The 72,089-nt window shown below is 43.2% G+C and overlaps 1 pseudogene; it reads left to right on the forward strand.

Annotated features, from left to right (window-relative positions):
* The first annotated feature begins 24,762 nt into the window (after positions 1-24,762).
* LOC126990665 (fat-like cadherin-related tumor suppressor homolog) lies at positions 24,763-42,360 on the forward strand (annotated as a pseudogene).
* The last annotated feature ends 29,729 nt before the right edge of the window (positions 42,361-72,089 follow it).

Consider the following 72,089-nt stretch of genomic DNA (forward strand, 5'->3'; position numbering starts at 1 on the left):
CTGGCGAGGACTTCTAAACACTTAATAGTAAAATTAATAGTGAATCCCAGACCCAGACCCATATCAACATGGCCACCGGACTTCCTCGCCCAGCCCGCCTCCGCAATTTAGAGTTTGATAGGGCGCTTTGGAACTGTATAACGATGGTGAACTTGTCAAGACATACATATTAGACCGTGCAGGAATGGAGTATGTGACTGATTTGGTGAGAAGAGAACTACAAGATCCAGTTCAAAGGGAGCATTCCCTCACCCCGGGGTTGAAAGTGATTTTGACTTAAAGATACTTGGCTACAGGAAAAATGCTGCAGTGTTCAAGTGATGAGTTTGGGGTAAGCCAGAGTAGTGTAAGCAGGGTGATTGTGGAAACTCTGGCCGCCCTCAGTGACCCGTAGGTAGTCGGTAGGTTTATCCAGTCTCCCCTTGATAGGGTGGAGATCCGTGTAAAGCAAGCAGAATTCTACCAACTTGCCGGTGTTGTGGGAGTGATAGACTGTACCCATGTGAAAATAATGGCACCAAAGGAAAACGATGTAGTTTATGTCAACAGAAAAAAATAAAATAAACATAGCTTGAACATACAATTAGTGTTTGATGCCTTTGTTATTGATTAAAATGTGAAATATTCGAGTTAAGGAAAACAAAACATGGGAAAAAAACTTTTATTTGTAGCAGAAAGGTACACACATGCAAATGAAAAAAATGACATTGAAATTGCATTAAAATGTCATTTAGAATATGATTCATAATTACTGTTGCTCTAAAATCAAGTTAGAAAACAAATTACTCCTGCCGATTATTCATATTGAGATAATGGTGGTAAGAAAGCTTGTTAGAGACGTCTGCCAGTGTGAGGGAGGAGGAACGAAAGGTCGAGGTGACCACATCGCGAACATCATGACTTATGAGTAAAGTAAAACGAGGATACTTGGTTTCTGTTTACAAAGTTCCAAGTGGAAAAACAACTTTTTTGTGAATTCAGTGTATACTTTTCTGGAGTATTGTGTTTACTGAGTGAATTGGTGACTAATCTGTTGCTATTTGTGTCTTGCTTGAAGATATTCATCATTGGATTCAAAGCTATGTTATTAATGTGCAATAGTCATCATAACAAAATACGTAGTAATTAATTTTATATGTCAACCTATTTATTTTCATGAGATTATGGTATGACCACTGAAAAACATAGCTTTTTTTATCTTGGTCCATTACAAATTCAGTATATAATTACTCTATTAGTGGAATCTAGTTTTCAGCATCTTTTATTGTTATGCCAATATTCTAAGCACTCAGCTTGCAAACATGCTTAGGTTTATGTTGTCAGCTTGGGTCGGACTTATGTGAACACTTTACCAAGTGACCTAAGATTACTCAGTGCTCGCAAAGGTATGGTATTACCGTGCAATGGTCATCATACCAAAATACGTAGCAATTAATTATATATGTCAACCTAATTATTTTCATGAGATCATGGTATGACCACTGAAAACATAGCATTTTTTTATCTTAGCTCCATTACAAATTCAGTATATAATTATTCATATATTCAATAAAGTAGTGGAATCCAGTTTTCAGCATCTTTTATTAGTATGCCAATATTCTAAACACTCAGCTTGCAAACACGCTTAGGTTTATGTTGTCAGCTTGGGTCGGACTTAGGTGAACACTTTACCAAGTGACCTAAAATTACTCAATGCTACGATATAGGTATACTACATCTTTGATTGTGAGTTCATCAGAGAGCACTGGAGAGCAGCATGAGTCTAATTAGGTGCTAATGAATATCCTGCCTGCATCACAGACTACATAAAATGCAAATATGATCGGTGCCTAAAGGTGTTATAAGCTAATGATGGTAAATATATATATATATATATATATATATATATATATATATATATATATATATATATATATATATATATATATATATATATATATATATATATATATATATATATATATATATATATATATATATATATATATATATATATATATATATATATATATATATATATATATATATATATATATATATATATATATAAACTGTCTGCCCTAATGTCCCTCCCACTTTTGAAGGCCAAATGACGCCCCTGATTGTAACAGCGCATCTTGTAACACCCATGACTGGGTGCCGGTGCAAATCTCCTCATTTAACACCGAGAAATTAATCTAGGCTCTTGGGAACTCGGAAAAATCCAAGTTAGAGAGTGCTGGCTGTGGAGATTGAACCAGTGACCTTCGACATACAAAGCCATGTCTGTCAGTCGAGCCAACAAAGGTAAAGGTAAAGTTGGGGCATACGCTGTAGCAGCGCGTGGCCTCGGTGCTCATCTCCGTAACATTGGGCCTTGAGCCTGTGGTGGGAGGGAGCCCATTACCCCGGGACACAGGGCCAGTGTGACATCCGGGTTACCACAGTTTCCCCAGGTAATCATTTATCGACCAGCCCGAGAGGGAGGATGATCAGTTGGGTGAGCTGCACGCCGACTGCCCAGGCCGGGATTCGAACCCGGGCCCGCGTAGAAGCCAGGCATGCTGACCACTAGACCACGGAGGCGTATTGGAGCCCAATCTCAAGTGAACCCACTCACAATGGCACACCATTTTTTTCCCCGTAAATTTTGTGCTTTGAATGAATTTGCTAACCATTTCTGTCGAAAAACAGCAGAAATTACTTTTCACCCCTTCCACCCTAACCTCCTCAGTAATAAAAAAAAAAAAAAGTGAAAATCATAGCCTTGAGGCAGTAATATTCAGCCCCAGCATCAAAAAATTATACTGCTGCCCTATGAAAGGCATCTCTTAACTCCGATGAAGTAGGTGGTGACTGTGGTGGAGCAGCTTCATTGTCATCCCTTGCAGTAGCAGGTGTCACTGGGCCAGCAGATGATGAAGCAGTGGCTGGTGTCATAGGGCCAGCAGATGATGAAGCAGTGACTGGTGTCATAGGGCCAGCAGATGATGAAACAGTGGCTGGTGTCATAGGGCCAGCAGATGATGAAGCAGTGGCAGGTGTCATTGGGCCAGCAGATGATGAAGCAGTGGCTGGTGTCATAGGGCCAGCAGATATTGAAGCAGTGGCTGTTGCCGGAGCAGCTAATGGTATCTTTTCCACAAGTAATGAACAATGTGCTGGGATGGTCTCTAGCAATACTGATAAAGTGTGTATCTACAAAGAATATGAATTTAAGGGTGATTAATAAATTGTTTTAATAAGAATATAAAAGTTTTTGCCAAAAACATACAGGCCAGTCAATATTTCACTGCTGCTTGACTGTTGCTGCTGTCCTATCCCTAGCACATCATGTCAATGCTGAATGGCTCTGGTACCCCTTCAAATACATGAGACGAGCAGCCTATGATGTCATACACCAGTTTATCTACCACAGTTAATGTCATAGTTATATAGGCAGGCGCCTGCGTATCTGTGGTGCCACACGTGTGGGGCACTCAGGTGCTGGGGGAAATGTCATTGTTATGAAGGGGCAAGGGTAAACCAGTGTATGCTGTGAGGCCTTGGTGTGGAAGTTCCCTGTCTGAACTGTGCAGCTAATCCCCCATACAGTGAGGGCCTTTTTTACTCCCTCAGGGGCTGTGCAGCTGAGAGAGTGGTGTACATGAGTGTGAGTGTGTGAGTAAGTGTGTGCCTGTCTTGGCTAAAACCCTTCATTGGGGGAAGACAACCAAGGTATTTAGATAGACTGATAGCCATTGACAGATGAACATTAAAAAAATTTCTATGTCAAATATGCAGTTCACTGCTATGAAATAAAGGCATTGTGGCCAGTATAGCTGCATTCTGTGAGCACATAAAAAACTAACTAATATAAGTTTTACATTTAAAGACATAACAACTAAAAAAAATTACCAGTCTGCCGCTGTTCATTCTTGCACTTGGCAATGCAAGGCTTTGATTTTTGTTGTACGTTGTACCAACGCCTCTCACAGTCATCCTGCGTACGGGGTCCACTCCCAGGGAAGGCACTGTCAGGGTATAAATGTGAAGCAAGTTTCTTAATCGTTTCACTATGCCATGCTTTTTATTTCCCATACCTTCTCCAATAACATTTAATACATGCTGTGATGGAAAGCTAAATCAGTACCAATATTTTATTTACATGCATCATAAGACATTAACTTTTTAGTTGTTATGAACATGGCCATAAATACTACTTTTCATTACCTACTTTTCTGAAATGCTTTTCTCTAAGTAGGAGGATATTACACAATACAGCTATACAAAAAAATTCAAAGCATTAATCTTAATTCCATTCTTTTGAGTACTTCTAACCTAACATTATATCACCAGAAACTGTTTGACCAATGCTATCAAAATAACATTTTAATCTTACTTTACCATTCTCATAAAATCTACCTATTCCGATATAGTCTTAACATAAAATATTTGTAAAAGTGTTGAGAGCCTGGCATGCCCAACCCACCCACCCCCCAAAAAAAATATAAATAAGGAATAAATAAAATAACAGGTAAATATGACTTAACCCTCTTATACTAACCCCTTTTCCACCCTAACAAACTTGGGGACCTACCATGTTAGGTTAGGACGTGTTTGGTAGGACATGTTTAGCAGGAGTTGGTTTAGTTATGTTAGATTGTTGAGGGAGTGGGGGTTGCAGCAGAAATGGTCATGATGATGCTATTCACATGGAGCAGTAGGAAAAAGTATGTCCTGTTTGGAAACTCTGTGGTTGTGTTTCTATACAAAAATACCCATTTGACGAGGTTAGGTTAGTTTGCAAGTTACTTGAATCATGGATATGTGAATACGTAACAAAAATAAATAAAAGCGTTAACCTTAATTTCATTATCTTGAGTACATTCCAATCTAACATTATATCACCATAATATGTTTGGCCAATGCTATAAATATACTATTTTAATCTTACTTTACCGTTCTCACGAAACCTACCTATTCCCATATAGTCTTGACATAAAGTACTTGTAAAAGTGTTCATAGTCTGGCATGCCTAGCATCCCCCCCCCCCAATAAAAATAAATAATAAACAAATAAAAATAAATAAAGAATAAAAAAAGGGCAAATATGCCTTAACTATCTATACCAACCCCCTCTTCCCCCCCAACAAACTTGGCATGTTAAGTTAGGATGTGTTCGGTAGGACGGGGCAGGTTTGGCACTTGGGGACCTACCATGTTAGGTTAGGATGTGTCAGGTAGGACAGGTTTAGCAGGAGTTGGTTTAGTTATGTTAGATTGTTGAGGGAGTGGGGGTTGCAGCAGAAATGGTCATGATGATGCTATTCACGTGAAGCAGTAGGAAAAAGTATCTTCTGTTTGGAAACTCTGTGGTTGTGTTTGTATACAAAAATACCCATCTGACGAGGTTAGGTTAGTTTGCAAGTTACTTGAATCATGAATATGTGAATATGTAACAAAAAAATAAAAGCATTAACCTTAATATCATTATCTTGAGTACATTCCAATCTAACATTATATCACCATAATCTGTTTGACCAATGCTATAAATATACTATTTTAATTTTACTTTACCATTCTCACAAAACCTACCCATTCCCATATAGTCTTGACATAAAGTACTTGTAAAAGTGTCCATAGTCTGGCATGCCTAGCATCCCCCCCCCCCCCCCCCCAATAAAAAAAATAATAAACAAATAAAAATAAATAAAGAATGAAAACGGCAAATATGCCTTAACTATCTATACCAACCCCCTCTTCCCCCCCAACAAACTTGGCATGTTAAGTTAGGATGTGTTCGGTAGGACGGGGCAGGTTTGGCACTTGGGGACCTACCATGTTAGGTTAGGATGTGTCAGGTAGGACAGGTTTAGCAGGAGTTGGTTTAGTTATGTTAGATTGTTGAGGGAGTGGGGGTTGCAGCAGAAATGGTCATGATGATGCTATTCACGTGAAGCAGTAGGAAAAAGTATCTTCTGTTTGGAAACTCTGTGGTTGTGTTTGTATACAAAAATACCCATCTGACGAGGTTAGGTTAGTTTGCAAGTTACTTGAATCATGAATATGTGAATATGTAACAAAAAAATAAAAGCATTAACCTTAATATCATTATCTTGAGTACATTCCAATCTAACATTATATCACCATAATCTGTTTGACCAATGCTATAAATATACTATTTTAATTTTACTTTACCATTCTCACAAAACCTACCCATTCCCATATAGTCTTGACATAAAGTACTTGTAAAAGTGTCCATAGTCTGGCATGCCTAGCCTACCTCCCCCCCCCCCAATAAAAAAATAATAAACAAATAAAAATAAATAAAGAATGAAAACGGCAAATATGCCTTAACTATCTATACCAACCCCCTCTTCCCCACCAACAAACTTGGCATGTTAAGTTAGGATGTGTTCGGTAGGACGGGGCAGGTTTGGCACTTGGGGACCTACCATGTTAGGTTAGGACGTGTTAGGTTGGACAGGTTTAGCAGGAGTTGGTTTAGTTATGTTAGATTGTTGAGGGAGTGGGGGTTGCAGCAGAAATGGTCATGATGATGCTATTCACGTGAAGCAGTAGGAAAAAGTATGTTCTGTTTGGAAACTCTGTGGTTGTGTTTGTATACAAAAATACCCATTTGACGAGGTTAGGTTAGTTTGCAAGTTACTTGAATCATGAATATGTGAATATGTAACAAAAAATAAAAGCATTAACCTTAATTTTATTATCTTGAGTACATTCCAATCTAACATTATATCACCATAATCTGTTTGACCAATGCTATAAATATACTATTTTAATCTTACTTTACCATTCTCACAAAACCTACCTATTCCCATATAGTCTTGACATAAAGTACTTGTAAAAGTGTCCATAGTCTGGCATGCCTAGCACCCCCCCCCCCCCCCCAATAAAAAAATAATTATAAACAAATAAAAATAAATAAAGAATAAAAACAGGGCAAATATGCCTTAACTATCTATACCAACCCCCTCTTCCCCCCCAACAAACTTGGCATGTTAAATTAGGATGTGCTCGGTAGGACGGGGCAGGTTTGGCATGGTTAGGTTTAGTTATGTTAGGTTGTTGAGGGAGAGGGGGTTGTGGCAGAAATGGTCATAATGAAACTATTCAGATACAGAATAAAAAGGTATGTTCTGTTTGGAAGGTCAGTGGTTGTGTTATTATGCAAAAAATACCCAATTGACTAGGTTAGGTTAGTTTGTGAGCTAATTGAACCATGAATATGTGATTACTAACCTTGTTACAGCTTCTGCCACTTCAGTCCACGCTCTCTTCTTATCCTCAGGGGTGATACTCTTCCCATAACACCCTCTGATTTTACGTATTTTTTCTTGAATTTGATGTAAGAAGACCGTTTCATCTGGCGACCAATTAAACTTACTCCTTTTCTGCGCTGGGTCTCCGGCCCGTAGATGTGCTCATTGGGACAGATGACGTGGTTATGGTGCGGTAATTTCAGCAGAGCAAGTCGTGACGCAGGCGGGGAGATACGGGTATTGACGAGTGACGGAGTAAAAGCAGCCTTTGAGGCTGCTTCTATCTGCCACAAAACTCAGTATTTTCTTGTGTTTGCCATTTATTATGTTTCTGTTGTACATTTATACATCTTTTCTTTATTATTCTTTTGAAATATATACTTAATTCATGTCGGATGTTTACGTTTTGCACGGAGGCGTCCTTAGCAACGAGCCCGCCATAAAGAAGAAGAAGAAGAAGATAATAGTAGCCAGGATTTGCTAATACCTACACTCAAAGTTGACGAGGATAGCTTTTACTCTTAATAATTTGAAATTATTAACTTTGATAGTAACTTTAAGAGTAAAAGTTAATAGCTCTCGAGGATACGGGCCCAGGTGTACGAGGGCGGGAATGGCGATAAATTGAGGGATATAATCATTACCAGGCAAATAGTTCAGGATGAGATAGATAAGCTTAAGAAGAACAAGTCGCCAGGTCCTGACGGGATATTTCCGAGGGTATTAAAGGAATTAGGTGTTGTACTAGTGATTTCACTAACCGACATCTTTAAGATGTCGGTAAATACTGGCTATGTGCCGAGCCTATGGAAAGTAGCTAATGTGACGCCGATTTTTAAAAAGGGGGACAGGTCAGTTGCTTCAAACTATCGCCCAATTAGCTTAACATCGGTTATAGGCAAGATGCTGGAGTCCATAATAGCCAGGAACATTCGGGAGCATTTAGAGAAACATAGCTTAATTCACGACTCGCAGCATGGGTTCACGAAAGGTAGGTCATGCCTCACCAATCTCTTGTCCTTCTACAATAAAGTATTTGAGGCGGTTGACAGAGATGAAAATTATGATGTAATCTATCTTGATTTTAGTAAAGCGTTTGACAAAGTTCCTCACCAACGACTGTTGCTTAAATTACAGGCTCACGGAGTAGAGGGTAAAGTTTTGAACTGGGTCAAGGCGTGGCTTAGCAATAGGAAGCAAAGTGTGCAAATCAATGGTAAAAGATCTGACTGGGGATGTGTTACGAGTGGGGTCCCACAAGGTTCGGTATTAGGTCCACTTTTGTTTATTATTTATATCAATGACTTAGATACAGGAATTAGTAGTGATGTTAGTAATTTTGCAGATGATACCAAGATCGGTAGAGTAATTGAGTCGGATCAGGACGCAAGTATTCTCCAAGGTGAACTCAACAGATTGTATGACTGGGCAGATAAATGGCAGATGGAGTTCAATGTAGGGAAGTGCAGTATTCTGAGTGTAGGTAGGAACAACCCCTCACATAACTATTGCTTAAATGACACTCTCATAAGCAGGTCTGGGTGCGAGAGGGATTTAGGGGTCTTAGTGAGCTCTGATCTCCGTCCAAGGGCACAATGCATTCAAGCTAGAAATCGAGGTAATAGGGTACTGGGATTTATTTCAAGGAGTGTAAGCAACAGAACCCCCGAAGTCTTCCTCAAACTATATTTAGCATTAGTTAAACCTCATCTTGACTATGCGGTTCAGTTCTGGTCACCTTACTCTAGAATGGATATCAAAATGTTAGAATCGGTGCAGAGGAGGATGACTAAGATGATTCAGGGGTTGAGAAACTTGCTATACGAGGAAAGACTCAACCAGTTAAACTTGCATTCTTTAGAAAGGTGAAGGGTGCGTGGAGACATGATCGAGGTTTATAAATGGATGAAGGGCTTTAATAAGGGAGACATTCATAAGGTTTTGTTGGTAAGAGAACCGGGTAGGACACGAAGTAATGGGTTTAAACTGGATAAACTCAGATTCAACAGGGACATAGGCAAAAATTTGTTTACTAACAGGGTGGTGGATGAGTGGAATAGGCTTAACAGTCATGTGGTGAGTGCCAATACAATTGTCACATTCAAAAATAGACTACATAAATTCATGGACAGCGATATTAGGTGGGGTTAGATACACGGGAGCTTAGGGTCAAAGGAGCTGCCTTGTACAGGCCTACCGGCCTCTTGTAGGCTCCTGCGTTCTTATGTTCTTATGTTCCTGCCGCGTGTCGGCCGAGGCCCAGCCCGGCCATGTGGTCACCTGGGTGACCACATGGCGGTCAGGTCACGCTGGTCAGGTCACGCCGCTGTTATGCCATTCACTCGGGAGACCGAGACACCATCTTCAAAATGGATCATCTGACTGGTAAGGCTCATGTACAGTACACGTATAGATGACTAGATTTAAACCTTCAACGACAGCCATCGTTTATTTAATCAAACCCGGCTTGGTCCGCACAAACGGCCATCATTCATTTAATCAGCCACTAATTTGAATGTTTAGATCAAATTTGGCGGGTTCTGTGACTTGCCAAGCTGTCTGCCAGCATATCTAACCCTCGTTGATTTAAAATAAGATCATTAGTCCTCACTGAGCAGCCCTGGAGCCATAAGATAACACAGGAAACACAGTGATCGATGCATCAGGAGGAAAGGACAGGCTAGAGAGTGAAGATCATTCTGAGTACAAGGATAACAGTGATGAAAACATTGTGAGTAGTGACATCCCATCGGCAGGCCGTTGCCCGCCCATCGACATACTTGTTCTTAATTGCACTATGTAGGCCTAAGATGCAAAAAAAAAAAAAAAAGGAGTGAAAGCAGTAGTGAGTGACCGAGAGAGTAGAGAGTGATGATGTTATTTCACTATCTGTGCTGCACTCTAGCCCAGCGAGTGCTCAAGCGTGACTATTACACAACGTTTCGCAATTTGGATTGCACCGCTGTCTTCAGTGAGTTAAGACGCTTCATACAATATGTGAATAAACGACAACAAAATAGCAGCTGTTTTTACCCGTATCCAGGGACCATTTGGTGAAAACAATACCCGTTGTTTAAGGGTTAAGGAAGCTTGAATTTTGGAGGAAAAATGGAGCTGTTGTTTTGATGACGGCACGTTTGTTTACTCCTGCAGTGACCAGTGATGCAGGAAGAGAAAATGGAACGTGTTGGCTTGAGAATGGTGAATTTTAACGATTGAAAGGTGGATCATTTTCCCCAGGTGTGTTGACGGTGACGGCCCCACACAAGCTCAAGGACGTGGCCTCCCTCACCCTGAACCTGTCTGTGAGTGACGGGGTGCACGCGGCCTTCACCGGCCTGCACGTCTCGGTGCTGGCCTCCAACCACCACGCGCCGAGGTGAGCCTTTATTATGGTCTTTGGGTATAAATGCTGTGATGGCCGTGTTTAAGGCTGTGATGGCAGTTTTTGAGGCTGTGATGGCAATTTATGAAGCCGCTACCATTATCGTCATCTTTTTACAATATATGAGACAGTCAAAAAGGTCAACCGAAAGATGTCGGTAAATACTGGCTATGTGCCGAGCCTATGGAAAGTAGCTAATGTGACGCCGATTTTTAAAAAGGGGGACAGGTCAGTTGCTTCAAACTATCGCCCAATTAGCTTAACATTGGTTATAGGCAAGATGCTGGAGTCCATAATAGCCAGGAACATTCGGGAGCATTTAGAGAAACATAGCTTAATTCACGACTCGCAGCATGGGTTCACGAAAGGTAGGTCATGCCAGTCAGTCAGTTGGCATGAAAGCAGTGATAAAGGACAGCAAGGGAAATATTACTGTGGCAGAGTCCAAAGAGGTTGAAAACACTCAATTATCTTAACCATACAGCATACCAATACCACATGGGAACACTTCACTATCCACCACAGAGGCAGAGAAAGACCTGGGAGTATATGTTACCAGGCTACCAGTGAAGGACAAATCCGTGACAATCTCAGCGGACGGGTCAAGGTTATCACATCAATCAGTCAGCATGAATATAATTATAAAAGACAGCGAGAGAACTATCAATATGGCCTCCTTTAAAGAGTTAAGGCAGTCAGTTACCTTTAAGTTTTCACAAGAACAGTCAACATGAAAACAGTAATAAAAGATAGCAAGGGATATAGCTTCTTCTCAGTGTGGCAGATTTTAAGGAGGCCCAAGACAGCTATCATCGTTTTTCATATTGTTCTCTCCCACCATCTCCCCTTGTAAGGCACTGATAGGTAGACAACATGTAGTATAATAAGCAACGCCAGCAAAGTCCTCAAGTAGCCCAGTCAGCCACAAACACCCAGACCTTACCTAGGCATTATAGCAGGAAATGAGCACTATCTTTGGGACAAACTACAACATCGCAATGTCTATCATATATCCTACCAAACAGTGTCATACAACCTCACTGTATTTTTATCCTCCTCAGGTGTAATTGCACTCTCTACAAAGCTTACATGGCGGAAAACTCTTCTCAACCTTCTCATCAACCATTGGAACACACTACATTGTACTACCTACCACACATCCTACCAAGCAGTGCCATACAACCTCACTGTCTGTTTATACTCCTCAGATTTAATCGCACTCTACGAAGCTTACCTGGAAGAAAACTCTTCTCCTCAACCTTTTTATTGACCATTGGAACACACTACATTGCACTACCTACCACACATCCTACCAAGCAGTGCCGTACAACCTCAGTGACCGTATATCCTCCTCAGAATTAATCGCACTCTCTATGAAGACTACATGGAGGAAAACTCTTCTCCTCAACCTTATCATCAACCATTGGAACACACTACATTGCACTAGCTATCATACATCATACAACCTCAGTGTCCGTATATCCTCCTCGGGTTTAATCACACTCTCTATGAAGACTACGTGGAGGAAAACTCTTCTCCTCAACCTTTTTATCGACCATTGGAACACACTACATGCACTACCTACCACACATCCTACCAAGCAGTGCCGTACAACCTCAATGTCCGTATATCCTCCTCGGATTTGATCACACTCTCTATGCAGACTACGTGGAGGAAAACTCTTCTCCTCAACCTTCTCATCAACCATTGGAACACACTACATTGCACTAGCTATCGTACATCATACAACCTCAGTGTCTGTTTATATTCCTCAGGTTTAATCGCACTCTATATGAAGCTTACATGGAGGAAAATTCATCTCCTGGCCAGCTAGTCATCAACCTGGTGGCCACGGACCTTGATGCCTGGGACCTGGGCAAGTTGCAGTACACCATCCTGCACCAGTCTTCAGAGGGAGCCTTCACCGTGGACAAAGAAGGTAGAGAGAGACATTGGTTGGTATTCTTAGACACTTTCGCTTCTCACATCAACTTTTCTAAAGGTCAAAGATGGGATCAATCAGGTTCTAATGAGTGTTTCCATAGGTTCATGGTACAGAAGAAGGGTCAAACTAACACCGGTATCATAAAACTATCCCTGGACATGTGCAAAACTCATACGAAAGCCTTGTCAAATAATTATGTGAACTTGGGAGACAAAATGTTTAGTAATATGGCCCATTGAATTTGCTTGTATACTACTATTGAATTTTAGGTTCCTGCAGTAAGACATTTCATTTGAAGGTTTGATGTATGAATGTTGTTGTTCATAGTATTAGTAGTAGTAGGAGGAGAAGGAGAAGTAGTAGTAGTCATAGCAGTAACAGTAATGGTAGCAATAAAAGGTTAAGGAGATAAAAAAAAAAAAAAAAAATGGAAAATATGCTGCTCTTCAAGTCATATTTTATTGAAGTTTTCCCTGAGACAGCATTACAGTAGCTTGTTTATTTACCTACATTTTTAACCTCAAGGAACCACATCACTAGAGCATACTGTTGTGAGGCTTTGATCAAGATACCCTAAACTTACCCTAACCTAACCCCGATAATTACCAAACAATCACCATATGTCTTGACTTGGAAAAATCATATTTGCGTCCTTACTAATGAGACTTTCTATATAACCCAAAATTGGCATCTCTTTTGGCCACTCTTTACTTTTACCTTCTTTTTTTTTTTAGGAGCAGCGTTTAGCGGGCTTTTTTTGCACACTTTTATGTCTTTGAGCTGCTTCCTTTCCCTTAAAAAAAAAAGTTACCTCATTCTTTGTTAATTAATACCATACAAACTTTACCCCTTCCCAGGTAACCTATACACCGAGACACCACTGGATCGCGAGTCCCTGCCCGTGCACAGCCTCAAGGTGTCTGTGATGGACGAGGGGGGCCGGGCCAGCTTCACGGCGGTGCGTGTGACGGTCCGTGACAAGAACGACAACCCACCAGTCTTCACGTTGCCGGAGTACCAGGCGAACATCAACACTGACGTGGCTCCCAGGACAACCATTCTCAAGGTGGGGAACACTGGGCAGGGAGGAGTTAAGCCCCGTTCACACTGTGCCGACTTTGGCCCATGACAACTGAGTGACTTTTAGGATGGGCCATGACAACCCAGCGACTTTTAGGCCCCCTTCACACTGTGCCGACCTGTGGCGATCGTTTCTAAACCTCTTTCCGACCATGTGCGACCCTTCCACATCAACATTTCACACCCAAGACCTCGTGTGCTGGGTTGTCATGGCCCAGAGTCAGCACAGTGTGAATGGGGCAAATGATAATGGCGCCACTATAAATAACTGCCTGTGCCATGACGGGCTCGGGCCGACCATCAGGCTTCAATGTAATAGCCTACCGGTGTCATAGGCCACATGTAAAAAAAAAAATATCAACTTATCTCCTTTATGGCCTTGGGAAATATTTGATGAGAGAACCAAAATAGTCTAAGAATTCAGGTCTTGCTTTTAGTACCCTTACCTAGCTACAAATTTTGCCCTTTGGAAGCCTGGTAACATATACGCCCAGATCTTTATCTGCCTCTGTGGTGGATAGTGGAGTGTTTCCCATGTGGTATTGGTCATCATCATTTCATCGACGCCTGCTCCTAGGAGCTCCCACCAGGGGATGGCCACGGCAGAAGAGCTTCCATCTTTATCTATCCAGACACTCCCTCCTTGCCTGCTCAAAGTTTCTCAAAGATCTTTCCTCCCTCTCCCTAACGTACTCCTGCACCCTATCCCTCCATTTCACTGGAGGTCGTCCTCTAGCATTCCCTCCCTCTATCTCACTCACATACACCCTTCTGGTCATCTTACTCTCCTCCATTCGCTCCATGTGGCCAAACCACTTTAAAGTCTATCGCTTCATTTCTTCCACCACTCCACACTTTTTCCCTTCACCCCTGTGACACATTCCAAAACGCTCGTACACACTTTCATTACTCATTCCATCCATTCTACTCACTCCACAAGCACTCTTCAAATAACTCATTTCCACTGCCTGCACTCTAGACCTCTGACTTTCATTCCAGGCCCATGTTTCACTTGCATATGTGAGGGTTGGTACTATTATTGTATTTCTCAAATTCCTCTTTACCTCTATGCTCACACTTCTGCCATTCACGATTCGTCCCAAAGACCCTACCACCCTTCTTCCTTGCAATGCCCTTTCTCTTATCTCTCCCTCCATACCACCATGCTTACACATAACTGATCCAAGGTACTTAAACTCATTGAGCTCCTCCATTTCTTCACCATTCAAAATTATTTTGCATTATTTTTCACATTTAATTCCCACTCTATATGGGCATACAAAATCTACAGCCTCACTTCTACTTCGCTCACAAACCATCACTTTACTTTTGTTGACATTTACTTTCAGCTTCCTCCTGTTACAGACAATATCAAAAACACTGACCAAATTTTGTAGGTCGCTTTCATTTTCTGAAATGAGCACCGTGTCATCAGCAAACTGTATCGAATTCAGTACCCACTTCCTTCCCTCATCGAACAGTCTTACTCCAACTTTGCCCTTAATTTCTCTTATAACATCATCCATATAAATATTGATTAACCATGGTGACATGACGCACCCTTGTCGTAAGCCCACTTTTATCTCAAAATGTTCACTTGTTTCTCCAGTAATTTTGACACATGCAGATGCATTCTCATAGAAAGACTTTATTGCACTAAGCACTTTTCCTCCCACACCATAAATCTTTAAAACATCCCACAATGCAATCCAATCGACTCTGTCATAAGCTTTTTCCAAATCCATGAAGGCAGCGTATAGTTTCTTTCCTTTTGCTAATATTTTTTCTACTACCATCCTGAAGGCAAATATATGATCCACACATCCCCTTACCTTCCCGAAGCCTCCATGTTCTTCACTGATTTTCTCTTCTGTAAGTCTTTGCACCCTCTCTATTACGACTTTTCCATCTACCTTTCCGGGTATACTCAGGAGACTTATACCTCTATAGCTCCCACATTCCCCCCTCCTGCCCTTCCCCTTGTAAACTGGGACAATGATGGCTTTCGTACAGTCTGCTGGCACCCCCCCCCCCCCCCCTTCCCATGCTACTTCACATATCTTGACCATCCATTTAATAACTACATCTCCTCCACACTTCAACATTTCTGCTGTGATTCCATCAATTCCTGCTGCCTTTCCATTTTTTAAAATCTTTTTATTGCCTAATTTACTTCTTCTTATGTTATACTTCTTTGTTTATATACTCCTCCTCTACCTCTACTTAAAACTGTTGCTGTTACAGCTGCTGGACTCCATCCTAAAAATTCATTAAGTTTTTGAAATATTCTCTCCATCTCTCTTTCACAGCTTCCCCGTCTTTCAACATCTATCCATTCTCATCCATAACTTCATTTATTTTACTTGGGGAGATATTTTCTGCATTTCTTTTGTTTTTTTACTTCTTTCCAATATATTTCCCGTTCCCTTTATAATTTTCACTTAGTCTTTTTCCAAAGTCTTCATCAACTCTCTTCTTACTTTCTTTTATTGCTTGTTTTAATTTCATTTTGCATTCTCTATATTTCTTTTTTCTTTCCTTTTTTACTTGTTCAGACACATTTCTTTCTTGAGTTTTCTTAAAAAGTTCCCTTTTCTCTTTTACTATCCTCCTTATCTCTTCTGTCCACCATGAATTTCCTTTTCTTTTTCCATTTCTCACCACTTTCATCCCTAACACTTTTTTTGTTGTAGTTACCATTATTTCTTTAAATGTTCCAAAACCATTTTCAATATTTGTATTATCTTTTACAATTTCCCATTTTTCACTTAAGGACTCTGCCATTTCACGGTTATACTCATCTTTTATTTCTTTTTCCTGTAACTTTTCTCTCTTCAGTATTTCCCTTTTTACTTCACCTCTCTTTTCAAACACCCACTTTTCTCTCAGCTTTAACTTTGCCAGCACTGCAAGATGGTCAGAGCCATCGAACATTCCTCTTACTACCTTCGCGTCACAAATTTCTTTTCTAATCCTTTCATTTACTGCCACATAATCAATCAATCCTTTTTGCTCATTATCTTCTCCCCTCCTCCGTGTGTATCGGTGGATATTCTTGTGCTGAAAGAAGGTGTTCCCTAGGAACATTCCCCTCTCAGCACAGACATCCACCAGGCACTCTCCATTTTCATTCTTCCCAGGTATCCCCCATTTTCCCACTACATCCATCACACATTCATCACCCACTTTAGCATCCACATCTCCCATCATAATAAGTTTCCTTTCTTTCTCAAAACTCTTCAAACATGCATTCACTTCCTCCCCAAAAGCTTCCCTTTCTATCAGTCCTTTTTCACTTTTCACATTTACTGGTGCATAAATACACACCCATGCATACTTTACTAAACCTACTTTTCCTTTCACCCACACAATTCTTGATCCCTTCCAACCATAATCAGTCACACCATTCCACACTCTTTCAGACATCACAATAACACATCCTTCCTTACTCCTGCCTCTATACTTCTCATTTATCCCCGTCCATACAACCTCCCCAGGCACACCCTCCCACGTACCCTCTCTACAATCACTCACACCAGTTCCTCGAATATGTTTTTCACTCACTCCCAACACATCCACTCTACCATTTACAAAATTTTCAATCATCACACTCCTCTTTTCCTCACCACCTAAACCATTCACATTTATAGATACCAGTCTCATACATTCCTTTTTCTTCTGCCGCCCTCTGGCCATCGCTCCTGCCTCTAAAAACTCGATAAAAGTATTAGAGGCCACCAATGGGTGGCCAGTCCAATGTAGTGTTATGGAGACTTGCTCCTTGTCAAGGCTAAAAGGATTAAAACAAAGCAGCTGATGGTCCCTGCCCCCCTCCCCATTGGTTCTACCCCGCAGAGTATAGTAATGGTGCGCACTACGTGAAGGTGAGGATGGGGTAGGCTACCTTCCAGTCAGAGGGTAGCCGTATTGGTATGCTGGATATTCCCTCCCAAGGTGTATGACATCACATTTTTCTTCACTGAATTGTAGCAGCCACTTTTTGTTCCATTCCTGTAGCTTGGTGAGGTCTTCTGGTAGGAAATCTGCAGTCAAGGGGTTAATTTGCTGCGCTATTTTTCTGTATGTATGTATCACAAGGGACTGCAAGCCATCATTTAGGACTGTATCATCAAACATTTTGACACCCAAGCTCACATATTTGACAAGGCTTTCATATGGGTTGTGGTGATATCCAGGAGTAGTTTAATGACCCCGGTGGTAGTCTGACCCTTCCTCTGTACCATGAATCTAAAGAAACACCCTTGAGAACCTGACTGGTCTCCTTTTTGGCCTTTGAAAATAGATGTAAGAGAAGGAAGCATCTGAGAATACCAACCTTAGTGTCGGGAAAACTGATCGATGAAACTGTATGGCTGCATTAGGTCCATATTCTCTAGCATTTCTGGGCTTACACACCCATAGGTATTTGGTAAGGCTTTTGTAGAGGTTGTGTAAGTATTTCCATGGGTAGGCCAATGAGTCTAGTTATAGTTTCACAAGGCTTTCGCACCATGACTGTGAAAAACAATCATGTGAACTCAGCCAATCACCTTTGTGTCTAGTGGCGTACCGAGGGGGGAGGGGGGGGGGGTGGCATGGGGCCATGGCCCCCCCTTTTGCAAAGAAAAATAATAATGAATAAATAAATGTTACAGGAAAATAATAGGAATATGAATATTAGTATTACGATTACGAATATGTGTGTGTGTGTGTGGAGTTGAGAGCTCAGTGGCACTGAGTGACCGAGTTATTTCCCCTTTGGTTTTGTTTTGAGTTAATTAAGATGTTAAATGATGGGTTCATAAAATTGTGTGTAGAGTGCGATGTCAAGCTGTCGACTGTAAGCGGCGGAGATTTGTTTGTAGCGGGAGCGGGGAGACAGGAGGGAGAGGAATACGAGATTGGGATGGCTCTGGCAGAGAGAGAGAGCACGAAAGTCGTAAGTGTGCCTTCTCTCCTTCTTGCCTCTCATATTTACTTGATTTTAGGTGTAAGGTGCAGTCAAAGTGATTGGAGGTCTATATAATTATACTGTAGAGGCACCAAGTGAATTTGTCTGGTGACAGTGGTGAGTATGTAATAATTGATTCTGTATTATGACGGGGAGAGTGGCAGGCGACGCGAGACGCGTATGGGACCTGTAAAGTCGACCTTTGCCGCTATATTACCACCTTTAATGACCGTTTTGAGCTTGATAGTGACAGTGTAGAGTGGCTGAGTAACTATTGTATGTTCAGCACCTGAACAATGGAGCTGCTGAGTTGAATAAGAGCAGGTGATCTATTTTGAGAAACATTCATTGACGACGTAGGTTCACGTGACCGTAGCCTATTCATGTTATCCGTATAATATTTTTCTGACCACAAATTCCAAATTTCTGAAAATTATGCCTGATAGACTTCAATTTATGTTTATGTAGTACTCTTTTACTATAGCGTGTGTCATTTCTTGAATTCACGCAGGCTTGGGATTTGTGCCTTTCCATTCTTTACATATTTCCTCCTTGGTCACAAAACGGCAGAAAACGCTTCTCGTACGTACCCCATCTGGTGTAAGAAAGTCACCACTGACTCGGCTGATGCCCCGGATAATTCAGTTAATCAGGTAGGTAAATAATGAAATAATGATTAAGAATAATTACTGCAAAACACGTTAGGTGAAGAATCAGCAGCCAAGCCTAATTTAAAGCAATAAGTGACCCAGGTTTTCTCATGAGTTTGGAAGTGCTCACCTCAGTTCTAAGTGTCACTAAACCCTTGCCAGAAAAGCTGCAGGGGTCACAACAAGAACTGATGGGTGCTCTTGGAAGTGTACAGAGTTGCATAGATGCATTTCAGTCATATCGTGATGGAAATAAGTTCAACAAACTTTTTGCCCAAGCTGAGGAAAGGTACGGAGATATCATCCAGAAGCCTTGAACAATCAGTGGTCATCAGAAACATAATTAAGGCTAACCCTCCAACAGCAACTCCATAGGAGTACTATCGAAGAGCTATTTTCTTCCTATTTTCGGACACTGCTATAGCACAACTCAGGGAAAGGTTTGCATCTAAACACATTAGGAGTTTTTTGTTGGGAAATCTTGTTCCCTCTCTTTCAGTTGATACTGATTTTAGTGAACTGAAGGAGGCAGTTGAATTTTATGGAAAATTTCTTAATGGAGATGCAGATCTCGTTGAAAATGAATATCTACGGGGGCGGATGTTATTGGAAGCGTCGTGAATCTCATGAGAGGTCAAGGCAAGTTGTTGAGACATTGGCATGTGCCAAAAAATTGGGCACATATTCAAAATTTTCCACCTTATTGCAATTTTTTTCAACCCTACCTGTTAGCACTTCCACCAATGAGCGAGCCTTTAGTGCCCTTAAATTGCTTAAAACATACCAGGAACGCAATGAGTGAAAGTCGTTTAAATGGACTGGCCTTACTTTGTCTATTGTGACACAAATCTTGATCATGAAGTCCTTGATGAATTTGCACGTAAGAACAGACGCATAAATTTCAGGTAAACCAGTTTCAATGTATTGTTGTTAACAGTAACTAATCTAATTCATCTAGTTAATTTTTATTTTATATTCATAAAATACCTGACCCAGTTTCCATGTATTTTGTAAAAATATTACAGCACCAGCCTGTATAAACAAAGATTATACATGTTATATGAATATAACATTTTTTTCCTTACCAGTATATTACTTTTTTATCAGAACATGTAGCTTTAAAGTAAGCAGTGTTGTTTCGAGGGTAACTTTTTGCAGTCCAAATTACAGAAGATTTTAAAAGTAATGTTCGCTCAAGTAACATAAAATTAGTATTTTTAAGATTATTTAAATATCCCAGATTTATGTTGTACTTATATGCTACCAACAAACTTCAAAAATGTACAATGTATGTAAATGTATGTTCAATGCAGGTATGTATAAAAAATGATAAATTTACCCTAGCGATCTAACCCGAATCCTCAAGCTGTATGGGATCCCTGCGCTTGCAATAATACTGGCCGCAGAAAAAAAAAAAATATATATATATATATATATATATTTATATATATATATATTTATCTATATATATTTATATATAGATATATATATATATTTCTGGGTACGCCACTGTTTGTGGCCGTGGGAAATATCTGTTGTGAGAGCCAAAAAGAGGAGAAAGGAAAGAGAAAACAGGGAAGAGAGGGAGACAGGGAGAAGTAAAGGAAATGTCAAGTAAAGCAAGGCTACAAGGAGGAGAATATAGGAAAGAGGAAGGAGAGATGGAAGGGGAAAGAGAAGGAAGTGAAAAATAGTTTGAGAATACGTGCAGTGGTTCCAGATTACCCTTACCTACTTATAGATCTTGTTTGTTATACTTCCTCCCTGCTCGCCATCACAGATCGAGGCCATTGACGCAGATGAAGGGGTAAACAGTGAAGTGAGGTACCGCATGTATGAAGCCAACAGTTCTGAGGCGCTGGAGCTCTTCTCAGTCAACCCCACCACCGGCGAGGTCACCGTGGCGCAGACCATCCACAGCCGAGGTAATTCATCCACTTACTCACGGCCATGGGTGAAGAGTCGGAGTTGAGTCACCAGAGTCAAACCTGAGTCTAAATATTTCCCTAACATGTTCATTTTCCATCTCTATTTTCTCAGTCTTCATTTTTCTTTGTAACAACAGTGTGTATGTCAGTCTTCCGAGTCTTATTATTTCTCTAACTTGTTCATTTTCTATCTCCATTTCCTCTGTGTTATCAATTTCCCTTGTAACATTTAGTATTTCCTGCTGCCTCAAAACATTTCCTCCAACAACCTAAGGACCATATTTTTATACATTTCAGTGCCCAAGCTCACATACTTGACTAGGCTTTCGTAGGATTCCTAGGTATTTCCATGGATACTAGTGGTAGATTGACGAAGCTTTTATAATGTGGACCTACAAAGCTACTCATTAAAACCTGATTAACCCGTCCGCTGCAATTGGCACGGATTTGGCTTTCACTGGTAGCATGGTAACATATCTCCTTGTGGATAGTGGAGTGTTTCCCGTGTGGTATTGGTATGCTGAATATCCCCTCCCAAGGTGCATGACTACATTTTTCTTCATTGAATTCTACCAGCCACTTTTTGTTCCATTCCTGTAGCTTGGTGATGTCTTCTGGTAGGAAATCTGCAGTCAAAGGGTTAACCTGGTAACAGCGACGGGCCAAATTTGTGGTTTCACCGTGTAGCAGCGACGGGCCAAATTTGTGGTTTCACCGTGTAGCAGCGACGGGCCAAATTTGTGCCATGATATAAACCCCCCCCAAAATAGATGATACATAAACTGATCACAAATGCGTTGATATATATCATGAAATGGTTTGTGTGAGAGATGATTTTTTTCTCAATTTTCTCACTTAGAGGGACCAATAAGAAACATGATCCCCGCTGCTTCTCTGGTTAATCTTTCTCAGCCTTTGAAAATACCTGATGTGAGAGTCAGAAGCGTTTAACAATACTGATCTAAGGCGCCTTCCACTTACTGCTGTCTGCTAATGCTCTACCAGGCTATGTCATCTTCACGCACAAGTACTAAATCTACCTCTCCAAAATCACACATGCTCTCTTTATATTTTTTACTGATGCCGGTCCGGAGCGTGTCTGGGTTAGGATAAGTATGCCAGCGAGCATTTTCATATCTTCCATTTTTATATCTTGAGCTGTCTTCTTTACTGTAAAGAAAAAAGTGAGCTTGGATGTACAAGTAAGTAGCGGGTTTTTTTTTTTTTAACTGCTTTCTCTACTGTTAAAAAAAAAAAAAAAAAAAAGTTCCACAAGTAGCAGTAAACTTTCAATTTTGTGTATCTCTTTTTGCCATATTATTGTACCCCCCCCTTTTTTTGAGCTGTTTCCTTTACTCTAAAAAGTGTGAGTTTGGATGCATAAGTGATTATCGTATATAGAGAGACTGTTCCATTAGTTCCATAAGTATCAGTGAACTTTCAAATGTTACAGAAAATGAGGTGCACCAGTTTTTCATCCCTGGCGAGGACAGCGGCTCCCCGCAGCACCACTCCGACGTGCCCGTCACCATCTTCCTGCTGCCCCTCATGAGAACCCCCCGCACTGCGCCAGGAAATATGCACAGTTCTTCATCAGGGAGGATGCCCCCATCGGTGAGCACCCACAGCTATCAGTAATATGACACACACACACACACACACACACACACACACAGAGCAGGAGGAAGTAAGGAAGACCCGTTGAACTAAAGGCCAGTGTCATTAACAAGTGTAGTAGCAAAGATGTGTGAGAAAATTATAAAAAACAGATGGATGAGGTATTTAGAAGAAAACAGTATATTAACAAATAGCCAATTCGGATTCAGAGGAGGACGGCCTTGTGTAACTAATCTGATCAGCTTCTATTCAAGAGGCGGTGGCCGAAGTGATAGCGTACTGGACCCACATTCGCCGCGTGATGGACGACGCGGGCTCGAATCCTCACGCTACCACTCGGATTTTTCAGTCACCGCCGAGTGGCTTAAAACTACCCACATGCTGTCCTGAAGACCACCCATCAACCCGGACTCTAGAGGAAGCCGTCCAAGCGAATCAAGAACGAGTTCCGGGGGGCAGCATGAGCCAATGCAAGATGGCGCCACTATAAACACTCGCCTGCGCCAGAACGGGCTGGGCCGACCATCAGGCCCCACCTGGAAGAAGCCTTGGGCCGACCATCAGGCCCCACCTGGAAGAAGCCTTGGGCCGACCATCAGGCCCCACCTGGAAGAAGCCTTGGGCCGACCATCAGGCCCCACCGGGAAGATGCCTACCGGCGCAATAGGCAATAACGTAAAAAAAAAAAAAAAAAAAAAAAAAAAGATATAATACAGGACGGTTGGGCAGATTGTGTGTATCTGGACTTAAGAAGGCGTTTGATAGAGTACCACACAAACGATTAATATGGAAACTTAATCATGTTGGAGGTCTGGGTGGTTCAATACGTATTAAATTGGATTATGGACTTCTTGTCGAAGAGAGAAATGAGAACAGTAATTACGAATAATAAATCAAGCTGGATGGAAGTGACGAGTCCCCTAGGGATCGGTGTTGGCTCCGATTATGTTTGTAATTTATATTAATGACATGACAGAAGTAGTACTAGGCTATATGAATATGTTTGCTGATGATGCTAAAATAATGAAGAGGGTGGCTAATGAAGAAGAATGTGTAGCCCTGAGCCAAGATCCCGACAGAATAAGCGAATGGTCACGCAAATGGGAAATGACATTCAATACAGAGAAGTGTAGCGTGATGGAGTTTGGTAAGAGCACTAGACGAATATCAGGGAACTACTCTCTGAGTAATGAAAGAATCATGAAAAAAATTGAAGAAAAAGATCTGGGAGTGATCATAACAGACAAGTTATCCTTTGGAAAACATATAGACCGGATAACTGGGGAAACATACAATCTTAGAAACATAAAAGTAACATTTACATATTTAGATGAAGAAATGGTGAAGCAACTAATAACATCGATGATAACAGCTCACAGCTCCTTTTGTCCTTGCTGTTCCCATTGCCCTGTGACCCAATTACAGTTGATAGTCACCTTTAACCTCCCTCCTCATACCTTCTTAGGCTAAATACCTTTTCTGTCTCTTCTTTTTTGTTACTTTCCGAGGCTTGATGTTATACCCTTATAGCTCTTTTTTTTCTTTCTGTTCTCATTGCCCTGCGACCCAAATATAGTTGATAGTGGCCTTTAAGCTCCCTCCTCATACCTTCCCAGGCTAAATACTTCTTCCATCTCTTCTTTTTGTGACCTTCCAAGACTGTTGATGTTATACCCTTACCAACTCACAGCTCCTTTTGTCCTTTCTGTTCTCATTGCCCTGCAACCCAAATATAGAACTGTTGATAGTGGCCTTTAAGCTCCCTCCTCATACTTCCTAGGCCAAATACTTTTTCCAGCTCTTCTTTTTGTGACCCTCCAAGACTGTTGATGTTATGCCCTTAGCAGCTTAATGGCAACTCCTTTTTGCCTTTCGTTTTTACTGGCCTTGGGTTACATATATTCCCAGTAAGAAAATAATTGTGATATCAAATCCTATGTATTGTTGGAAATTTAAATCAAGCATGTCGAGACAGTTCCTAAATTATCATACAAAGCTGATTTAATTGGATTTTGAACCTTTTTTTTTCTTCTTCTTCTTCTTCTTCTTCTTCTTCTTTTTCTTCTTCTTCTTCTTTCCCTTCATGTCATTATTATTTTTCTTTCTTCTTGCTTCATCATTCTTCTTCTTTCTTTCTTCTTTGTCTTTTATTTCCCTTCTTCTCCCCTTATTCTTTTTCCCTTTTTATTTTCCTTTTCTTCTTTCCTTTTCTCTTTCCTTCTCCCTTCTCTCTTCTTTTCATTTCTTCATCTTATTCCTCCTCCTCCTCCTCCTTTTCTTTTTCGTCACCTCCTCAGGTCGCAAAGTACCAGTTGACGCTGGGTGCCAGGGACTTGGGCACACCCAGCAACATTGCCATAGCTCAGGTCGTGATCCAGGTGGGCGACGTCAACGACAATGCACCCAAGTTCACGCAAGACAACTATACCGTGGTCGTGCAGGTGAGGCGAGAGGGTAGTGGCGGCTACGTAGCACATCAAGTTCGTTGTACAAGATCTGCCTTCTCCAAAGCCATACTGTTTGTCCGTCAATCTGTTGTCTCTCCAGATAATTCATCCATTTATCTTTGATCAACCTTTCACAGATCTTCACTACCACACTTGTCAAAGAGACCGGCCCGTAGTTCCCAGAGTCTTCCCGGCATCCTCCTCTGTGAATTGGAATAATGTCTCCTCACTTCCAGTCTGCTGGGCCCTTACCTTCTGCTAGAGAGCTGACTATGACACATTGGATCTTATCTGCTAATTCCTTACTGCACTCCTTTAAGACCCAGCCTGACACACCATCCGGTCCTAGTGCCTTCCTCACGTCCAGACCTTCCATTAATCCTTCCACCTCTTGTACTGAAACTTGTCTTCCTTCCAGGTACTCCATACTTTCTTCTCTTCCATCTTGTCCATTAAAGTCACTCTCCCTTGTAAACACTACCTGAAAAAAAAAATTCACCCAGACTCTAGATTCTAGGATCAAAGGTGAGCTCAGGGGGGCAGCATGAGCCAATGCGAGATGGCACCACTATAAACACTTGCCTGCGCCACAATGGGCTGGGGCCGACCATCAGGCCCCACCAAGAAAGCCTACCGGCGCCATAGGTGAAAACGCAAAAAAAGATAAATAAATAAGATAAAAACTTAAAAATCACAACTTCCACCATTGCTGCAGCATCCTCGTACTTTTCACTGTCCACCTTAAGTTTATTTATTTCTTCTTTGTTATTCAGCTTGCTATTGACATATCTATAAAATAATTTCAGCTGTGCTTTAAATTTTTCTAGTAGCCTACATTTCTCAAGTAGTTTCTCTGTTCCTCTCTTCATTCATTTCACTTTTTTTTTTTTTACATCAAAGGATACGGCTCAAGGGCAACAAAAAGAGTACAAAAAAAAAAGCCTGCTACTCGCCGCTCCCACAAAACAGAAAAAGTAAAGAGTAGCCAAAAGAGAGGTCAATTTCGGGTGGAGAGGTGTCTTGATACACTCTTCTTGAAAGAGGTCAACTCATAGGCAGGAGGAAATACAGACGAAGGAAGGCTGTTCCAGAGTTTACCAGTGAAGGGGATGAAAGAATGGAGATGCTGGTTAACTCTTGCATAAGGGGTTTGGATAGTATAGGGATGAGCATGAGTAGAAAGTCGTGTGCAGCAGGGCCGCCGGAGGGGGGAGGCATGCAGTTAGCAAGTTCAGTAGAGCAGTCAGTATGAAAACAGCGATAGAAGATAGTAAGAGACGCAACACGGCGGCGGAATTTAAGAGGTAAAAGGCTGTCAGTAAGAGGAGGAGAGCTGATGAGACGAAGAGCCTTAGACTCCACTCTGTCCAGGAGAGCTGTGTGAGTGGAGTACCACCACACCTGAGATGCATACCCCATACTTGTTTGTACTTCAGCCAAAGGTTCTGTCTTTCCCTTTTCTCCACATGTTCCACGCTACATCTCTTTCTCACTTTGCTTCACTTTCACTTTCACATCTTCTGCTGAACCAGATTTTATTTATAACTTCCCTCTTCCCCATTTTTGACAAGTATTGCCTTACTCCCTCATTGTAAGTCTCGAGTTAGGTCAGCCGCTTCATATCCACTGTTTCCGCTCCATAGAACTTACTCCAGTCCGCTTCTTCAAGTGCTTTCTCAACTGTGCACCTTGCTGTAATTGTATCTCCCAGTTTTGTGGTCTTCTCCTCTCCTCACTTCTCTTCTTTCATTCATCATAAACTCAAGTACCATGTGATCACTTCGTCCAAGAGGTGTTTTGTACGACACTTTATCTACTATTTCAGACTCCTTTGTAAATCCTTGAGGGTTCATCACTTCCCTGAAACCTTGTGTTCTCCTTGATCCATTGTGTAATAGTGTTGTTTATTGCCATCCTCAGCAGCGTATATCCCCATGACCCTCACCGCCCTCTGACGTCCACTCCTCCCAGCACACCTCTTTGCAGTTGAAGTCCCCCATCAAGGTTAGGTTGTCACTTCCACTCATCATTTCCTCCATACCCTCACTTGTGTCTTTCATCATTCTCTCATATCTTTCATTACCCCAAGATTTCGTTTTTAGTGGAACACACACCACACCAAAGTCTCTGTTTCTGCTTCCTTCCCGATGTACTCCAACTTTCATCATTTCAGCATATCCCTTGCCATAGTTTACGCTGTCAACTCCCAGGTCCTTCTTAACCAACATCATCACTCCCCCTCCCTGCATTTCCCGTCTGTCTTTTCTCCACACATTGTACTTTCCTCCATCAATGTCTAGGGACACGACAGCATCGTCCAACTTTGTTTCAACTATTCCCATTATGTCCGGTTCGTTCTCCCCCCGGTAGTCATTTACTTCTGCCAGTGCCATTGTTAACCCATTCATGTTTGTGGATGCCACCTTTGGTTCACTTCCTCCCTCTCTGCTGGCCGTCTGTACCACGTCCTCAATCTTAACCCCTTGGATGCGGATTTCCTACCAGAAGACATCACCAAGCCTCAGGAGTGGAACAAAAAGTGGCTACTCCAATTTAGTGAAGAAAAATGTGAGGTCATGCATCTTGGGAGGGGAAATCCAGCATACCAATACCACATGGGAAACGCTCCACTACCCACCACTGAGGCACAGAAAGACCTGGGAGCATATGTTACCAAGTTACCAGTGAAGGCGAAATCTGTGCCAATTGCAGCGGACGGGTTAAATCTGTGACCCTCCACCAAAACCTCTTTTTCTCCGCCTCTGTCCTGCTCTAATTTTTTTGCTTGGCTTCGTCCCACAGTTCATTGACTTTTGCCCTTTCTTCCTTGTTTAGGTAATTCCTGATCCATACATCTTTGTAATCCTCTCTTTTAGAGTTCCCAAGTTCTTGCAAGCACTTTCTCTGCAGCCACCTGCAATCTGAACCTTACCTTAAAAGGTCGATGTCCTCCTTTTACATATTTGCCAATCCTCAAGAGTACTTCCTCTACCTTGTCTTTCAAACTGTGCCTTCACGTTGCACCTCCCTCACCAGCTCAACAGCTGCCTGCTTTTCATTCCTCTCTCTCTCATGTCGTATTAGCAGGACCTTCTTCTTCAGCCCAAAGACAACTACACTCTTCTTTTCAACAACGTCTCTCACCAGCCCATCTTTCTGCCATCTGTGTGTGTGTGTGTGTGTTTACACTAGTGGAGTCCCATTTCTGAGTCTCAGTAGGTCAGCTTTAGCTCTAAATTTGATTAAAAGTTTAGACTGAACAACCTCTTCGTCCAGGCTGATCCACTGTTCACTGCATCTATCGAGAGAATTGTATTTCTAGGGATCTTCCAATCATCTTTCATTTTCAACTGTATGCAACTACATATATACATGCACATCCGTATCCATCTCCAGTGAACATTGAAGTGGTGCGTCTCAAGTGGTTCTTCTTTATTAGGAGAACCGACCTGTGGGCTACTCAGTGATCCGCCTCATGGCCACCGATGCCGACGCTGACCCCAGCGGCGCTCCCTTCACCTGGGAGGTGATCAACCAGCCTGTTGAGCGTCGTGCCTTCACCCTGGACCAGGATGGCTCACTGAGGCTGGCCACCAATAAACTGAACCACAAGGTAACACTCAATATTTTGAACACATTTAATCCAGTAAAACCATCAGGTGGTCTGAGTGCTCAAGGAAGTATGCATTTTTAATTAAGCTCCACAGATAGTGAGAGTAATACATGAGTGCCATTCTTCAGTCCCTGTTTCCTCTTCTTCACCAGGTCCAGGATCAGTACGTGGTGCAGGTGCGAGTGTGGGACAGCGGCTCACCACCACTCCACGCTAACACCCAAGTTACCGTCAGCGTGGTGGAGGAGTCCCGCTTCCCGCCAACACTCTTCCCGCTTAAAACCGTGGTCATCAGTTTCCGGAGTGCCTTTCCCGGAGGCATCATCGGGCGGGTCACTGCACTGGGCCAGGACCCTTACGACACCCTGCAGTACTCTGTGGCGCCCTACCCAGAGGAAGTCAGCTCCATCAAGTACTTTGACATTGATAGAGAGGACGGCACTCTGGTGGCACTTACGCCTCTTGATGCCGGTAACTACAGCGTCAACGTCAGTGTGTCGGACGGGAGGTATCACCGCACCGTGCAGGCTTCGATCGAGGTATCCGTGGTCACAGGAAATGGTTGAAAATGCCGTCATCATTCACCTGGGTCCTCTGTCCTCCGATGAATTTCTCTCCAGGTATCGGAAATATTTCCTCAAAGCTATTGCCATAGAGCTGTCAGTTCAGGAGCATTCTGTGGTCATGGTCAGCCTGCAGCCAGCCCTCGTACACTCACACTCTTTAGATAAAATAGATTACATTCCACAGCGATCCAAAAGAGACATACAGAGGAGTCTTGATGTTCTGATAGTTGTGAGACTCTTTGAAATCTACATGACAAGAGAACATCTGCTGCTGAAGCTAAAAGAAAAACAAGTTCACATAAAAGAGAAGCTTGGCTTGTCCTTCGTGGACATCATGGAGTCCCTGTGTGTGTCTGGCTCAGAGTGTGGCGGCCACGGGGACTGTGTGGATGTGGTGGAAATCAACGATGATGTGGCCATGCCCTTCAACACACAGCTGTCTAGTCTGGTTGCTCCAAGATTTACTCAGAAAGTTGGTTGTGTGTGTGACCAAGGGTATGGAGGCCACAACTGCACTAATTTAGTCAATGCCTGTGGGCACCGACCCTGTGCTGAGTATGAGGAGTGTGCACCCACCAACACCAGCAGCCGAGGCTACACGTGCCAGTGCCCTGCTGGCAGAGCAGGACCTTTATGCCGAGTGGACCTGACAAAATGCCACAGCCCTGCGTGCCACTACCCACTGAGGCCTCTCTCCTTCAGAGGAAAGAGCTATGCCCAGTACAGCATAGTAGCAGCTCACTGATGCTGAGTGCCTTCATGCGCACCAGACACCCGGTGGGAACGCTGGTCTTTGCTGCCGGGGACGTGGACTACAGCGTGCTGGAGGTGGCCGACGGACACGTGCAGTACCGCTGGGACTGTGGCAGCGGGGAGGGGCTGGTCAGGGTGTCCACGGTGAGGGTCGACAATGACAAGTGGCACTTCATCAACCTGACCAGAGACGGCACCATATCAACACTGAGTGTGGACGGCGAGGTGAGTTCAGGAGCGGCACCGGGGGCTAATGACATTCTGAACATGGATTCAAACTTCGTGTATATCGGTGCTACCCTCAGCAGTGAACCAGAGTCAGGCATGTCTTCCTATTCCCAAAGCAACCTGGGATTTGTGGGTTGCCTCGATCAGATCAGTATTGACGGCACCGAGTTTCCCGTGGCAATAACAGGGACGGCCTCCGGGGGAACGGTGCTCACGCGCCTGGCCAACGTAGAGCTCCAGTGTCCAGGCGTGCTGCCCCTGGCCGGCGTGTGTGGCTCCTACCCTTGCCAGAACGCTGGTTCATGCATAGAAAATGGAGGTTCTTATAAGTGCAATTGCCCTCCACGCTTTACCGGAGCACAGTGCCAGGTGGACACGGCTCCCTGCTCCTCCTCACCCTGTCTTAATGGAGGCAAATGTATTGTTGTTGGCCAAACCTACAAGTGTCAATGTCCTTCAAAACTGAGTGGAAAACGTTGTGAATATGGCATTTTCTGCAACCCAAACCCATGTCAGAATGGCGGTCGCCGTGAGGAGGGTGCTGATACAAGTGCCAACACTTTACCGGTGCAATGTGCCAGCTGGACATTGATGAGTGTACCCGCAACCCTTGCCAGAACGGGGGAACCTGCCTCAACTTCTTTGGTGGGTTCAAGTGCATATGTTCCTCCAATGTTACCGGTGAATACTGCACAGAGGCTGTTAGGAAGCCTGAAGAGCCGCCCTCTTCCCTGAGCATCACCCTGGAGGAGCTGCTGTGCATCCTGGCCGTGTTCCTGGGGTGTGTGATGGCCGTGCTGCTGCTGGGGGCCTGGCAGCGGCGGTGGTGGAGGCACAAGCATCACCAGCAGAACAACCGCATCAAGTTCACGGAGCACCACGTGAAGAACGACCTCAAGGCGAATGACGCACCCAAAAGAAACTCCAAAATTTGCAACGTGGAAGCAGACCAAGTAAGACAGACACTCCCACATGTTAGTTTTACCAGACTCACTTCTTTAGCATCAAGTTACAGGCTGCAATTTGAATGTTTTCTGTCCATATTTCATTTTGTGGATGTTGTTGAGCTTCTGTGTGTTAGGGCGTCAGCGTCTTAGATGTTTTGTTTCTTACAGACTTTTGAGTTGTTTTCTTTTTGTTGCCTTGGTGCCACACAGCAGGGGCCGCCGCTGCCCCCCCCGCCCATCCTGTAACGGGGTTGCCGGGGGGCGTTTAATAATAATAATAATAATACATTGATATCCTACTATAACAAGCCTCCTACACCCCCAGCAGCAACGACTCCGCCATTCTCAACACCCTCAAGCACCTGGCGGACCTGTCTGCCGCGGGCCACGAGAGTCTTGAGCTGGAGACACTCTCACGCTGCTCCCACGAGTTCCTCCACAGCCTTAACAAGCCCGTGGTCATGCCGCCCAACCTCTCACCGCCGCCGCCCTCCAACAGTGACTCCGTCTCTCTCCACAAGCCCTGGGACCACCACAACAACCTCAACGACTCCTACTTCATGCCCAACAAGGGTGAGTCAAATAGCTCTGTATTTTTTTTTTTTTTTTACAACAAAGGAGGCAGCTCAAAAACAATAATAAAAAAAAGCCCGCTAATCGCTGCTCCCATAAAAGAATCATAAGAGGTGGCCAAAAGCAACGTCAAATTCGGGTGGAGAATAGAGCAATATATGGAGCAGGGGGTCCTCCCTTCAGTCATCTCCCCTCGCTGCTCAGGCTTCCACTATTACATTTTAGCGCCCACACTTTAAAAACTAGTTAATAAACTTGTATGTGGTATATTAGGCAGAAGTAAATAGCTGGAATAAAAAAGAACATTATAGAACACACCTCCCTTCATACATCTCCCCTCGCTGCTCAGGCTTCCACAATTACATTTTAGCGTCCACACTTTGAAAACTTGTTAATAAACTTGTATGTGGTATATTAGGCCGAGGTAAATAGCGGGAATAAAAAAGGACAGAGAATAACATATTGAGCCTCTAGTGAATTGAAGCCTAATGCAATGGATAGGATTTTACTGAGATTTTTTTCTTGGTTACCCTCTGTCTCCCAGTTGCCGAAAAATTCATAAATAAATAAATAAGAAAATAGAAAATAAATATATATTACCCAACAGAAAAGATCAAATTAACACACTTGGGACGATTTACACCAAGTTGAGAACCCCTGATGAGTTTATACATACAAACATGCATAACCTAACATAACTTCAATACTATTAATTCAATACTGAAACTTTAATGTCAAGTCATGTGGTAAGATTTCAGTACTGGATTAATAGTACTGACTCACTGAAGTTATTAAGACGTACAGTAAAAGTCTGCTCAGCCTTTTTGGAGGTGAGCAGCCCGGTGGTGGATGATCGATGTGCCAGACTGTTGCGTGGTACTTACATGTTTGAGCAGTTAAAGGCTGCCACATAGAGAATTAACCGCTTGACTGTGGATTTCCTACAAGAGGACCTCACCAAGCTAAGGAATGGAACAAAAAGTGGCTACTACAATTCAATGAAGAAAAATGTAATGTCATGCACCTTCGGAGGGGAAGCATACCAGAGGCAGAGAAAGACCTGGGACTATATGTTACCAGTCTACCAATGAAGGGATATCCAGCACACCAATACCACATGGGAAACACTCCACTATCCACCACAGAGGCAGAGAAAGACTTGGGACTATATGTTACCAGGCTACCAATGAAGGGATATCCAGCATACCAATACCACATGGGAAACACTCCACTATCCACCACAGAGGCAGAGAAAGACCTGGGACTATATGTTACCAGTCTACCAATGAAGGGATATCCAGCACACCAATACCACATGGGAAACACTCCACTATCCACCACAGAGGCAGAGAAAGACCTGGGACTATATGGGACTAGGCTACCAATGAAGGGATATATATGTTACCAGGCAACCAGTAAGGGCAAAATCTGTGCCAATCGCAGCGGACAGGTTAAGACACCTCTCCACTTCAAATTAACCTCTTCTTTGGCTTCTCGTTCTGCTTTCATTTGTTGAAGCAGCGTATAGCAAGCTTCTTTGTTGCTCTTTTTGTTTTTTTGCCCTTGAGCTGCCTCCCTTGTGAAAAATAACCCTCTTGTCATCTGCTCCCTCTCTTCTGATGGGGTGCTCTACCATGCTATGAGTTCTGAGGTACTGTACGGTTTTGTATGGCAGGGTGGGAATGAATGAATGCTGTGATGGAAGAGGAGGGGAAGGAGGGTATAAGAGAGGTGGCAGGAGAGGGAGGAACATGAGTGATGGGAAGCAGCTGCCTGAATGAAGTGATTTTTGACCTTAGGAAAGTCAGGCAAGGTTACTATATTGCCCTTATTTACCCCTACAACCCATCTGAAAACTTCTAATAAAGCACGTCACAGTCTACTGCTTTCCGGGATATGTAAGTTAAGGGTTTTTTAGTCACCCTGTACAAGTGAAGTAATTTTAGGCTTTCAATAAATCAGGGAAGGTTACTAAATTGCCCTTATTAATCCCTGTAACCCGTCTGAAAACTTTTAATAAATCACCTCGCAGTCTACGGCTTTCCAGTCTTGCCCTATATGAGTTAAGTGAATTAGGCTTTTGTTAAGTCAGGGAAGGTTACTAAATTGCCCTTATTAATCCCTATAACCCATCTAAAAACTTCTAATAAATCACTTCACAGTCTACGGCTTTCCGGAGAATATGTTAAGTTTTTTAGTCACCCCGTACAGCTCGTTTCTATGTCCTTGGATCACTTTAGTCTCTCCTCTGTACTAATTTAAGAGAACTGTATCCTCTCTGTAATAGGGGCACCAAAATTGAGCAGTCTTATCCTGGAAGGGTCTAACCAGTGGCAAATATACAACTACTATACATTTCAGCGGCGGACAAACGCTGTTTTTCGCAAATATCTCCTAAACGAATCGTTGGATCAGTATGATATTTCAGCACACTACAGTTAACACCCGGACCTAATTTATGGCTGATATACCATATTGCAATGTGTGTTATGTGAGGAGTTTACTGACTGATATTAAGCCTAATCCAGTCATCATATCTAAGGTGTTATACAGAATCGGACGAGTGTGGGGTACTCGTCTAACCCCTCCACCAACGCTCCGAACAACCCCCAGACCACTCCTTCCCTACCCCAATGTCGCAGTATCCCCCTCCTCCTTTCCCTCTTCACCCCCCTACTCACACCATCCCCCTTCCCCAGCCCGAGGCTATGACTTAAGCAGAGGCAGGGTTTAACTCATTGACTGCCGAGGCGCATCCAGGTGTTGTACAGTAATTATCAACGTGAAATACGTCTTGCCTCCATGGAATTGTACCATGCTCTTAGTTAATAATCATATCTATACATATACACCTACATAACATTCTAATATATAATACAGTGATGGGAGAAATAGGGAGGGACATAAGAGTGATGAGGGAGGCGAGGAGCTACTATGCATTTCAGCGGCAGACAAACGGTGTTTTTTGCAGATATCTCCTAAACTAATCGTTGGATGAGTATGATATTTCAGCACACTACCTTGAACATCCGTTCGTAATTTTTGGTTAACATACCATATTGCTATATGTGTTATGTGAGGAGTTTACTGAGTGATATTACGCCTAATCCAGTCATCATATCAAAGGTGTTACACAGAATCGGACGAGTGTGGGGTACTCGTCTAACCCCTCCACCACCACCACCACCACCCTGAAGAACCCCCAGACCACTCCTTCTCTACCCCAGTATCACATGACCCTCTTCCCCCTACTCACACCATCAGCCTTCCACCTGTGATTTTTTTTCCCTATTGTAATTACATACGTATAGGTATAATAGTTACATACGTCAGTATGTACATACATATCATACATTAATAATATTATCTAATACAATTGCTGGTATATGTGGACATGAAAACCAGACTGGGTCAAACGACCGTTAAAGCAATAGCTAATTCCGCTGTTAATGGCCGTATAGCTTGATAATAAGCAACGTATCTAACCCGTATCTCCTCCCTCTATCCGAGGTCTGAGGTGCAACCCTCGACAAACCGAGGCTATGACAGGGCCACAGGCTATATATCATTCAGTACCGAGGCGCACCCATTGCTGGAAGTATGCCTTCACACAGCCTGTACCTAAGAAGGGTGACCGCTCCAATCCCTCAAACTACCGTCCTATTGCTTTACTTTCTTGTCTATCTAAAGCTTTTTAATCAATCCTTAACCGTAAGATTCAAAAGCACCTTTCCACTTCTGACCTTCTATCTGATCGCCAGTATGGGTTCCGCAAGGGGCGTTCTACTGGTGATCTCCTAGCCTTCTTAACTGACTCTTGGTCATCCTCTCTTAGCCGTTTCGGTGAAACTTTTGCTATTGCGCTGGACATATCAAAAGCTTTTGATAGGGTCTGGCACAAATCTTTGCTTTCTAAACTACCCTCCTACGGTTTCTATCCTTCTCTCTGTACCTTTATCTCCAGTTTCCTTTCTGACTGTTCTATTTCTGCCGTGGTAGACGGTCACTGTTCTTCCCTAAATCTATTAACAGTGGTGTCCCACAGGGTTCTGTCCTATCTCCCTCTTTTCTGTTGTTCATTGATGATCTTCTTTCCAAAACGAACTGTCCTATCCATTCCTACGCCGATGATTCCACTCTGCATTATTCAACTTCTTTTAATAGAAGACCCACCCTTCAGGAACTTAACGACTCAAGGCTGGAGGCTGCAGAACGCTTAGCCTCAGACCTTACTATTATTTCCGATTGGGGCAAGAAGAACCTGGTGTAATTCAACGCCTCAAAAACACAGTTTCTCCACCTATCCACTCGACACAATCTTCCAAACAACTATCCCCTATTCTTTGACAACACCCAGCTGTCACCTTCCTCAACACTAAACATCCTCGGTCTATCCTTAACTCAAAATCTCAACTGGAAACTTCATATCTCATCTCTTACTAAATCAGCTTCCTCGAGGCTGGGCGTTCTGTACCGTCTCCGCCAGTTCTTCTCCCCTGCACAGTTGCTGTCCATATACAGGGGCCTTGTCCGCCCTCGTATGGAGTATGCATCTCATGTGTGGGGGGGCTCCACTCACACAGCTCTTCTGGACAGAGTGGAGGCAAAGGCTCTTCGTCTCATCAGCTCTCCTCCTCATACTGATAGTCTTCTACCTCTTAAATTCCGCCGCAATGTTGCCTCTCTTTCTATCTTCTATCGATATTTCCACGCTGACTGCTCTTCTGAACTTGCTAACTGAATGCCTCCCCCCCTCCCGCGGCCCCGCTGCACTCGACTTTCTACTCATGCTCATCCCTATACTGTCCAAACCCCTTATGCAAGAGTTAACCAGCATCTTCACTCTTTCATCCCTCACGCTGGTAAACTCTGGAACAATCTTCCTTCATCTGTATTTCCTCCTGCCTACGACTTGAACTCTTTCAAGAGGAGGGTATCAGGACACCTCTCCTCCCGAAACTGACTTATCTTTCGGCCACCTCTTTGGATTCTTTTTAGGAGCAGCGAGTAGCGGGCTTTTTTTTTTATTAATGTTTACTTTTTTGTGCCCTTGAGCTGTCTCCTTTGCTGTAAAAAAAAAAAAAAAAAAAAATGTTATCACGTTGCCCCCGTGGATGCAGGACAGCGTATGTTCTTCGTCTTGCCACGTTGTACAAAAGGGAAAGGACCCTTGGTAGAACTTATATAAGTTTGAATAGGTGGGTAGATGATTTTGGCTATGTTTGTTACTTACATTATTGTATTTATATACATGTTTTATATAATAGTAGGACAGACTGTATTATGTAAGAATATCGTATTATAGAATCGGGTGAGAAGAAATGCATACCATAACAACATGGATCTTTATGCTTACAGGCCTTACGAGCGAGTTGCTTACACTGTGGGCATGAGTGTGTCAAGAGTGAGGGGCATTGTCAACGACACCACCACATCCTCTCCCACACCGCCACTACCATCTACACCGGCTGTTTTTGACAACTTTACTGTCGGTTCAATACTCCGCCATATCCACAAGAAGTTTTCTGAAAAACAACATTTTACACTCCGCGTCATATCGGCGGATCTGAAAACAGCTGGTATCATCCCGGAGGATACCTCTGAGACAACTGTTTGGCGGATCATCCACACCATGGGATTCCAGTACAGGCTGTCACAGCGAAAAATGTATGTGAGGAGGGAATCGCTGGACGTGGTGTGTCGTCGGATTGGCGCTCTCCGCTCTCTACAGCGCCACCGAGAGGAGGGGAGGAAGGTGGTGTATGTGGATGAGACGTGGTTTACCACCAGAATGGGTCACACTAGGGAGTGGGTAGATACCACAGGCTCCAAGCAACACTGCCTACAGTCGTCAGGTACCACCCGGTGAAGGAGAGATTTGTGGTGGTCGCAGCTGGCACTGACGAAGGCTTTGTTGAAGGCTCGTACCTGTGCTACCCAGCCAAGAGCAACCAGGGCGATTATCATGGATAAATGAACGGCGAACTGTTCCTGCGATGGTTAACAACGCAGCTCCTTCCATCTCTGCCAGAGCCATCGGTACTGGTGCTTGACAATGCACCATATCACAGCCAGCTGACGGAGGAGAGTCGATGCCCTACCACAGCCACCAGGAAGGCAGACCTCACCAAGTGGCTGGAGCACCGCAACATTTCCATTCCACCTGCTGCCACTCGCCCTGAGCTGTTGCTCCTCTGCCAGAAAAACCGTCCACAGACTCAGTATAAGGTCGACAACACCATCCGTATGTGGGGCCACGAGGTCATACGGTTACCACCTGGCCACTCCGAGCTCAACGCCATAGAGCAAGTATGGGGAGTCATGAAGCGTTATGTGCGCTCCAAACTCCAGCGGTTTACCAGGACGGATCTACTGGCTAGACTGGAAGAAGCCAGACAGTTGGTGAACAAGGACATGTGGGCGGGAGCTGTGCAGCACTCTAGAAAATTTGAAACATCATACTGGAAGACTGATAACATACACGAAGGAGTCGAACCCATTATTATTCACATCGGCAGTGATGATGAGGATGATGAGGTTTTTTTGCATAGTGATTGTGAATAAATCATGTTCTGTCATAGTTGTGCATATTTTTATTCCTCTCTCTCTCTCTCTCTCTCTCTCTCTCTCTCTCTCTCTCTCTCTCTCTCTCTCTCTCTCTGACTTTTACGCATTATACACATATGTATAGATTAAGAAAAATATATGCAGTTTATAATTTTTTGATAACATGAATATACAACAAACAAGTCAACAAAATAATATTATATATAAACTGGACCACTTTTTATGATCAATAGGCAGACAGTACGCAATAAGAGTATCAACTTTTCCTAACAGTAGAAGGTCCAAGTCACAGGTAATTCCAGCACATCATGTTCACGTGGTTGACCATAACGACTGCAAACATGGCTCTCCTATATACTACACGTAAACGTGCTGTTGTACAGTAATTATCAACGTGAACCACTTCTTGCCTTCATGAAATTGTACCATACTCTTAGGAAATAATCATATCTATACATACACACTTACATAACATTATAATGTATAAATACAGTAGTGGGAGAAGTAGGGAGGGGCACAGGAGTGAGGGAGGCGAGAAGCAAGGAAGAGGAGAGGAGGGATAAAGAGGCGGGGGGGGGGACTTCCGAGACGGGGGAGACGTAGTAGTGGTTAGGAATGGTTTGGGTGGGTGTGTGGGGGGGGGCACACTTTCATTCGAATGCGTGAACATGACTCGTCGGCTTTGTGTTCTTTTTCACGAGTAAACTCCTCACATAACATATATAGCAATGTGGTATGTTAACCAAAAATTACGAACGGATGTTCAAGGTAGTGTGTTGAAATATCATACTCATCCAACGATTCGTTTAGGAGATATCTGCAAAAAACACCGTTTTTCCACCGCTGAAATGCATAGTAGGGGGAGAAGAGGAAGGACAATGAGAGCGAGAAGGGGGAGAAGTAGTTGTGGTTAGGAATAGTTTGGGAGGGTGTTGGGGGGGGGGGGGGGCACACTTTCCTTCGAATGCGTCAACATGACTCGTCGGGTTTGTGTTATTTTCCACGAGTAAACTCCTCACACAACACATATAGTAACGTGGTATGTTAGCCATAAATTAGGTCCGGATGTTAACTGTAGTGTGCTGAAATGTCATACTGATCCAACGATTCGTTTAGGAGATATTTGCGAAAAACAGCGTTTGTCCGCCGCTGACATGTATAGTAGGATTACTTCTGCACTGCCAGTTGCTGATGCCCATAGAAATACAGCCCAATACTATTTTGCATTGAGCTCTTTCAAGTGGAGAGTATCAAGACCCCTATCCACCCAAAATTGACCTCACTTCTGGCCTCTCGTTCTCTTTCCTTTTGTCGAAGCAGTGTATAGCAGGCCTTTTTGTTGCTGTTTTTGTTTTTTGACCTTGAGCTGCCTCCCCTGCTGTGATTTGGGGGTTGAATGTCAGGGCTCACACATACCTAGAGTGACCAAGACTTGTTTTATTTATTTGTTTTCATTATAATTATGTTTTCATTGTTTGTTTTAACTACTTGGAAGATCATTTTTTCCAACACTTAACCTGGTAGCAGTGGGGATCATGTTTCTTAATGGTCCCTCCAAGCGAGAAAAATGAGAAAAAATCACCCCTCACACAAACCATATCATAATATATATCAAAGCATTTGTGATCAGATTATGTATCTATTTTGGGAGGTTTATATCATGGCACAAATTTGTCCCGTCGCTGCTACACAGTAAAGCCACAAATTTGGCCCATCGACTACCGGGTTAAAATTATCAGCATCTCCATGTTGAACTGCATCATCCATTTATGGGAACACTCGTACAGTGCATTTAGGTCGCCCTGCAATACCAGTGTCACTGATTAGTCGTCCTGTTTATGTGTCATCCGCAAACTTCCTGATGTCATTGGTTGCACTGCAATCAAGATCATTGATGTAAATAGTAAATAGCAATGGATCTAAAGCTAAACCTTGTGGGCTGCCATCAGTACATACACCCGGTCTGATCTATATGTGTTTACTTGAACTATCTGCGTCTTGTCTCTTAGTCACCTCCTGATCCACCCCAAACCTTAACCCTCTGACCCATGTGCTTTGACTTTATTTAAGTCTTGAATGCTCAACTTAAAGTGAGATACATAAACAACATCATAAATTTCATCCTTTCCTGCCCCTTCATGCACCTTTTTGAGAAGTATCATAAGGTTAATGAGATGAAATTTACCCTTCGTGAACCCATGCTGGAAGTCAGTAATCTGATTGTATTTGTCTGGGTGGTCATGAATATTTCTAGCTGTAACACAAATAATTTCCCTACAACTGACTTTAAACCAGTTGGTGGTAATTAGACACAGCTGATGTATCCCCCTTTGTAAATATTGGTACAACATTGGCCTTTTTCCTAGTGCCATTACTACCCCAGTGCTGGACGACTTCATAACCATAGTGGCCAGTGGTTTGGAAATGTCCAGGCCTCCACAGCAGCTCCCTTCCCATTGGAAATAAGCTTTGGCAGGGTCAGTCATTTCCCTCAGGGCACACGACTTGTTGGCCTCCCTGTGCTCTGTCTCACCAAGAGTTGTCTCTTACAGATACATCCCAGTGAGCAGGGGTGACTTGTGGGGAGTGAGTCATAGGCCCATAGAGCAAAAGTTTGCATGCACAGGGAATGAAGGTAAAAAAAAGGCATTGATTAATTTTCCTGTTTACTGAAGCAATAGCTAGTAGTTTGGCACACAGCCACTTTAGTGATGCCCAGCAGTCCTGCAAAGGTCTGCGTTACAAGAGGCATCAGCTCACCACCTCACCATTTACTGTTACCTCACAGCCCTAGACAAGCAGCTTGATGCTTTAAGTATTTTCCCTTCTTCACTGCATGTGTATACACATCTGCTGTGGCAACCCTTCAAAGGGAATGCTGAGCAGTAGCTGCCAAAACATATATGGAAATATCATCATACTAATTTATATTTTCTATGTACTGCCATGTACACTGCAACACCATCATGCTTTCAATGGCAGCTGTGATTCCTGCCCTGAGATCATCAGTGTTTGTCTCCACAGATTTCTACACACAACTTTTGACGAATCACCTAAGAAATTAAATGTCAAGTGTGATGTTGGGGGACCTCACTGCCTTAAGAATGGGATGGCCAGGTCACCAATTTAGGAGTAATTTATTCAAAGGCTCGGGAAGAATTGGAGCTTTTTCCTTTTTTTCCCCTGTTGAGTGTCACCTCTCATTACTGGCCTGTGTTTATTTGTACTTGAGGCGTTGGGTGTGCACCAAATCGTGAGGACCAGAACTATATTATAACTTGCAATTTTTCTAACTCCCTATATCATAACTTGCAACTTTTATCTCCTTTTCCCTGTTGAGTGTCTCCTCTCCTTACTGCACTATGTTTATGTGTATCTGAGGCGTTGAGAGTGCGTCAGATTGTGAGAACCAGAACCTCATGTGTCCTCGTTGTTCTTCAGATGTGGGCTGTGACCTGGTGACCAACCTCGGCGAGCCCCACACCTCCTCGGCCTGGCAGTCTCCATTTTCAGACGATTCTTCAGGTATGGCTTTCTTAACCCGGTAGCAGCGGGGATCAGGTTTCTTAATGGTCCCTCTAAGCAAAAAAAAATGGAAAAAATCATCCCTCACGCAAATCATTTCATAATATATATCAAAGGATTTGTGATCAGATTATGAATCATCTATTTTGGGGGTTTATATCATGGCACAAATTTGGCCCGTCGCTGCTACACGGTGAAGCCACAAATTTAGCCCGTCGCTGCTACACGGTAAAGCCACAAATTTGGCCCATCGCTGCTACACGGTAAAGCCACAAATTTGGCCCATCGCTGCTACACGGTAAAGCCACAAATTTGGCCCGTCGCTGCTACACGGTAAAGCCACAAATTTGGCCCTTCACTGCTACCGGGTTAATGTAGCCCTTCCAGACCCCTGTATTTTATTTCTTAATTTATTTTATTAGCTTTCTTCTCAATAGGTTTTTCTTTCATCATTACTTTCCTTGCCATTATCGTCATTACCATTATCATTATTGCCATTTTCCCATCTGTGCTCCTCTCCTATTTGATCCTAATCCCTATCTGTATCCTAATTTCCCTTACCTTCCCCTTTCCCTCCCCTCCACCTTTTCTCTCCTCTCCCTCTTCCTCCCTTTCCTGCTCCTCCTTCATCACTTTCCTTTCCCTCCTTTCCCTCTCCTCCTACCTCTCACTCCCCTCCTTCCTCCCCCTTCCCTAATCTCTGCCTTGTTTCAGTTGTCATTTGCCATTTAGAAAAATGACTTCCCATTGATTTCTGAGAATTAAATAAGAAGTAAAGAAAAATATTAACTCAGCATTGATAACTTGTGCAGATTAATGGATTTATTTTATTCAAGCTGTAAGGAAAGTCAATCTTCAGCATGAGAAAGGAGAAAAAGAAATTGGTAACTAACATCTTTTACACACACACACACACACACACACACACACACACACACACACACACACACACACGGCATGGGGAGAAAGATTTTTTAAACTGACTATGGAAAACTTAATGATGCAGTGGGTGACTGAAAATACTAGATACAGGAGTGATGACGACCAGCAAGAATGAACCTGGTGCTGACGAAGGGAGTGCACCTGTTAAATGAGTTAAGATAGGTGTGTCCCACGGGAAAAAGTGATCATGTAATAATAGAGTTGGAAACCGATGAGGACGTCACTGAGGAAGACGAATCGTTCAAAGGAGAAACTACAGGAAAATGGACATAGAAAATCTGAAAAAGTTGAAAAGAACAAACGAAGTGCAGGAAAAGTATGATATATTCATAGAGGCATATGAGACAGGAGTCAAAATATGTCCCATTGTGTAAACCAATAGACAGAGGAAAGCAAGATTGGTTTAATGCAAGATATGCAGGTGCAAAGAAAAAAAGGGACAAAGCGTGGAAAAGATTGAAAAGAACCAGAGGAATAAAGAAGACTTTGAGATAGCAAGAGATGAATATGTGAAAATAAGGAGGGAGGAAGAGAAAGGATATCAACACCATTACCCCCTCTCTTCGCCTCCTTTCCACCACTTCATCATTTTTTTGTTCTTCATTCTCCAAAAAAAAAATTCTTCTTATCTTCCTCTGATCTTTCCTCATTCCTTTTTTTCACCTCATTTATCATTTCTTCTATCTTCAATCTTTCATCCTCCGTCATATTTCTCTTCACATATATATGTTTGTATTCTTCAGAGTTGTTTAATCCCCACAACCTATTTAGGATGGTTTCTGTTGTCATCTTTAATGGCCTGTTCTTTCCTTCCTCATACCTTCCCAATCTTGTTATTTCATCTACTTCTACCTCAAACTTTTCCTCTTCTTCAGTATTCAAATTTCTCAATACACTTTTCACCTTATTCTTCCCATAACTTTCCCTCTGAGTCTTCACTGTGTTTTTCTTCTTCTACACCAAACATTATGACACATTTTTTTCTTATCTGCCATGTCCCTCACCATTGTTTCTGTGTGTGTGTGTGTGTGTGTGTGTGTGTGTGTGTGTGTGTGTGTGTTTTATATATATATATATATATATATATATATATATATATATATATATATATATATATATATATATATATATATATATATATATATATATATATATATGATGTCACCCTGCCTAGTCAAACTCTTTCGCCTCTGCCTGTCAACATCTACCTTTCCTTCCTGCTGGAAGTATGCCTTCATACAGCCTGTGCCTAAGAAGGGTGACCGTTCCAATCCCTCAAACTACCGTCCTATAGCTTTACTTTCTTGTCTATCTAAAGCTTTTGAATCAATCTTTAACCGGAAGATTCAAAAGCACCTTTCCACTTCTGACCTTCAATCTGATCGCCAGTATGGGTTCCGCAAGGGGCGTTCTACTGGTAATCTCCTAGCCTTCTTAACTGACTCTTGGTCATACTCTCTTAGCCGTTTCGGTGAAACCTTTGCTATTACGCTGGACATATCAAAAGCTTTTGATAGGGTCTGGCACAAATCTTTGCTTTCCAAACTACCCTCCTACGATTTCTATACTTCTCTCTGTACCTTTACCTCCAGTTTCCTTTCTGACCGTTATATTTCTGCTGTGGTAAACGGTCACTGTTTTTCCCCTAAACCTATTAACAGTGGTGTCCCACAGGGTTCTGTCCTATCTCCCACTCTCTTTCTGTTGTTCATTGATGATCTTATTTCCAAAATGAACTGTCCTATCCATTCCTACACCAATGATTCCACTTTGCATTACTCAACTTATTTTAATAGAAGACCCACCCTACAGGAACTTAATGACTCAAGGCTGGAGGCTGCAGAACGCTTAGCCTCAGACCTTACTATTATTTCCGATTGGGGCAAGAGGAACCTGGTGTCCTTCAACGCCTCAAAAACACAGTTTCTCCACCTATCCACTCGACACAATCTTCCAAACAACTATCCCCTATTCTTTGACAACACCCAGCTATCACCTTCCTGAACACTAAACATCCTCGGTCTATCCTAAACTCAAAATCTCAACTGGAAACTTCATATCTCATCTCTTACTAAATCAGCTTCCTCGAGGTTGGGCGTTCTGTACCGTCTCCGCCAGTTCTTCTCCCCCACACAGTTGCTGTCCATTTACAGGGGCCTTGTCCGCCCTCGTATGGAGTATGTACCTCATGTGTGGGGGTGGTCCACTCACGCAGCTCTCCTTGACAGAGTGGAATCAAAGGCTCTTCGTCTCATGAGCTCTCCTCCTCTTACTGATAGTCTTCTACCTCTCAAATTCCGCTGCCATGTTGCCTCTCTTTCTATCTTCTATCGATATTTTCATGCTGACTGCTCTTCTGAACTTGCTAACTGCATGCCTCCCCCCCTCCCGCGGCCCCGCTGCACAAGACTTGCTACTCATGCTCATCCCTATACTGTCCAAACCCCTTATGCAAGAGTTAACCAGCATCTTCACTCTTTCATCCCTCACGCTGGTAAAATCTGGAACAATCTTCCTTCCTCTGTATTTCCTCCTGCCTATGACTTGAACTATTTCAAGAGGAGGGTATCAGGACACCTCTCCTCCCGAGATTGACCTCTGATTTCGAACACTCCTTTAGCCTCTGTTCTGGAGCAGTAAGTAGCGGGCCTTTATTTTTTTTTCATTACGCCCTTGCACTGTCTCCATAGCTGTAAAAAAAAATACAGATCAATTGGCCATTTATTGAAGCAATTATATAGTCTAAGTTCCCCATTCAATACCCCGGGATCATGGTTCATCTAATTGATAAACCAATTTTTTTATCTTCACCAGACCCAATACATTATGTATATTCATGCCACATTTAAATATATTTCTATGTAACATATGAACTTAAAAATGGGCTCTTAACTGATCCATGAAGGGCACTGCTTTTTGTGCAAAATCTGACACATTTTTTACCATTTACCTGAACTCTGCAGCCTGTCGCTGAGCCACACCTTGATAGATCAGTAAATTTTGCCATCACTATCATGGACTCATTTTTCATTTTTTGTCTCTTCACACAGTTCCACACACCTGTGGGGAATAATGTAAGATAATTAAAGCATAAATCAACACTTAATACTGTTATGCTGAGAACCATGAACCTGGGCATCACTGATGGCATAACTTGTGATTATATTGTTACATACTTAGGCTGTGATGACTACGGTTTATACATGAAATGCACATCAAGTGTGAATGTGTGGTTATTATTCTAGTTTGAACTGAATGATGTAGCAATGCAAATTTTCTGTAAAACTTATTTGAGGTATAGCCAAAATACCTCTTTGAATAATGAAAACAAAGAAATTATTGGTACAAACTGGAATTTTTCTGATCACAAAAACATATGCTGTTGACAGTTTGGTAAGTTTGAATGCAATGCAACTTTATGTGAGCAGTAATGATCAACATTACATGAAATAAATAACAAAAATATAGAGGAAAAAGGTCACTCCTCCCTCTACAAAATCCTGCTTGCACCCAACTGAGTCATCACCCACCACAAAGCAGCCACTTCATAAACTAAGCTGACTTGACTAGTGAAAAGGTAACCCAAAATTTCTGCATTTTAGTATTGCCTTTAACAGTCTCTAATCAGAATACTATTTTGTAAATTTATAGGTTTTTTGCACCTACTGTGTAGTGATCAGCTGCCTGGTTTGGAAAGCCCTCCAAACCCGCCTAGCAAGTGTAGTACTGCACCTCTTTGGCAGACTTAGTAGAAGGGTTGTTTCCCATCTGGCCTATTGCAGGTTTGATGCCTGGCCCCAGAACCATTCGTTTCAGGGCCGTAATTATGGTAAATTCTGGGGGGGAACTAGAGGGCATCATAGGTTCATGAGTGTAGGGGGGTAGGGGGGTGAACAAAGCGAGCATGCACAGCTGGGTTAATTTTTTGGAAAATTAAGCATTTCTAGGAAAACATTGGGGGGCTATAGCCCCCCTAGCCCCACCAGAAAATATGGCCCTGTGTTTCCCCCTTTCTGGATTTGTATCAATTTCTTGTGTGTTTCGTGACATGCGAGGTCGTGTGGATGTACAGGAAAGTGGAATTCTGGCCAATACAAGTGGTGGGTAAAGCAGTGAAAGCCTCTCCTGTGTTATGTTGTGCCTCCCCTGTGTTGGGAACAGGATGATGGATGCCCACTCTCTCCAAAGGGTTCATGGCAAACATAAGTTTTAGCAGGCAACACACCAATTGGTCTAATGGAAAAGGAGCCGTGTAGTGACCCGCCTGATGTGGAAAGCCTCCCAAACCCACTTAGCCAGCAGGGTAGATACCTCTTTGACCAATTTAGTGAAAGAGTGCTTCCCCGTCTATACCTGGTTGTGGGTTCAAGCCCTGGTGCTGGAAAATTTGTTTCTCCCTCTTCAGGTCTGGATAAATTTATCGTGCAGCTTGTGACACGCAGAGGTTGTGTGGATGTACAGGAAATTGGAATTCTGAGCAGTAAAATATCACGAATGTCTCATTATTCAACTTACTTATGTTTGTTTTGAAGGACTGTGGCCAGGTGTGAAAATCAAGGATGTTTTGAAGGACAGTGGCCAGGTGTGAAAATCAAGGATGTTTTGAAGGACTGTGGCCAGGTGTGAAAATCAGGGATGTTTTGAAGGACAGTGGCCAGGTGTGAAAATCAAGGATGTTTTGAAGGACAGTGGCCAGGTGTGAAAATCAGGGATGTTTTGAAGGACAGTGGCCAGGTGTGAAAATCAAGGATGTTTTGAAGGACAGTGGACAGGTGTGAAAATCTAGGATGTTTGGAGGGACTGTGGCATGGTGTGAATATCACGGATGTTTTGCAGGAGTCTGGTCAGGTGTGAAAATCAAGGATGTTTTGAAGGACAGTGGCCAGGTGTGAAAATCAAGGATGTTTTGAAGGACAGTGGCCAGGTGTGAAAATCAAGGATGTTTTGAAGGACAGTGGCCAGGTGTGAAAATCAAGGATGTTTTGAAGGACAGTGGTCAGGTGTGAAAATTAAGGATGTCTTGAAGGACAGTGGTCAGGTGTAAAGGTCGAGGATTGCTAATTTTGGGAGCTATATACTCAGCCTATTATGATCATCCACCAGATTAGGATATGTGTTTTAGGAATATAGACCCATATATTTTATATAAGGTTAGTTTTACTCACATCAGCAAGTGGCCTCATGTGTTCAACAAATCAAACAACAGGGGCATAGGCTGAGGGGTGCGTCACCTCGCCCACCCTACGACACAAGGGTTTCTCCAGGCAAGTGTCCATGCAGGCCTCATTACCATCCTAAGTAGGCTACCTATCTTATGGCAGGATTTATCAACTTCCTCGAGCCATGAATTTTGTGAGTGTCCCCATAAAGTGGGGTAAGCCGATGGAACAGCTAACTTTACTTGGCTGGGAATGGGCTGCATCATGCTGAGGAAACTGATGGAACAGCTAACTTGGCTTGGATGGGAAGGGGCTGTATCATGCTGAGGTAACTGATGGAACAGCTAACTTGGATGGGGGAGGGAGTCGTGTTAAGGAAAGTAAGTCGATAAAACAGCTATAGCTTGTCTGCGGTGAGAGTCATATTACACTCATTAAGTCAACTGAGTTTGTTTGAACTTATAAAGTTGTTACTCACCAGCTGCAGTTGCCAAAGAACAAGGGCACCACTGGCCATCCTGCATACCCTGTGACAGGCACTGAACAGACAGAGAGGCAATGAACACTTGGTCCCGGGGTGCCATCGAACCTGCCGGGAAAATGTAGAGTGAAACACACTACATCTATACATTGATTTCTAATTTTCTATATATTTCAAGGTCGAGGAGGCAGCCCAGGAATAATATAATCAAAGGACCAGTAACTGTGCCTCACCTCACCACGCGCTCCCCAACCTGCCACTACTGTACCACTATTACCCGGACAAAGTATAAGTAGGAACAAACTTTGATACGTATAGTTTCCACACTCGCTTATCTGATGTGCTATATAATTTTCAAGACTGAACACAAGTACCGAACACCTCTCATGGCACGCCCTTCCAGTCCGTATAGCCACATGTTGCAGCTTTCCTGGATATCAACTTGCAGGCTGCCAGCAGTTTTTTTGCCCATCTGACCTTTTTCACTGTAAATTCTTGTCATGCTGCTAAATGGATGGGCCAATCAGGTGAGCCTGCTGTACTATAAAATCCCACGCTTGAAGTTCATATTAGCAGTTAAAGTCCTTGTAGTACCTATATGTTTTTTTTCATTTTAGTAGCTTTTAGTACGCCAGGACAGCCGCAATGATGGCCCAAAGACAAGTATATCAAGGCTCATGACGTTCAGAAGGCAGCGTCCCTTCTTGCAGGCAAGGTTCAGACGATGAAGGGATATGTAGGTGAAAGACTTCCCCAACTGTTGCTGATAATGTTTTACAGCGATAAATATTGTTAAATCCATCCATCACAGCAGCAACACTTAAAGAGAAGCAGACGTGTGAAGTCTCTCGATACCCTCTGAGCGCTGCCGCCTCTCAAGGTCGTCAGCAGCCCGCCTTGACACCCCTATATCACAGGCTGCGTGGGTTACTGAGTGCCTATACTGAGACAGTGGCTGATCTTAAGGCTAATAATAATCTTCTGTCACCTTACGGCACATTCCAACGGCTGGTGATCAAATTATGGTAAAGTATAAGGGCGTAATGGTGGATTGGCGACACCGATTGATGTAGACACAAACTGTCTCTTATTTACCTTCCCAGAGCTCGGTGGCTGCTGGCTCCCTGATAGCTGTTAGAGGAACTTGAACAGCACCTCAGCCTCTGGGTACTGGCGTAGAAGAGTCATGTACCAGGTAAATTTACCAGCTGTATCTAAAGGCGAATCCCGATGGAAGTGCAGCCGGCGGCGGGCAGGGGCACTGGTATTGGAAACAGGTCACTCTGGCCCCTAGTAACTCCGGCCCTGGTCACTCCGGCCCTGGTCATTCCGGCCTCCCACCCTGGCAACGCCGAACCCCCTACCAGTTTGAAATGAAATGTGTGTTGGTAAAAATATTTGACAAGGTAAAAGAAAACGTTACATAGGTGATGATATAATATATATATATATATATATATATATATATATATATATATATATATATATATATATATATATATATATATATATAGCTAACGCAGAAGAAATCGACGCACCCAACAAATCCCGACGCTCGACGACGCCACAGCTTTATTTCAGCATGTCAATCCTATGGGACATTTATTTGGCAAATAATACCCACCTGGCAACTCTACGCTCCCTTGCAAGTGTCATATTCAAACCGTGGTGATTAGTAACCACCCCCGCTAGTGGGAGGTAAGAGGTGACGTACGCGCTCCCCTCCTCCGCTCCTGTTACAACTTGCATATCTTTTCACCCCTGACATCTCCCAATACGCTCAGAATGGGACCTACCAAGCTGAACAAGGACGAGAAGATCAAGGTTATGACTTTGGTTGGCGAAGGATTGAGTAACCGAGAAATTGGAAGAAGATTAAGAAGATCAGAAGCTGCTGTCCGTCGCATCAAGAAAGCTGCTGCCGTGCTTGGGACAGACGAGGCACCAGAGGAAGAAAGGGACAGGGAGGAAGAGGAAGACCGATCCAAGGACTGACAAGATGCTGGAGCGTGAAGTGAAAAGGACCCTTTCATCACTGCCAAGGAACTGAAGGAAGCACACCCTGATGTGTTGGGAGAGGTGTCAGTGCGAACGATACAGGATGAGCTACAGAAACTCCTCGTTGCCGTGTCGTCGCGCTGCTCTCAAACCTCTCCTTACTGAGAAAATGAAGAAACAGAGACTTGATTTCTGTAAAAGGTACCAACACTGGACATCAGAAGACTGGCGCAAGGTGGTGTTTAGTGACGAGTGCCTTCAAAACCATCTCTCATAGACGAAAATTGGTTCGTCGTCCGCTTGGTGCCGATCGGTTTGACAGTCGGTACACGGTCAAGACCGTAAAGTTCCCTGCAGGTGTGATGGTGTGGGCGTGTTTCAGTGGTGAGAAGGGAAGTGGTGGCTTGTACTTCTTAGAGAAAATGTGAACATGAATGCTGCACTCTATGTGAACGTTCTTGAAAGTTACATGCTGCCATTTTACCACACACGAGAACGCTCACTTCCTACAGGACGGTGCCTTGCCACAGAGCAAAAGCAGTGAAAAAGTGGCTAACTGACAACCAAGTGCAGCTGATTTCGTGGCCAGGACACAGCCCAGATCTAAATCCTATTGAAAATGTGTGGAATGAAATGAAAGAAAACTTGGTAAGCTTCCATTGTCAAGTGTTGACTCCTAGTGGAAAATATACGCACGCTCTGGGCTGATGTTGATCCTGAATACTTTTAAAGATGATATGACAGTATGCCTAAACGTGTAAATGCTGTTCTGAAAGCAAAGGAAACATGACAAAATACTAGTAGTTGCTCATAACAAGAAGAAATGTGTTTTATTCACCCTTAAAAGTAAAATTACTAACAAAACGTCTCTGAAGACAGATTTCGGATGGTGCGTCGATTTCTTCTCGGTATATATATATATATATATATATATATATATATATATATATATATATATATATATATATATATATATATATGTTGTTTCGTCCCCCGAAGGAGTGTTACATCCCTCTCAAGAGACACAACCACAACAAACTAGGGAAACATAGAAGACGTGTCTCTAGCATTACAATATATACACTAAAATTGTGAAGGGAAATATGTTGTATATAGAATTAAAATCAACCTTCCGTCATAAGAAAATGTGAAACACGTGATTATATTGCATACACTAAAGATGTCAAGGGAAAGATGTATAAAAAAATACATAATCAACCTTCCATCATATGTTAAAATAGTCAAGGGCAAGAAATACAATATAAAATCAACCACTAGTCTTTCACTCTGTTGGTCCAGTTAACTTCGCACATGCCCTGAGCAACTGTTGCGTTGTTATATCATGCTCTTCGTACTTTTTCCACAAAGAAAATATTTAGCCCTGTTGCGTGCGGTAAGTCTGCCTCTGGTACCTGGCAAGTTTGCAATCCTTTACCAGGCGGACTTGAATGTTGACATGTTCTGCTTCTCTATGGAGAACAGGGATAAGAACATAAATAGGTATGTGTGCTCCACCTGCCTTTCCATTAAGACGTCTGTGGTAGCTTTCGACATTATTGTTGGTCCTGATGTTTTGCCCATACATTGACCAGTCTCGCAGCGACCTGTGTCCACTCAACCAAGTTTATCGAACGTATGACATGAACTGTGAACATGGGCCATCAGGCGCTCTTGACTCAAGGTGACCGAAGGTCGTGTTAATGTGTTCCTCCGGGAGAAATGGGAGGGCCTTGACCTGTTTGATAAAGTCCTGTGTAGGGTGGTGACTTACGTATGGGACTGCCAGGCCCAAAGACTGAACTTTTCTCCAAATCGCTTGGTTCCAGCGGAATGCACACCCCTGTATACATGAACCTGGGAAAGTGACTCGGACCGCTTGCCACACATGACAAACTTTTGTACTTTTCTTTGTGGGAGGAGGGAGCGAACACATTTAAACACCTTCTTATAGTCCTTCTTTCTCCTACTACTCATCAAGACAAATGTCAAGGGGACCTGCTTCGCATTTTTGTTGTCCCCTTTCACAAATGCATGAATCCCCAGTAGCTGCATGAAGGGTTGTCGTACAACTTTGAGAGTTGCATCCACATACCAAGTTTTGGCATTTTCTAGCAGATTAAGCTGCTGTCTGGTGGCGAGCACTGGATGGCGTGCACCATCCACTTTGATGTCCCCTTGAAGGAAATTCTTTGGTATAAGATCAGTTTCTAAACTTAAATCCAAGGTCCTGGGCTCGGCGGGTCTTGCTTTCTGGCGTAGACGATTCGCACAGCGAGCCAAGTGGTCGGGATTTGGAGCAGCACAACTGCTTCCTATAACCTGAGCCATGGCGTCATCTACAATATTGGCAGCAGACTTGAAAATATTATTATTCTCCCTAGCCATGACTTTTACTTTGGCGGTGACTTTAGCCTTCACTGCTGCATCATGTTTGCCTGGATGCACGAGGGTACGTGATCCAGCGATTAAAACAGAGCCATTCTGTGAGATTAAAGCTGGACACGAAAGGGCTTTGCTCTGTACACTACAGCGCCAAGTGCACTTACCAGTTTCTTGGTGTCTTTTTCTTCCGAGACCCTTCTTGTTGCATGTGTATCATAAATAATTGACCAGAAGGGTTTTCCCGCCTCTGGTTGCACCCTCGATGAGCTCGTAGGTGACGTGAAGCTCCTTGCCTTCGCCAGGAACATCATGAAGAGAGGCATCTTCAATCACATCTTCGTTGTGAGGATCTGACAGTCCTGGTCGCGTGTTGATGTCTGGTACAAGTGTGTCATCAGCGTCGTCACTATCCATAATGCAACTGCTGTTTTCAAGTTGCGTGCTCTCGGCAACAGGGCAGTCGGATAGAGCATAACCATCAGCTATCAGAAACAAAATAAGAATTTGCACGGTACCGGTACTAGCGGCAATGCTCAGTGCCGAGTGATCATGAGTCTTCGCGGCACCAGGTACCGGTACCGGGTGCCGGCTGAATAGATTCTTCGCGGCACCTGGTACCTGTACCGGGTGCCGGCTGAATCGATTCTTCTCGGCACCCGGTTCCGGTACCTGGTGCCGCGATGAATCTATTCAGCCGGCACCCGGTACCGGTACCTGGTGCCGCGAAGACTCATGATCACTCGGCACTGAGCATTGCCGCTAGTACCGGTACCGTTTGGATCTTAGTGACGCTCGGCGCCCGCCCGTCGCCATGTGGTTTGGGCCCTGTAGAGACGCTTTAAGCCTAATTGAATGTTGTGCTCGCTGCTGAGTCACGGCCGCGCTGACCGTCTCCCCAAGTTCCCCCCATTTTGTCCTGCTTTTCGTTTCCATCACAGCTCCCGTTTCCATTATTTTATCATTTTATTTATTTATTGGAGTTACTGGATAATTCTTCATGTCCGATTCTTTTTTTAGGTTGCTAATATATATTGTTATTGTTATTAGACTATGATCGAGTACTTTCATAATATCTATACATGCTATTTTTTTACCGAAAAAATAAATATTCACTTCATTCAGAGAGAGAGAGAGAGAGAGAGAGAGAGAGAGAGAGAGAGAGAGAGAGAGAGAGAGTTTTCTTTACAGGAAATTTATTTGGGAATTTTATCAGAAGTCATTAAGATAAAAAAAAAAATACTCCTTTAGGTACCGGTACTAATGGTATCTAAGTTTTCGGTACCGGTACTACCGGTATTCAATTTAACGATACTTGCCCATCCCTAGCAGACGTACTGTAGGGGGTGGGCAGGTACCGGTACCAGTACCGGTACTAACGGTACCAGCTTAACGGTACGGTAATAGTACCAGATTGCTCGGTACCGGTACCAGATTGCTCGGATTTATTTATTGGATTTATTGATAATTCTTCATGTCCGATACTTTTTTTTTTTTAGGTTGCTAATAAATATTGTTATTGTTATTAGACTATGATCGAGTACATCCATATAACTATACATGCTATTTTTTTATCGAAAAAATAAATATTCACATCATTCAGAGAGAGAGAGAGAGAGAGAGTGTGTACAAAGAAGAAACATCTAATTGAGGCAGAAATAAATGAGAGGAAAAAGACCACTGTGTGTGTATATGTGTCTGCACATGTGTGTGTGTGTGTGTGTGTGTGTGTGTGTGTGTGTGTGTGTGTGAGACACACACACACACACACAATTTATTTTTTATTATTAGATATGTCCTTTGTATTTTTCGATAAAAAAGAATCGGACATGAAGAATTATCCAGTAAATCCAAAAAATAAATCAAACAATAAAATAATGGAAACGGGAGCTGTGATGGAAACGAAAAGCAGGACAAAATGGTGGGAACTTGGGAAGACGCTTAACGAGGCAGTGACTCAGCAGCGAGCACAACATTCAAGGCTTAAACCGTCTCCACAGGGCCCATACCGCATGGAAACGGGCGAGCGCCGAGCGTCACTAGGATCCAAACGGTACCGGCACAAGCGGTAATGCTCAGTGCCGAGTGATCATGAGGCTTCTCGGCACCAAGTACCGGTACCGGGTGTCGAGAAGAATCGATTCAGCCGGCACCCGGTACCGGTACCGGGTGCCCAGAATAATCGATTCAGCCGGCACCCGGTACCGGTACCTGGTGCCGAGAAGAATCTATTCAGCCGGCACCCGGTACCGGTACCCAGTGCCGGGAAGACTCATGATCACTCGGCACTGAGCATTACCACTAGTGCCGGTACCGTTTGGATCTTAGTGATGCTCGGTACGGGCCCTGTGGAGACGCTTTAAAGCCTTGAATATTGTGCTCGCTGCTGAGTCACTGCCTCGCTGACCGTCTCCCCAAGTTCCCACCATTTTGTCCTGCTTTTCGTTTCCATCACAGCTCCCGTCTCCATTATTTTATTATTTTACTTATTTATTGGAGTTACTGGATAATTCTTCATGTCCGATTCTTTTTTAGGGTTGCTAATATATATTGTTATTGTAATTAGACTATGATCGAGTACATCCATAATAACTATACATGCTATTTTTTTACCGAAAAAATAAATGTTCACTTCATTCAGAGAGAGAGAGAGAGAGAGAGAGAGAGAGAGAGAGAGAGAGAGAGAGAGAGAGAGAGTTTTCTTTACAGGAAATTTATTTGGGAATTTCATCAGAAGTCATTAAGATAAAAAAAAAAAATACTCCTTTGGGTACCAGTACCGGTACCGGTAATACAGTACCTGAGTTTTCGGTACCGGTACTACCGGTACTCAAATTAACGTACGGTACTTGCCCATCCCTACTGAATACTACTGAACCGTAGCTTTACACACAAGAATAGGTCAGGAAATTCCGCTGAGTCTGTGTTCAAAATTATTAATAGTTCCCAGTGGCAATTTTAGACTTCCAGGAGACATCGGAGAAAGTATTTAAATACCTCTTCCCCACCACACACAGTCTACTCCCTCATGTAATTACCCGGGGTCAATTCCTCTTCCTAACACACAAGAATATGTAAAAAAAATTCCGCTGAGTCTATCTTCAAAATTATTAATAGTTCCCAGTGGCGATTTTAGACTTTCAGGAGCCATAGGAGGGAAATTTTAAGTCTACTTCCTCTTGTATTTTTCCGGGGTTAGTTCCTATGGGTGATATAGTGACAGTGTAATGCGAAATTCTGCTGGTGATGAAAGTCCTTAAGCGGAGAGTTCAATATCAAATCCGTTTCTGGTTAATCTTTGGGACTTATCTATCACACTTTTTCCGTTTGAGGTACTGTAGTTTAGAGAGTTTTGTTTCCTGTTGTTATTTTAGTGTGTGATTTTACCCTTGACAACCTCCTCTGATGTAAGAAATAACTAAAGAATCAGACAAGCATTGGGTACTAACGCGTTGACTTGGACTAATCTATCACACTTTTCCGTTCGGGGTGCTGTAGTTTGTGGGGGGGGGGGGGTTCCTCTGTTTGTTTTTGTGTGTTTTTGCCCTTGACAGCTTCCCCTGATGTAGGGAAGGAACTAAAGAATCGGATAGACAGAGGGGACTAAAGCGTTGACTCGGACTTAGGCTATCTATCAGTTATCCGTTTGAGGAGCAGTAGCCTACTTTTGCGATCTTTTTCCCCCCTGATGATTTTTACGTGTGTTTGTGCCTTTGACTGCTTCCTCTGATGTAAGAAAGTAACTAAAGAATCAGATAGACAAAGGGGATTAGTGCATTGACTTGTATTGCTTGTAGATACAACCGGAGCTGATAGTTTAGGTATTGACATGTGACAGAGGAGCTTGGAAACATGGCAATGAATTATCGGCCTTTGCAAACCCCTTAAAGATGTATAGAAAGTAATCCTAGAGCAGCATCGTTAGGAGTTGAGGCTCTGATGATAAAGGGGACAGGATATCCTACCTTCCTGAAGGATTCTCCGCTGGTACTTGCCTCCATCAAAACTTTTAAGGATTGCTTCTATTTTATTTGCAGCATAATTCTGAACAGTTGGTACACACATACTGCGAGCTGATCATACATAGAATTTGGAAAGTCAAAATGCATGTCTGCTGAAATGTTAAGTTTTCTGTAATCTCTCTATTTACGTTTGTGCATTTTTTTTTTTTTTTTTTTTTTTTTTTGCAGAAGGGTGCTCTGGCATCAAGCCCAAGAAGAAGGAGAATTGAATACTCTGCAGAGGATCAGCGTGCACGGCGCAGGTGCAGGAAGTCCGTGCATGAAGGTGAGGCGGGCCAGGTCAAGGGCAGGTCAGGGCAGGGTCAGTCCTCGGTCAGGGCGGCGGTCGTGCAGGCGGTGGCGGTGGCTCAGGGTCAGTTTCACCCCTCAGATTGAGGCTAAGGGAAGAGAGGGCGGGAATCACTCAAAAGTAGGTAACTAGTATGAACACACACACACACACACACACACACACAGACACACACACACACACACACTCATTTGTGAAGATTTTATTTTTAACTGGGCTTATGATGATATTAGTAGCCTCATTGACACCCAACAATTTGGCAACATGAAGCACTCCTCCACCACTCATTGCCTGGTCAGCTTTCTAGATTTCATACACACCCACCTGGACAAACGAGACACCTCCCTTGCCCTTGCTTTTGTCGACTTCAGGAAAGCTTTTGATCTTGTAGACCACACTGTTGTGTTTACTAAGGCCATTGAGCTGGGGCTTCACCCTAATTTAATATCGTGGCCGACTGATTTCCTCAGCGCACGCCAGCAAATAATTCACTCCCAGGGTTCGGTCTCCACTCCTCTTGAGCTGACGTGTGGCGTCCCGCAAGGCACCAAAATGGGTCCGCTTTGCTTCTTGGTGCTCATTAACAACGCCCTCATGGACACACCGCATCGCTGGAAATATGTTGACGACAGCACCTTGGGCGTCCCCGTCAACAACAGGGATCCTGACTATGCACCTCTTCAAGCGTCGCTCGATAACCTTCAGGCATGGACGGTTGACAACAGTGCCACTATCAACCACACCAAGACCATGGTGATGCACGTTTACACGTCCAAGAGAGATGTGCCACCTCCGCTGCTGTATATTGGCTCACACCACCTCCAGGTTGTCCAGTCCACCAAACTACTAGGCATCACTGTGGACTACCAGCTCAACTGGAAGCTCCACGTCTCCAACACCGTCAGAGCAGCCTCCTACAAGCTGTACATGCTGCGTAGACTCAGGACGCTGGGGGCACCAGCTGCTGAGCTGTGCAGTATTTATTCATCATTCATATTGCCAAAGCTAATGTATGCCTCCCCGGCGTGGTCTTCGTCCCTTACCCTCACCCAACAACAGCAGCTTGAGAGGGTTCAAAAGAGAGCATTCAGGGTCATGTTAGGCCCTCACTACCGCACCTACGACAATGCCCTGGCCACTCTGAGTCTTCCGAGGCTCTCTGACAGGCACCAGGACGCCCTCAGAAAATTCGGAATCTCCCTGCTTCACCATCCTCGCCATCGCCACCTTCTGCCTCCCGACGCGCCTCCTCCCACCCGCTTCACCAGACACCACAACAAACTCAACCCCTTCAGAGCGCCGCGAACCGTTACAAACGTAGCGCAGTGCCCGCGATGGTGCGGATGATAAACAATGCCCAGTGACAGTCATACCCAAAGGGCCGCGGTGGAGTTAAGCACCTCGCCGCTACCCCTCTAAGTTCCCCCTTCACACCACCCTCCCTCTCCCTTATGTCTCTATTTTTAGCTCTCCCAAACCACCCCCCACCCTCTCCCTCCCTCTGTTGTAGCCTATTTACTATTAGTTTCTTGTATTTTTAATTTGTATATTTTCAGCCTGACGGCTGCCTTACATTAATAAACCTATTATTATTATTATTATTATTATTATTATTATTATTATTATTATTATTATTACACACACACACACACACACACACACACACACACACGACAACTCACCCTTAGAACACAGCAGATGCAGTTATCAGTGCCGCAATTGCCTCCCATAAAATGACGATATCCCTCGGGACATAGATCTGTGGAAAGTATTCCAGTTGGTATACATATTGTATATCATTATTAATCTGGGGATGTTCAATTAAGAACAAGGGAATGTTAGTGGTAATTCGGATTTAGTAAGGTAAGCATTAGATAAGCAAAGTTAATTTAAAGCACAGTGAATAAGGATTCGATCGTCTGATGAGTTGATGACCAAGGCAAACTTAGCTTAGAGAGTTTGAATTCGCCAGGGCGCCTTTTTGCAATCAGCCACCAACGAGGGCACACCTTCAGACCTGCGCTCCTACTTTGTTATTATCTTGAGAAGCATATTGAACAGAAAGGCCAAAAGCAAACAAAAATTACCAGTCCCAGTCCCTTAACCACAAGGCAGCCCTTAGAACGCACGTCGTATCCCATCAGTCATCTTGCCTGGGACTTGAACGATTCATACCTCAACCCACATCTCCCTACGCTCGGAAATTCTGCAGAGCTAATTACATGACTAGTGCTGTACAATTATATGTCTTAGCCTGAGGTATAGGAACTAGGGAGTTCAACAGACATAACTCACCGTGAGGAAAGTATGTCGGTCCAGATACGTGAGTTGGGTTGACGCATATCCCATTCTTACGGGCACACGAATCGTCTGGCTCACAGGTCTTGCAACACGTGCAGAAACCACATTTATCATCTGTTATGTATTCATTTCCACCGTCGCACACATCAGCACTAAAAACGCATTCCCCCGGGCTGGGGCCATCAAGACAGGGGCCGATTTGAGAGCACTGTTGAGGGGAAGGTACTGAGCTAGGAATAGACAAGGGCAATAATTGTCAGTCCATACAAAGCAAATCTTGAAAGCCATCCACAAGTTATCATATTTCTCTAAGCTCTGAGAAGCTCTGTCGTATTCCCATCACCAAGACTGTTTATTAAATCATTCTCCTGTTTGTTTATGACCCAGTCTTTGCTGATTTCATTCTCAGCCAACAAAATAGCACACCAAAGTTATTTAATATTTCCGAGTTGGATTGCTCTATGCTTATAATTATATTTATCAATTGTTGAATATATAGGTGAGAGAAAAAACTACATTGCCTTGTATATCACCAGGGAGAGTATGCCATGAAACAACTTTGGGTGTATCTTTTAGAATAAAAGTATCCTTGACATCCCGCCTTGCATTTGGAAAAAGTAATGGTTGATAACAGTAGATGTAGACAGTGTCCCGCTTCAAATACCGTCAAAATTGAACTCTGAACTGAAGAAAGCCTAGTTATGTAATATAAGCAAAGTTAAAGTGCGTGACTCCTACGGGCGCCAGCGTGCTGGCGTTATATATAGGCTACTTACTGTTCTAAGTTCGGATTGACAGACGTCCAGAGCCAGCAGTGTCAGTAGTCCTACTATAAGCGCAGTCCTCATCGTGGCTTATGGATGCGGAGAGAAACAGAAACAGTGGTTGACAATGTGGTATTCGTAGTGCAACTACATAAAAAACTTAGGACATGCAGTAATGAATACAAGGCCGATAAAAGGTTCAATAAACAGATGAAAAGAAGCTTGGCACGAAAGGTTGTATTGATTAGGTGAGCAGGAGTAGCGAAACGAATTTAGTGGTCATGTGATCAGAGCAACTGAAGGAACTTAAGCCTAGCAGTTTTTTTGGAATGCCTTTTTTCTTTTTTACGTTAAACCACAGCACCAGCACAGACGCTCCTGATGGGGCGTGTTGGACGGGCAAGACTGTGATAAGTCCTCAGGCTCAGCGCTTACCTTGCTGATCACACCTTTTGCTTTCCAACTTTTTTTTTTGTGTGTGTGTGTAGGCACTTGCGGCCTCACCTGGTGTCGGTGATCTCTGCGGTGACAGGAAACAGACAGACAGAGCTGGTGGTCGTGCTGCAGGGCGGGCGTGGTCGTGGCGGAGTCGCCCTTTAAATACCTGCATGTGGGGCGGAGCGCGGCGCGGCGCGGCCACCTGCAGGCTGCCTCACAAGTGTGTGGGCTTTTTTCTTCTATATTTATTTAGGTATTCATTTATGTTATTCCCATTTCATTTATATTAATTTTCATTGTTATCATTTTTTATTATTTTATGATATGTACTTTTTTTGTGTTGAGTCAAAACAAACTTGGCAACTTATACTAAAGCTGCGCGTGGCCTCGGTGTTCATCTCCGTCACATTGGCCATTGAGCATGGCGGGTAGTAACCCATTACCCCGGGACAGGGCCACTGTGACATCCGGGTTCGAACAGTTTAGCTCCCCAGGTTTCCTTAGGTATACCCATTTATCGGCCAGGACGAAAGGGCAGCCACTAAGTGAAAGCAGCCAAAACCATTGTAAATTGGCGGATTGGCTTTGCCCACGTTGTCAAAGACTCGCTCATCACGAGTACATGACGCTGTCGCCATTTGTGCGAAGGACAATGATCAGTGTCTTCCAGTCGCTCGTGCCCGCTGTCTTACTCCATGGCTACGAGACATGGAATGTTTGATGCCTTCAGGCAGGAAACTTCACATCTCCTCTCTCACTAAATCAGCTTCCTCGAGGTTGGGCGTTCTGTATCGTCTCCGCCAGTTCTGCTCCTCCGCAGAGATGCTTTCCATTTTTTTTCTCTTTTTTTTTTTTTTTTTACAACAAAGGAGGCAGCTCAAGGGCACACAAAAAAAGAAAACAATAATAAAAAAAAAGCCCGCTAAGAGGTAGCCGAAAGGAAGATCAAATACGGGAGGAGAGGTGTCCTGATACCCTCCTCTTGAAAGAGTTCAAGTCGTAGGCAGGAAGAAATACAGATGAAGGAAGATTGTTCCAGAGTTTACCAGCGTGAGGGATGAAAGAGTGAAGATGCTGGTTAACTCTTGCATAAGGGGTTTGGACAGTATAGGGATGAGCATGAGTAGAAAGTCGAGTGCAGCGGGGCCGCGGGATGGGGGGAGGCATGCAGTTAGCAAGTTCAGAAGAGCAGTCAGCGTGGAAATATCGATAGAAGATAGAAAGATAGGCAACATTGCTGCGGAATTTAAGATGTAGAAGACTATCAGTATGAGGAGGAGAGCTGATGAGACGAAGAGCCTTAGCCTCTACTCTGTCCAGAAGAGCTGTGTGAGTGGAGCCCCCCCACACATGAGATGCATACTCCATACGAGGGCGGACAAGGCCCCTGTATATGGACAGCAACTGTGCAGGGGAGAAGAACTGGCGGAGACGGTACAGAACGCCCAGCCTCGAGGAAGCTGATTTAGTAAGAGATGAGATATGAAGTTTCCAGTTGAGATTTTGAGTTAAGGATAGACCGAGGATGTTTAGTGTTGAGGAAGGTGATAGCTGGGTGTTGTCAAAGAATAGGGGATAGTTGTTTGGAAGATTGTGTCGAGTGGATAGGTGGAGAAACTGTGTTTTTGAGGCGTTGAAGGACACCAGGTTCTTCTTGCCCCAATCGGAAATAATAGTAAGGTCTGAGGCTAAGCGTTCTGCAGCCTCCAGCCTTGAGTCGTTAAGTTCCTGAAGGGTGGGTCTATTAAAAGAAGTTGAGTAATGCAGAGTGGAATCATCGGCGTAGGAATGGATAGGACAATTCGTTTTGGAAAGAAGATCATCAATGAACAACAGAAAAAGAGTGGGAGATAGGACAGAACCCTGTGGGACACCACTGTTAATAGATTTAGGGGAAGAACAGTGACCGTCTACCACGGCAGAAATAGAACGGTCAGAAAGGAAACTGGAGATAAAGGTACAGAGAGAAGGATAGAAACCGTAGGAGGGTAGTTTAGAAAGCAAAGATTTGTGCCAGACCCTATCAATAGCTTTTTATATGTCCAGCGCAATAGCAAAAGTTTCACCGAAACGGCTAAGAGAGAATGACCAAGAGTCAGTTAAAAAGGCTAGGAGATCACCAGTAGAACGCCCCTTGCGGAGCCCATACTGGCGATCAGATAGAAGGTCAGAAGTGGAAAGGTGCTTTTGAATCTTCCGGTTAAGGATTGATTCAAAAGCTTTAGATAGACAAGAAAGTAAAGCTATAGGACGGTAGTTTGAGGGATTGGAGCGGTCACCTTTCTTAGGTACAGGCTGTATGAAGGCATACTTCCAGCAAGAAGGAAAGGTAGATGTTGACAGGCAGAGGCGAAAGAGTTTGACCAGGCAGGGTGACAGCACGGAGGCACAGTTTTTAAGGACAATAGGAGGCACTCCATCAGGTCCATAAGCCTTCTGAGGATTGAGGCCAGAGAGGGCATAGAAAACATCATTTTGAAGAATCTTTATAACAGGCATAAAGGAGTCAGAGGGGAGATGAGTAGGAGGAATATGCCCAGAATCGTCCAGAGTGGAGTTTTTAGAAAAAGTTTGAGAGAAGAGTTCAGCCTTAGAGATAGATGAGACGGCAGTGTTACCGTCAGGACTGAGGAGTGGAGGGAAAGATGAAGAAGTGAAGTTGGAGGAGATGTTTTTGGCTAGATGCCAGAAGTCACGGGAAGAGTTAGAAAGCAAGGTTTTGACATTTTCTATTAATGAAAAAAATTTTGGTTAGTCGGAGAATAGATTTGGCACGATTTCGGGCAGAAATGTAAAGTTCGTAATTAGCATTAGTTTGAAGGCTCTGGTACCTTTTGTGAGCTACCTCTCTATCATTGACAGCACGAGACCAAGCGTGATTAAACCAAGGCTTTTTAGCGTGAGGAGTAGACAAAGAACGAGGAATGTATGCCTCCATTCCAGAGACAATCACCTCTGTGATGCACTGAGCACACACAGAGGGGTCTCTATCCTGGAAGCAATAATCATTCCACGGGAAATCGGAAAAGTACATCCTCAGGTCGTCCCACCGAGCAGAAGCAAAATGCCAGAAGCATCGCCTCTTCGGTGGGTCTAGAGCAGTGTTTCTTAAAGTGTGGTCCGCGGACCCCCAGGGGTCCGTGGAATGTTCCAAGGGGTCCGCAGGATAATTTTTAATATCGATTTCAGTCAAATTTTCGGCCAAAACGTCATAAATTCCTATTTTTGTAGCACCAAATCCTGATGTTGTGGAAATTATGTTAAGCAAAATATAAACATTTATTTTGAAGATAAGCCAGTAATAAATAATTCAGTTGTAATTTCAGTATATTATGACCTGCAAACACTTTCAAACTCAAGAGGAAAATTATAATAATAAAGGGTCCGCTACATGAGTAATTTTAATAAAAGGGGTCCGCTGCACAAAAAAGTTTAAGAAACACTGGTCTAGAGGGTGTACAGGAGCGATAGGACAGGATGCAGAAATAAGATTGTGATCGGAGGAGCCCAACGGAGAGAACAATTTGACAGAATAAGCAGAAGGGTTTGAGGTAAGGAAGAGGTCTAGAATGTTGGGCCGATCTCCAAGACGGTCGGGAATACGTGTAGGGTGCTGGACCAACTGCTCTAGGTCGTTGAGGATAGCAAAGTTGTAGGCTTGTTCACCAGGATGGTCAGTGAAAGAGGATGAAAGCCAAAGCTGGTGGTGAACATTGAAATCTCCTAGGATGGAGATTTCAGCGAAGGGAGAGTGGGTCAAGATGTGCTCCACTTTAGAATTCAAATAGTCAAATAATTTTACATAGTTGGTAGAGTTCGGTGAGAGATAAACAGCACAGATGTATTTAGTAATAGAATGACAATGAAGTCTTAGCCAGATGGTGGAAAATTCAGAAGAGTCAAGGTCGTGGGCACGAGAGCAAGTGATGTCGTTGCGCACGTAGGCGCAACATCCAGCTTTGGATTGAAATTTAGGATAGAGATAGTAGGAGGGAACAGAGTAGAGATTGCTGTCAGTAGCCTCAGAAACCTGTGTTTCGGTAAGGAAGAGAAGGTGAGGTTTAGAGGAGGAGAGATGATGTTCCACAGAATGAAAATTAGAGCGAAGACCGCGAATGTTGCAGAAATTGAAAAGAAAGAGGTTCGAGGAGTTATCAAGAACCTCTCGGGTCGGCAGCCAGAAGGGGAGTCCTCCCTGGGGGGATTTGTGGTCCCCCCCCCAGGCGGGGACTCCGAGGCTTGGTGTATGTGCGCCATTTTGAAATTTTAATTTTGGGAAAAGGTGTATATGTTGTGTGAATATAGTGTGGTGTGGATAAAGAGAGGATCTGTCTTTAGAGAGCATGCTGAACTACTCTCCGGTGTTGGTGAGACAATAGGGAAACGGTTAGTGAGGACATGGGAAGGGTCTTTGGAGTGCTTCAGCTCCCTTCTCACCTCCCATATATACCTCACCGGGAGTGGCTTGCGCCCGTTCGGTAGGTGTCTTCCTACCTACTCCAGCCATAGGGGCCTTGTCCGCCCTCGTATGAAGTATGCATCTCACGTGTGGGGGGGCCCATGCACTCACACAGCTCATCTGGACAGAGTGGAGTCTAAGGCTTTTCGTCTCATCAGCTTTCCTCCTCTTACTGAGTCTTCTACCGCTAAAATTCCGTCGCCATGTTGCCTCTCCTTCTATCTTCTATCGATATTTTCACGCTGACTACTCTTCTGAACTTGCTAACTGCATGCCTACCCCCCCTCCCGCGGCCCCGCTGCACTCGAGTTTCTACTCATGCTCATCCCTATACTGTCCAAACCCCTTATGCAAGAGTTAACCAGCATCTTCATTCTTTCATCCCCTTTACTGGTAAACTCTGGGACAGCCTTCCTTCGTATGTATTTCCTCCTGCCTATGACTTGTCCTCTTTCAAGACGAGTGTATCAAGACACCTCTCCACCCGAATTTGACCTCTCTTTTGGCCACTCTATACTACTTTCCGTTGTGGGAGCGGCAAATAGCGGGCTTTTTTTATACACTGTTTTTGATTAATTCATATGCATAAGTTTTTTATTATATCACAATTCTGTAGCACACAGTGTAATATAAAAAAGTGGTATAAAATTAGGACATACTTTTATTTATTTTTATTTCCAATGTGAGGGCGCAATTTTGTTCATAAGGTAAGGTAAGGGCGCAATTTTGGTCCTAAGGGGGGGCGGCCGCCCCTCCCTGGATCCGCCACTGTAGCAGAATGTCCTCATAGTGGCAGCACATACATTACCGCTCACAGATAAGCCTCTGCAACGGCTGGAAATGGATTTCATTGATTTGCCTGCTTCATGTGTTGTCCCGGCCACGGAGATTTACCAGGCTAGTTGGTCTGTGATAGACTGACGCATCCTTCTCCGTGTCTGGTAACCTCTCACGTACACATCACAAGGATAGAGGCCACCAATCATGGAGAGCACCAGTCTGTCACAGGCTGCAGCTTGGCTGATAACTCTGCATGACTGACAAGATACTCGGAACAGCCCACTCAACGAGGTCCACTTCCAGATATAACACGGGCTGATCGCCAAGCCGTAAATCCACCTAATATCACCATAGCCGGCCAAGGATTCAGGACGTTTCATAAGGTAGAGGAGGTAGTGAAATTGTATTTCGTTAAGAATCCTTATAACCAAAAACTAACTAAAATTATGTGTATTTTTTTCTTCAACACAACATGGAATAAACAACAGAACAATAATGTGAAAATACGTCTGGCTGTAGCCCGCAGGCCCCAGGAGGCAGGCCCGCCATTTTGAGGGTATCAGATTCCTGAAATAGCATATTTTTACTGCGCAAAGCAGGTGATGTCACTTATTGTGACTTCATGAGGTTTCATATTTATCTATTTGCGTATATTTCAAGGTTGCAAAACTTAAATTACTAGTCTAATTTTTACAAGTGACACGAATTTGTGATTGCTTATCACATTAGAATTTCACTCTAATAAGTGCATCAGACCTCACAGAAATATTACTAGTGTGTGTATGAATGAATACAAAGATAAACGCATACTTTGATTTAACTCTAGGATGTCTCGTGGATCATTGATAAATAAAAACAAAATATCCGGATAGGCTACTCGTTAGCCCGTTACCTTCAATGGCCCCCCAAAAAACAGTCCCTCCGCCAAGTTTGTACCCCACATTTGGTGATGTTAGGTGCGCCTGTTCTGTACTGCTACTCTGTGAGGGTGTTAATTCTCTGAAGACATTGCTAATCATTACAGAATATAGTACTCCTGTATCACCTTTATCTCATCTGTCCTTTCTATTCTCTCTCTCTCTCTCTCTCTCTCTCTCTCTCTCTCTCTCTCTCTCTCTCTCTCTCTTCTCTTCAGCTCACAAGCCCCACAGGATGATACCCCACAGACACATGCCCCTCACAGACACATTGCCCCCCCCCTCCCCCTCCCCAACACACACACTAGAGATGTATCGGATGTCGAATTTCAGACATCCGCGGATGCGGATGTATATGCGGATGTCATTTTGCGGATGCAAATGTGAATGCGGATATCAGTCTCTACTAAAATGCGGATGCAAATGCGGATGCGGATATCAAAATATGACATCCTCGCGGATGCGGATGCGGATGCGGATGTTTTTACGTCAAACGTTCTCACCGAGAGGACCCCCCCCCAAAAAAAAAGCCTGTTTCAGTGTCAGACCATGCAGACAGGAGAAGTAACAAATAAAAACAAGATGGGAGAACCAAAATACTGCCAAATGAGTTCGAATGGTGTCTTAATAGTTGATACTTCTCTCTTTGAAAGTATTTAAGTCATAGGAAGACGTAAATACAGACGCAGGAAGGGAGTTATAGAGTATACTAGTGGAAGTAAAGTGGAAGTACTTTTTGTTACAATAAAGTTTTATGACGAGTTTCAGCCACACATTTTGTGCGTTACCAGGATGCGGGAGGAGGACCCAACTCGTCGTGCATCCCACCGACCACTTTCCCCAACCTCCACCCTTTTGAAAGTGGTTAACTATAAATCTATAACCAACTGATTGAACTGATACTATAAACACATATTTATTACTTAATATTTAAAGTTCAAGATGGGCAAGTTTCGTTTCAAAAACAGTAGCTTATTTACCTTTTCTGGCAAAAGCCGATTGCGCTTAGCGTCATATATCAAGCCAGCACTACTAAACAGCTGCTCACTAGGAACGCTACTTGGTGGACAGGAGAGATACTGGCAAGCTACCTTTGCTAAATCAGGGTAGACTGTCTTCATTGTCTTCCACCATTGCAAACTATCTTGACTTGTTCCACTTATTCTTTTCTCTCTGTGATATTTCTCAATATCTTTCATGAGTAAAGTTACTACAGATGAGTTTTCTGCTTCATCATCACTGCTGGAGGCAAGAATAGAGGTCATTGCTTCATCTAATGTTCCACAGGTGGTAGGTGTTTCACTCATATCATCTCTTCTTCGTTTCCTTCTTGGTTCTCCATCTTCCTCTTCTAGAATAGTCGTCTGACGAAGCTCCTCACATACTCTGGCAAGTGATGATTTTACTTGATCAGTGACGTGAGATGAAGAAAAAAAATTACTCTTGTATCTTGGGTCAATATATGTTGCAATTCTGTAAAGATCTTCATTTTCAATCCAAGAAAATCTTTTCTCAACATCAGCCTTCATTGCTTCTTTCATGAAGTTTACTGCCTGTGTTGCTTGTCTGTCTTCATTTAACTCAATCACTGATCCTGAGCCTGGTTCATCTTCAGAGCTTGTATCTGAAGTATGAGTTTCTTCAACAGGGTTAGAAACTACTGATGTGGTATGCTGAAGAGTGTGTTTTAAGGACTTTACAAGTGGAATCACTTCAGCTGCTGTTGATGTGGAGTCACTAAGTTTTTTTGTGATATCTTCATAAGGTTGTAAGGCTTGTACACATTTATGCATAATCAACCACTCAGTATTGCTGAGCTGTTTGATTTTGGAGTTGGTAGCAGCATACACACACAGATTCCTTTATTTCTAGTGTTCTTCTTAGCATGTGTAAGGTGCTATTCCATCTTGTGGGTGTATCATGAATAACAGAGAGTTTAGGTACTTGCAGCCTGTCCTGAATCTTTTGAAGTTCATCTTGTGCCATAGTTGAGTGATGAAAGTGCGTAGCAATACTACGAGTTTTTTTTTATCATGTTTTCTATATCACAATGTGATGATAACCCAGTTTTAGCAATCAGCTGTATTTTATGCACAGTACAATCCAAATTATTTACACCTGAGAGAAACAGAGCTTTTTTCATATTTGCTCCAGCATCACGCAGAACACAGTGCACATTTGTACGAGATATGTCCCACTTCATCAGCATATCATCAAACATTTTGGAAATATACTCTCCTGTATGTCGTTCTTCCAGTGGTTCAGCACCTAGCACAAAGTTTGTTCTTTCAAATTCCTTATTTATGGTATGTGCAGTTAAACTCAGCAATGACACACCTGCTGAGGTATCTGACCACACATCAGTTGTGAAGGAAAGTTTGTTGTCTTGCTTCACTTCATCAATTATTTCTTTTATTTTCTTGAAAACAGACTCATACATATCACTACATATCATTGATGAATAGAAATTTCGCTGCTTTAGACTGTATAGTGGAGCAGCTTCAGTCATCAGTCTCATGAATCCTATGTCCTCAACATGACTGAAAGGCAAATCATCCATGACTAACATTTCTGCAATGCATTTATCCAGTTTCTTTGCCTTAGGGTTAGAAGCATCCCATAATTTTGCACTCTGAAAATACTCAGCAACATTCCTTTGCTTAGCATCTGTCTTTGCTTTTTGCAAAGGTGTTTTTTTCTATATTTATTTTTTCTTCCAACTTCTTTATCTCTTTTGCCATTAACTCTTCAAACTGTTCTTTATGCACTGATTTCAAGTGGTTTTTCAAAGATGTAGTTCCACGTCCCTTTCGTGAATAATCTTTCTTGCACAACAGACACTGTGCTAGGTCACTTGACTTGCTCATAAAATATTTCCACACTTCATTACTATGTGACGCCATTTTTCAGCTGCTGTAGCAGTCAGCACAGAACAATAAAGCTTTGTAAACTTGATTATAATATCCTTTTAAACCATCACTGGCAAACTGTATTATCAGCGAGGAGCAAAGCAAGGAAGGAGCAGTACTTCTTCCTTCGAAGGCAAACTCTTACCAAACTGATGACCTAGCTGCCAGTGTACTGTGTAGGACTTATGCTCAGAATGCCAGTTTACAACTTATGGATCAGTATTATAAATTTTCGAGATGCTTAGCAAATGTGAAAAGAAAATTACTTTATTCTAATGCTTCATTGCATTAAATTCTAGTAAGAAATACACCGAAAAGCCCTCTATAACAGTAATAATGATAATAATAATAATAAAACAATAGCTAATATTACCCTTCCTCTGTGAAAATCTTTTCATCGGCAACTCACTGTATCAGGGGAAACAGGCGACAACAGGAAAACTCGTGCGATAAGAAGAGCTCAGCGCTTCCGGTTCATATCTTTTTTAATATTATTATTTGTATAATTATGGAAACATTCGCATTAAAAGTATTTAAGGAAGAAGCACTGAATTCTACCGTGTGAAGTGGGAATAAGGTTTAAGACTGCAATGTACGACATTACTCAGCCACACGACACACATTACAATCTCTCTCTCTCTCTCTCTCTCTCTCTCTCTCTCTCTCTCTCTCTCTCTCTCTCTCTCTCTCTCTCTCTCTCTCTCTCCAGCAGTAAGGCATCGGGGTGAAGGTGACAAGCAAGGATGATAAGCCTCCTCTCTATCTCCCTCTTCACCCTCCTGACACACACACACACACACACACACAGTGACTCACTCATCTGTCGTTACTAAGTATCTAACATTCCACCATTCACAGTTTGCAGTTTATTTACTATGTATTTGTACTTCATAGTCACTAAGTAAAATTCGCCCCCTCCTCCTGACCTTCCCCTAAATTCTAGACACATTACGTTGTGTAAGTTTGAAAGGAAATGAATCCGTGATATTATTTGCTTTAGTTTTACTAGATAATTAATTCATTAGACACACATCAATAAATTTACTCCACATTTCTAAGCTCTGTCTGAACTCTAAGTCTGTAAGCACCAGGCAGTACTCTACTACTCTGCTAGTCTGTAACTGCGTGTCTATATATTACTCTATAATCTATAGGTTGTGCAATACACAAAACACATCCGCATCCACACATCCTCTGTAGAATGCGGATGCGGATGCGGATGCGGATGTATATTTCACCACAAATGCGGATGCGGAGGCGGAGGCGGATGTTCAGTTTATCACAACTACGGATGCGGATGCGGATGCGGAAGTGAAAAAATATGCGGATGTTCCGCGGATGCGGATGCGGATGCGGATATCCGATACATCTCTAACACACACACTGCAAGTAAACGAACCAGCTCAACCGAGATACATATACACTTTAAACAGTAACTCTTCACTGTCTGGGTCTGTTATTTTCTTCTTTTTCTTTCGTTCTTTTTTGTATAAGCCGCCTGGAACGAGCAAGGTGACGTTTCCGAGCCTTGTTGGCATAACAAGGTCGGAGTGGGCAGCGGCGTCGTAAACCAACAAACGGGCAGCAAGAGAACTGCCAAAACTTCTGTATTGTAATTGCTTTTGTTTCTTCAATATGATCATTTTCAGATAAATATTCCCCAATGATGTCCTCTTCTTCTATATAGGGTTGTTGCAGCCTCACACTTTTCTTTCTTTCTTCTGTATAGGCCTGGCACCCAGAGCAGGAAGTGCCTCAGGTATTCTTCTTCCGCTCCACACATGTCACATTTCGTTCAGTTCACTCGACGATCGGGAGTTTCGCCTTTGTAACGGCACTCCCGGTGTGGGCCTACGAGTAGTGAAGCACCGAGCAAGGTTGGCTGTACATCATTTAGTTATTTTTGTGTCATTTCTACAAGTAGATATATGACTTGGTGCATCTTTACCTCTATACCTACAAGTGGTCGTTTACCTCAGTGATTGTTACGAGAGGCAAAAGAGGTGAGGGAGTGAACTACGTTGTAACTTTACGTAATACCTAAGTGGTGGTTTACCTAAGTGGTTGTTAGAGGTTATAGAGAGCGAGCTACAGTGCAACGTTACCTACTTAAGTGGTTGTTTACCTCGATGGTTGTCGGAGTCAAGGGACCAAACTATACTCTAGGGTCCCATTTCCACTTTAGGCATCAATCTCAAAGCTCCCATTTCGATCATTAAGGCCATAAAGAACA

This window comes from Eriocheir sinensis, unplaced genomic scaffold (assembly GCF_024679095.1).
Source record: "Eriocheir sinensis breed Jianghai 21 unplaced genomic scaffold, ASM2467909v1 Scaffold188, whole genome shotgun sequence".
In the NCBI taxonomy this organism is placed as follows: Eukaryota; Metazoa; Arthropoda; class Malacostraca; order Decapoda; family Varunidae; genus Eriocheir; species Eriocheir sinensis.